We start from the raw sequence: 70,473 nt of genomic DNA, 5'->3' as shown, positions 1-70,473 counted from the left end.
AATAAAGTTTATTATTATTATTATTATTATTATTATTATTATTATTATTATTATTATTACAAGTAAGCATACGTTTTTTTATGAAAGTTGTAAGGCTAATTATAACCAACTGTAATTACTTCTTTGCGTAGAACTGCATATCTGACTATCTGCAGCTTATTAGCAAAGGAATGCATGAAACTCAACAGATGTAGCTCATTTAAACAAAGTTTTATAATTATTAAGAATTATTCTAAGCAGCTTCTGTTTAGTCTATTTGAAATGAAATGTGAAGCTTAATTTAAAAATAAAAAAAAAATTTAAAAAAAAACAACTAATAATGGCCCAGTGAATATGGATGCTCAGTGATTTCCTCGTTGTAGGAAACGTTGAGGATTGTTAAGAAACTTTTAAAATATGAAAATAAATCAAATGGTTCCAGCCTTAACAATGTACAGAACCCTGAGGTCGGAATTAGTGCAGTGGTAGAGGGGGGGTACGATGTGTTGTGATTTCAGAACAGGGAAATAAGGGGAGTAGAACATCTTTTATTTGCTCTTTTTCCAGAACCTTCACCTGAGCTTTAGCAAAAAGTGCCAGTCGGTCCACAACTGGGTCCCTTTAGTGCTATATAGCACAGCATGGAAGACTTCAAGATGCGGGGAAAGACTGTTCAACTTTCTTTAATGTCCTCTCTCCATGAACTCCAAAAAACAGTACAATATCTTTTCAAGGATGTCCATAACTCCGGGCTCTTCTCTGCAGGACAATCCTATTGTCTATGCAAAATATGTCTTACGGAAGCCAATGGGACTTACTTTCAAGGAAAGGAGACATAGGATTACAGCCCATGTATATACATGGGTAAATCAACCATTAGTCTCATGAAGTCAAAGTCATAACCTCTACCAGCTATGTGCAATCCTACTGGTGTAAACATTAAGGAATGATAGCCCAATCCTAAGCTCCCTGGCGCCCACTTGAGCAGAGGTGCCAAAATGGTTACCTTACATCCAGCAGGCATGGGGAAGCAGCTGGAGATCTTCTCAGAGGAAGGGGACTTTCATCCCCTTCCGCCAGGGAAAGCTCCAAGCCCCATAATGGGGCTTCTCAAGTCTGTGCCAACTATTTCGCCATAAGGCATGCCCATGAAACTCAGTGCCAGGTTAGCACTGGTGCTGGCTCAGCACCAGTCCGGGCAGTGTGCAGCTGACTTGTGGCTCACATTTGGCTCACTGCGGATTGACACTGGGGCAGTGCCAGTGCTGACCCAGCGCTAAGTGTTACAGGCATGCCTTATGGCACATTTGCACTACCCAGCACCGGTGTAAGGCTGGTGCGACGAGCCCAGGATTGGGCTCTGTGTCATTTACTTTCTGAGAGGATACTTTTCCTTATGGCTTTAGACAAAGCTCCTTTAACCTCTTTGTTCCGTAGGCTATATATGATAGGATTGAGCATGGGAGTGACCACAGCATAGATAACAGTCAGAATCTTGTCCTGGTTGGAGGAAGTTTTGGATTTAGGTCTCAGGTAAGCAAACATAGCAGTGCCATAGCAGAGGGTGACCACTGTTAGATGAGAAGTACAGGTGGAGAAGGCTCTCTGGCGGCCCTTGGAAGAGTGGATGCGCAGGATGGCACTGATGATATACACATAGGAGAGCAACACCACAATACAGGGGATCAGCAGTATGAGGAACCCAGTCACCAAAATGGAAATCTCATTGGCAAAAGTGTCCGAACAAGCAACCTTGAGAACAGCAAGGAGTTCACAGACAAAGTGATTGATAGCAGTAAAGCTACAGAAGCGAAGGTGCATGGTGAACACAGTCTGCACCAGGCCATTGAGGAAGCCAGCCATCCAAGAAGCCACCACCATCTGGATGCACACTCCTCTGTTCATGATGACCATGTAGTGCAAAGGCTGACAGACTGCCACGTATCTGTCATAGGCCATGGCTGCCAACAGGAGAAACTCAATTCCACCTAGAGACAAGGATGCATAGAGTTGAGCCATGCATTGACTGAAAGAGATGATTTTGTGACTGGACCAGAAATGGACCAGCAACTGAGGCACCACCGTTGTTGTGTAGCAGATGTCCAGGAAGGACAAATTGCTGAGGAAGAAGTACATGGGTGTGTTGAGCCGTGAGTCAATACGGATTGCGATAATGATGAGCGTGTTCCCTCCTAGGGCGATAAGGTAAAGGGGGAAGAATGCTGCAAAGAGCCATATGTTTGTCCGGCGCTCATTTGAGAATCCCAGGAACACAAAGTCTCTGGAGCTTGTCTGATTGCTTTGTCCCATTGTGTAGGAAACACCTGATCTGAGAAAGAGACATCAGAATTACCATGCAATCCTATGCAAGCCTACTCAAAATGAAGCCCCACTGAGTTCAATTGATCTTACCCCCCCCCCCAATAAATTTGCATGGGATTGCAACCTAAAAGTGTGAAGAATCTGATCTCACTTCTGAAACTGTTTCTTGCCAATGGTTCTGTTACTTGTCAATTGATTTTGCTTCACCTAGGGGAAAAAGAGAGTTGTGGATAGCATTGGTTGGGCCACGTCTACACCATCACTACCACATCACTCTCCATCTTGGGGCATAAACCACTGTTTGAATGCATGTGTATAATTCAAGTGTTATCAATGCATATGCACAAACATGTATGCATGACCCTTGAAACTGCCAGCTTGGTGCATTGAAGGACATGGGAAATAGAAACAACTTCAATGAAGAGAGAACCTTAATGGCAAATGTTAGCCCAACAGGTATCAGCAGCATAAACAGTGAAAATGCTGCACATGAAAAGACCAGCAAACACAATGGATTTATGGCCCAACCCTACCTTCCTCCCCAACCATTGGAACCGATGTTCTGGCAGTGGGGTTTGCTTCCTGTCCATTGTAAATAGCCTCATGGAAGAGCACAGAGCTTCTATCCTGCTCTTGGAGAAGCCGTGGAGGTGTTGCATGCAATGGCGGGTTCCGGAGCAGCAGCTGTCATCGGTAAATAGAGGAGGGGTGGGGAGGGGCTGAAATTACGGGAAGGGGAGGAACAGGGCAGGGAAGCAGCAGAAGGGGGTGGATCTGGCGGATGGCATGTGCCAGATCCTATCCCCCCCCTATTAACAGTCCCCCCGTCCCCTTTCTCTCCTCAGACTTTCATCAGCTTGACCAGTGATTTTCAACCTTTTTTCATCTCGCGGCACACTGATAAGGCATAAAAATGGTCAAGGCACATCACCAATTTTTTGAGGATTGACAAGGCACACTGCGCTGACAGCAGAGTTTCGCACCTCCCCCCCCCATGGCCCTACTAACAAATATCCTCCCCAAAAAACTTGCAGACCATCCACAGCACACCAGTGTGCCTGATTGAAAATGGCTGAGCTAGATAGCTGGTGCAGGTCTGAGGAGACACACTGCTGGTCAAAAGGCTTATGGGGGAGATAAGTGACAATATTGTCCCTTATCCCTTTCAAGCCTCTCAATCCCCCCCCTTCACAGGATGCAGCAGTAGGCTTTGGGGGGGGGGGGGTTGATGGGATTAGGTTGTTTACCTGATGACTGAAACTCCTCAAAGAAAGTGCCAAGGAAGCTATTGTGAAGAGGACATTTTGTAGCCACATAATGAATCTAATTGGAATCCAAGTCCCTTTCTTTCCCTTTTGGTGCATTTGTCTGAAACAACTATAGTGGACTCCAAAAACAAGTTCAGCAATAAAGGCCCCTCAGCAATAAAGTTCTGTACCTACACCCATTCATTTGACTCCCAACTGAGTTTGCAATTGAAGAAATACAGAAGCAAAGTACTTGACTCTTGTAGTTACTACTGGAGCCAGCTGCTGAAGTTTGAGAGCATAGGAACTCATGCAGCATTAAATAACCTTTGTAGCCATGTTCCCCAATTCAAACTAGAGGAGGTGGCATATTGTGATGAAAGAGTCCCAGAAGAGAAAATTCTTCAGTTCAAAGAACTGCATCTCCACCACCCATGTCCACCACTGACATGATCCTACTCATGGTGGTTGAGGATGCTGAGGGCATAGCTGCATATGTACCATTAGAAAAACTGCCAAGGTTGAAAGCATCTCATGAATGAAAGAAACCCCAGAATAAACTCTCTTCAACTGGACCACCTCTCCATCCAGTTCCCAGTTTACCTCCGCTGATGCATAGTCCTCTTATGAAAGGAAGAAAGGTTTAGTCTTGGTAGAGAATTAAATAAGAGTTGAGGCTCAGGAATATACCTGAAAGGTGGAAAGTTAACGGAGTTCATGCCAATTATACCGGGCATCTTTTATTCCCCATTGGGCAATTAACTAAGAAGCAAGTGGAGTTTGACTTTAGAAACTACCCCATCTAAAGAGAATTTGAAGACCATTTGAAAACAATTTGTGCCAGGGCTTCATTTCACAGGATCAAATGCATGATCTCATGATCTGTAAGGCTCAGCACTCCACTGCTTGTCCAACAAAGGAAAGTAGGGAGCAGGAAAGGGATGAGCCTGCTAAATAGTAAGCACTCCTTCCCAGGATCCGCCTGCATTCTCGTTCAAGTCCCTTCCTGTCTGCAACAGTACCCCTCTCTGGTATTTCTCTGCATCCCATATATATGTCTTGACTATATATTGGGCAGCCCAATCATATTCAGCACTAGCACAGTGGGGTTACACTGCTGACCCCATATCCAGCACTGAAACTGAGCAGGTGGGAGGTCTCAGAATAAGGGAACATTTGCTCTGTTACCCTGTGTTGAGCCCCAGCCTTCCCAATGGGGTTTCTTGGATCTGCACCAGCTAAATCACTGGTGCAAGCCTAAGGAGCCCATGTAGCTCTTTCAAACCCAGGAGGGGGGTTAGGACATGTTGGAGGCCTGCTCTGCTGCCCCCACCCCCTCCTGTGCCTGAACAACCCCTCCCTACCCCTTATTATTATTATTATTATTATTATTATTATTATTATTATTATTATTATTATTATTATTAATAATAATAATAATAATAATAACAACAACTATTTTTACCCCGCCTTTCTCCCCGAAGGGACTCAAGGCGGCTTACAACAGATTAAAAACATAATTTAAAAACAAATAAAAACATATTAACACATCATAAAAAACAGCAGTCAGAATAAAAAATAGGTAAAAAGAGCATAGAGCAGCAGCAAGTCATAAAAGAATCAGGCCTGTAAAAAATATTAAAAGATGCTAAAAAGATTTTAAAAAGGCCAAGAACTCAGAAGGCTTGTTTAAACAGTAGGGTCTTTAGGCCTCGCCGAAAGGTCTCAAGAGAGGGAGCCATTCTTAAGTCAAGGGGAAGGGAGTTCCATAGCGTTGGTGCCACTACTGAGAAGGCCCTATTTCTTGCAGCCGCCCCACATACCTCCCTAGGAGGCGGCACTTGTAAAAAGGCCTTCTCTGATGACCTAAGAGGATGAGCCGGATTGTACGGGAGTAGGCGATCTCTGAGATACCCTGGCCCAGAGCAGTATAGGGCTTTAAAGGTCAATACCAGGACCTTGAATTGGGCCCGGAAACGAATGGGCAGCCAATGCAGCCGCTGGAGAAGTGGACCGACAGAGTCGAACCGCCTACCTCCAGTCACCACACGGGTCGCCGCATTCTGCACTAGTTGCAGTTTCCGAACCGTCTTCAAGGGCAGCCCCACATAGAGCATGTTACAGTAATCTAATCTCGATGTCACCGAGGCATGGATCACCGTGGCCAGGTCTGCACGATCCAAGTACGGCCGCAGCTGGCGCACCAGCCGAAGCTGAGCGAAGGCCCCCCTAGCCACAGCCGCCACCTGGGAATCCAGGAGCAGCTGCGAGTCCAGGTGGACCCCCAAGCTGCCGACCTGCTCCTTCAGAGGGAGTGCAACCCCATTCAGTGCAAGCCGATAGTCCAGCACCTGCATCGAGGATTTCCGAACCAGGAGAGCCTCTGTCTTATCCGGATTTAATTTCAGCTTGTTAGCCCCCATCCAGATCCTCACTTCCTCCAGACAGTGCTCCAGGCCCTCAACCGCCACCCTGGAGTCTAGAGAAAAGGAGAGATAGAGCTGGGTGTCATCGGCATATTGATGGCACCCCACTCCAAAGCCCCGGATGACCTCTCCCAGCAGTTTCATGTAGATGTTAAATAGCATGGGGGACAGAATTGAGCCCTGTGGCACCCCGCATCTCAAGGATCAGGGTGTCGAACAGGCATCCCCCAGCACCACCATCTGGGACCGACCCTCCAAGTAGGAGTGGAACCACCGCAAAACAGTGCCTCCAGCTCCCAACTCGGCCAATCGGCCCAGAAGAATACCATGGTCGATGGTATTGAAAGTCGCTGAGAGGTCCAGCAGGACCAACAGGGATGCACTCCCCCTGTCCAGTCCCCGGCGTAGGTCATCCACCAAGGCGACCAAGGCGGTTTCCGTCCCAAAGCCTGGCCTGAAGCCAGATTGAAAAGGATCCAGATAATCCGCTTCATCCAAGACCCTCTGGAGTTGGGACGCCACCACCCGCTCAATTACCTTGCCCAGAAACGGGATGTTGGAGACTGGCCGGTAGTTATCTAACACAGTGGAATCCAGGGAGGGCTTCTTCAGGAGGGGGCGAACCACTGCCCGTTTCAAAGTGAGTGGTAACGTCCCCTCCATCAAGGAAGAGTTGACCACCCTCCCTGTCCACTCAGCCAGTCCACCCCGGGCAGCTCTTATCAGCCAAGCTGGGCAAGGGTCGAGCAGGCAGGCTGATGGCCTCACACTCCAAAGGAGTCTGTCCACATCCTCAGGCTGTACAAGCTGAAAAGAATCCCACAACACAGGACAAGCAGTTGCCAAGGGGACATTGTCAGACACTGTCAATGTGGCATCCAAGTTGTGACGAATACGATCAATTTTATCTGCAAAATGTTGTGCAAACACGTCACAGCGGCTGACCATGTATTCCTCCTGGTCTACTGGAGGGGGCCTGATGGAGGAGGTCCCGCACCACATGGAACAGCCCTGCCGGATGGTTGTCAGCAGACGAAATGGTAGCAGAGAAGAACGATCTCTTCGCTGCTACCACCGCCACGGAATAGGCTCTGTAATGAGCTCTACTTTGTGTCCATGTCAGACGCTCCAAGTCTGCGATGTGGCAGAGGTCGCTCCGGAGCAATCTCATCCACTGCCCTGGTCATTTCCCCATTCCAGAGTTCAACTAGGGCCTCAGTTGAGACGCCAGTCTTGGCAGTGGGGAAATCCCCCAGAGCCCTTCTGCCCAGAAATACCCCTTCCTGTCTCCATTCCACCCTCTTCTATTGCCCAGTGCAGCACTTATCTGCCTTGGTGGTCTTTAGGCTGGATTCTGCACTGTGGGATGACACAAGCCATTCCACCGGCTCTGCCTACTCACAAGTTGTCACAAACTTGCTTTACAGCACATCGCAATAGCATTGAGCCATAAGTGTAATTAATATTCCTATGATATTACAGTGTTCAAAGCATGACACCAACACTCCATGGTAATCTTTAAATTGTGCCCATATTTCTCATGTCCCCTTTCCTAAGGCTACTTAGTAAGTTCATAGCAGAGAATCCATCTGACCTAGATTCACAGATCACACCCTGGCTGGAACAATGGGGAGCATTTTATAAACCCTTCCATACACCTCCGTAAGAGCCCAATCCTGAGCTCTGCCCTGCTTACCGCCAGCACACACTGTCACAAACTTGCCATAAGCCCTAATACCAGGCAAGCACCTGTGGTCGGCGGTCACGTGGACCGCTGAAGAGCAGAGAGGAAAGCGGAGGCACGAGGGGAGGTGGGGAGGAAGCATTCCAGGGAGGGGGGAGGTAGGTGGAGGGCAGGGGGAGGCGTGACAGGGGAGGGAGTGGGGAGGGAGAGAGGTGGGACTGATGGAGTGATGCTCCACCGGATCCAAAGCCTCTGTGTCTGGTTCACTGCCCAACACTGAGGCTTTTACCTCAAGTTGCGGGGCTACTGCACTAACCTGGGGGAAGGGGACGAAAGTCCCCTTCTCCTGAGGTGCCGCTTGTGGCTGCCTTGGGAGTGCAGGATGCGGCGGTAGCCATTTTCAGTGCCGCTGCAGTCCCGCATCCTGGCAGCTCAGGATTGGGCTGTAAGACTCCTGATCTCCATTCATACTTTATATGGGGGGGGGGGTACTTATATGTGCTATGACAATTATTTTATTGGTATTATGGTTTGTGTCTATTTGCTATAGCTGATTGACTGCTCTGACATTTTGCTGAGTTGCTGCTATCAAGTTATGTTGTTTTCTGATTATCATTGCCATTTTCTAAATATTACAGGAGGGGGCAGACTTTAGGCTTGCAGAAGTCACTCTTTTTTTTTTTTTCCAGAGTGTTGCAAGCTGCCAGCATGGGGAATGACACTTTTTGCAGGCATGCACACACACCCTCAGTAGTGAACTCTTGTCAATATTCCACCCAATCTCCAGCTCATGCAAGATCTGGAAATGATCTGAACTGGGGAGGTTGGTCCCTGGTGAGCTACCAACTCCCTCACTCATTAATAACCCTTATCTTTTGTCTGCCCCACTTACATTGCATTTTAGTGAAATTTGGCTTGCAGATTTCTGAGTGAAATTACAAGTATTTAATAAATAAATAAACCAATCAGTCAATGCATGAAAGCAAACTTGTCTCTTGCCACTGTCACATCTAGTCTGGACCTTTGCCATGACCATTCTAGCCTAATTATCTGCCCAATTTTTTTTCTTCTTTTTTCTATTCCCTGAAACTCTAAAACTGATTGGCTCTCCAGAGACACAAGAACCATTGAAGTATTTCAGTAAACTTTGAAAAAGCACCCAATCAGACTGAAAGTATCAATGTTCCATTAACTTGTGTGCTTTGAATGGATTCATTGTCATTTTTTTTATTAAAACGCTTTTAAAAAAGTTAAAAGATTTTAAAATTATTTTAAGAACTGTAAAAAGAATATCTTGTGGCTGTTCCTGATGGGTCTCAGCAAGATCAGAAACAGCAAGCAAGATTTGCTTACACTCTGCGGTCTAAGCAAATAGAGCTTCAGCAAGATCCAGAAACCCAGAAAGGACATGAGAAGACTCTTGTTGCTCTATGTGGTTTTCAGGTTGTTAACCAAACCAGCTTAAAGAAGGTATGTCTTGTTCCTTTGCAGTACGATGTAAGAGTTCCATTTGGTGCTCTTTATGTCACTCCTACCAAAAAGGTCCCATTACATATGCCATCACAACTTTTTTCAGGGCTGGATATAGAGGGTGGAAATATTGGGAATTTTCCAGGGCCCGAACATTGGCCAAGGACAAACCACTCATACACTACTGGCATTCTAATTTTGTACAGATAAACTCACAGGATCGGAGGCAGTGTTAGATCATCCCTACCAAATGCAGCACTTCTCTTTCAGGTAAAGAGCAGTCCACTGCCATGCCTTTCCCAGTTCAGAATCATGTAAATTTACATCCAGAATCCAGTCAATTTCAGAATCACGGAGCTAACACTGCCTTCATTTCTTCTTTTCTAATAATTCTCAGGAAAAAAAGACAAGATTAGCAGCATCTCCATTTTATAGCTAGAAAGATTTTGACAAGGCTTTTCTTTCCTAAACCTGCTATTTGCACATGGGGATTCCAAATTTTTTGAGAGTTAACCCTCCTGGATGGTATGTCCTTCTTTAAAAAGGTGTGATGTTTTCAAAATGTGTGCTGTTGCCTGTAGATATTCTGATTTAAGCTCTACAGTTGCCAGTTAAATGTCTCTGTTCCCTGGAAATCATTTGAAATTCAAAGATAGGGATGTGTACTAACTTGATGTCAAATATATATATATATATATATATATATATATATATATATATATATATATATATATATATATACACATCCCATATATTGGGACCATCATCCCTCTTCCCCAGTTGTCTTTGAATCATATCACCCAATCTTACTCAATCAATGGTTGGCAACCATTGTTGGCTATCAGTCTCGAAAGACTATGGTATAAGCCTACAGCACCTGGTATTCCCAAGAGGTCTCCCATCCAAGTATTAACCAGGTTTGACCCTGCTTAGCTTCTGAGATCAGAGGAGATCCAGCATGTGCAGGTTAACAGTTGCTGCTACTACTCATATATAGTCTATAAAATGTGTGTGTGTGTGTGTGTGTGTATACCATCATCCCTCTTTCCCAGTTGGCTTTGAATCATATAACTTATATCATATAATCTTAACATTATATGAACACATTATAAAGAAGAAGGTTACAATTGGTTTTGCATTGCAGATATATTGCTCATCAATGGTATCTGGAGACACATCAGAAACATGCAAATATTATATAGTCTACCACATTTACACCACATAGAGAGAGAAAGTGAACCTGAAATTCCACGTATTAAATTATCTTAAGGAAGACAGTATGATTTTTCCCCCTACATAAATATATTATACAAAGATTATGTTTTTTCTCTAAGATTGCCCTCCTAAGCAACTTCTGCTTAAAATCTAGTTAAAATGCAGACAACACCCACAGATAATTAACAGCATAAACAAATGTTTTCTGTAAGTCCCAAGTAAGGGAATGGTGCAATTCTCCAATTACAAAAAATGCATATATTTTAATTGAAATCATTTGTTCAAAATTTCTCTAATGATTTGACTAAATAGGAACTTCAGAACCATTTCAAAATCTCACTTCATGTGAAAATCTAAGAACATAAGAACAGCCCTCTGGATCAGGCCATAGGCCCATCTAATCCAGCTTCCTGTATCTCACAGTGGCCCACCAAATGCCCCAGGGAGCACACCAGATAACAAGAGACCTGCATCCTGGGGCCCTCCCTTGCATCTGACATAGCCCATTTCTAAAAACAGGAGGTTGCACATACACATTAGAGCGTGTGTTGCATGTTCGTTAACTGTAGTTGATTTTATTCCATGTTACCCTTCACAGGACTCACTGTTGCCTTTATTGCAAATGAAATTCCAGGATTGTATTTATTCCCATTTATTTTCCAGATGGAGGACAACATAATCTTGGAGAGATTGAATTTCACAGAAGTAACCACATTCATCATTGTTGGGTTCCCAGGAACCAAGAAGTTACAAACTGTGTATTTTGTCACCTTTCTTCTCATCTACATACTTACTATTTTGGGTAACGTCATTCTGCTCATCACATTAAAGACAGAGCCAAGCCTTCACACCCCTATGTATTTTTTCCTCAGCAACCTTGCTGTCCTAGAGATTGGTTACACCTCTGTCACCCTCCCCAAACTTCTGGCAATCTCCGTAGGAAGAGCTAGGACTATCTCTCTTACATCATGTCTAGCCCAGTCATATTTCTTCTTCTTCCTGGGTTCCACAGAGTGCTTTCTCCTTGCAGTCATGGCTTATGACCGTTACCTGGCCATATGTAACCCGTTGAGATACCCAATACTCATGTCCAATAGATCATGTATCTATTTGGCCTTAGGCTCCTGGGTGACTGGTTTCTTAAACCCTTGCCCATCCACCATCCTGGTTGGCCAGCTGCATTTCTGTGGAAACATTATCAACCACTTCTTCTGTGATGTCCCACCTCTGCTCAAACTCTCATGCACTGATACCTACATCAGCAGAATAATCATCTTCATCAGCTCAGCAGTCATAGTGTTAGGCACTTTCATGTTGACCATGCTGTCTTATGCCTGCATCCTGGCAACACTCCTAAGGATGACTTCAACAAAAGGACGACACAAAGCTTTTTCCACCTGCACTGCCCACCTGACTGTGGTCTCACTCTACTATGGAACTGTGATTTTCATATACGTCAACCCTGCAGTCCAACGGTCAATGGAAATTAACAAGGTGGTGTCTTTTATCTACAGCGTGGTGACCCCAATGCTCAACCCAGTCATCTACAGCTTGAGAAACGAAGATGTCAAAAAGGCTTTGAAAAGAATGAAGCAGAAGAAATTCTCCCCAGAAGAAACCAGAAGAACAGAGGTTTCTTAGAATTGTTTGTTCTAGCTTTTATTTTTGTGGATAATAAATGTGGACTACCACATATCTGACATGCACCTTTGGCTACCATCAGTCTACTGAAGAAAATGATTGTGAAGCAAATCTTCTCCAAGTTGATCTTGATATTATTTGAATATTATCAGTAAGGGACCAAAATCTGTATGCATGTTGTGTACTGAATTTTTTGAAATGTTTATTAAATTTATATTATGTTTATTATGTTTATTATATTTATATTATGCTTTTTGTTCTAAGTAACTACCATAGAGCTGTCAGGCAGTCTTCTGCCATGGTACTAAGTAGCCAAATTAAACATACCCACTGAGGTTGAGTTAAAAGTTAGGAATTAGCAATAATAATATCAATGTCTGAGCAGTACTTTCTTGAGCTACTCATCTGCCCCTAGTTAGACATTAAAGAAATACTATAATTGTAGTGAAAAGCATTAGTTTGCATCCCCATAATTGAAGAACTTAGGACATAATAGTGGGGGGGGGGAGAGCTAGGAGCCCAAGGGTGGTATTAGGATGGGCACTGGCCAATACCATACCCCCAGTATTGATGGCAGTGGGGCACACCAACACACAGGAAGTGTGTGGGGACACCATGGGGGCTTTGTTCCAAGTCTTCCAGCAAACTGGACGTACGTAAGCTTCCTTGACACATCAAGTAGGGACATTGTGGAATGTCCAACATTACACTGGGTTGCTTGGATCTGCCCCAGCAATTTAACTGGTGCAGATCTGAGTGGCTGCTGACTACACAGGTGTAAGGGGAAATAAATCCCCTTATTCTAAATTGCCTGGCAGCCACCTCCTACCCTGCCCTAGGTATGGTGCAGGCTAGTTGCTCTGCCTGTACTAGTGCAGATAGGATTGAGCTGCCCAGGACTTTTTTTTTTAAACTTTCTGTGCATAAAAAGGCTAATCATTGGCCAAGAATGTCTTTTATTAAATCAAATGGGTTAGAATGCTGCTGTTGTAATTCATGTAATTCATTCCACAGGAGAGAATGACAGATCACAGCCCAATCCTGAGCTGCCCGGGGCGCGCGGCTGCAGCAGTGGCTCAAATGGCTGCTGCCGCATCTTGTGCGCCTCGGGCTACTGCGGGAAGCACCTTGGGAGAAGGGGATTTTCATTCCCTTCTCCCAGGTAAGGGAAGCAGCCCCACAATGGGGCTACTCACTTTACCGCCGACCAAAAGGTTGGCGGTAAAGTAAAGGCGTTGGTGTAGGGTGCCGGTGGAGCAGAGTTCCATGGAGCCACCTCCCTCCCGCCCCGCCACCTCCCCCAGCACGCCTCTTGCCTGCCCCCTCTCCACCCCCTCCCTGGAACACCTCCTCCCTGCCCCCTCCCTACCCCCGTTTACCATGCCATGGCTTGGTGGTCCATGAGACCGCCGAGCAACGGAGGCTGGGTGCCTGCCCTACGCTAGCCTGGCGCTAGCCCAGAGAAAGGGGGGTGGGGAAGTTAAGAAAAGAAGAAGACAGGGAAAGCTTGAATTTATTTAGGGGAAAACTTAAAACTTAAAAACTAACTGCTCTGCTGAATTGGCAGCTCTGCTAAATGTTCAAGGTTGCTTCTCAGCAAAATAACAAGGCATCTAACTAGAAACTAGCAAGGGATAAATTTTAGAAAAACAACACATATTTTAGTTAGATAAAAACAAGGCTATTGCCTTTTGAAAGTAAGGAGGAGGCGAGAAGATAAGAGGAAGAAATAGAAAATACCAGGGAAACTTCTGCCTTTGAAGGCTGTCTGAATAGCAAACTAAAAACAGATAACAACGAGCAGATGGGCGTTATTTGGCAGAAGAATACCCATCTTAGCAAAGACAGTCTACCTGTGTCCACTTACAGTTTTAAAATTGTTATTCTTTCATGCTTTTTAGAGCAAAAGACAGTGTCATTGTTTTAGTTAGAAGCCTTACATTAAAACACTGGAAGAATTATTTTAGAAGCTGTTTGCTATTTTCACAGAAGTACCAAGGACATCACCATGCTTGTCTGCCAGTTATTCTTCCAAGCTTTAAAATAGTCTTTGCCCTTAAAGTGTAACCAACATATATAGAGACATGGTAGCCATTAGAAGCAAGTTTTAACTGCCTGATTTTATTAAAGGTCTGACTAAAGCACAGAAACACACAGAATAGTAAAGAGCTACTTGATTTTATTACTAAAGATGCTTGAGCCTCAGAGTCTGAAATGTAAATTAGATAAGCACAGTTTCAGGCAGACAACCTTGGCAGACGCAGATGTCTTGGCAAAAGCATTCGCTAAGCCAGTATCTCTGTAGCTTTTATTGTAATGCTTTGGAAACATTTTTTGCTAAAAACAAGAGAAGGAATGCAAGAGAGATAAGACAGGTGGCTCAAGCAAGGCCATCCTAATCAGGAAGAGTCTGAGGGAGATGTATGCCAAGAAATAGGTCTGAAGTTCTGCCAAATGGTCAATGCCAGGTCAGTCCTGAATAAAATAATGTTATAGCACACTCCACTGGTTTTTGAAAACTTTGTAATTCAATATGTTTAATTTTACCTTTTATGGAAACTGTAACCTGAAACAAGCCTATCAAGTGTCTCTAAGGTTATCTATAGCCTATTAAGCGTCAGTCCCATGTATGATGTCAAACTATTGTATAAAAAGTGTCCCAGTCCTTTGAAGAGTGCCTTTTTCTGGATTTGAGCTGAGTCTCCCAGAGGCTGTAGGCATGCCTTGCTGAAACAATAAATAGCCTTCCACCTCTCAGTGTCTTGCTTATTCGGTCTCAGCAGCACTGGACAGACCCACCCCTGCCTACCAACTGGCACTGCCTTTCTGGGCAGGGTACGACACTGTGACAACTCAAATATCTCCTATCTGTTCCAGTAATAAGGTAGTATCTATCAAATTCCATTTTGAATAAAAATGTTTTCACTGTCTTTTCACAAATTTGCTGGAAAAGAAAAGAAAAATTACATTCATTCATCGTGATGCAAATGGAGTCTTTTAACACTTGCTGAATAACCATGTGCATGTGTTTATGTCTCTTTGTGAAGCTCAGATTATAAAGAGATCATGTAAGAAATTATTTCCAAAGAATATAAGACCAGAAAGTGCTATATACCAAATAAACAAATCAAATGAAAACTTTTTTCTAATTAGAAAAGAGAAGCTGTAAGTGGGGAAGAGATGTCTTTCTCTCACTTTCTTTCCCAAGCTTGGAAAAATATTCCTTTGGGAATTCCATCTGTGAAAAAGTGCATAGGGAATAGCTCAATATTTCTCCCACGCCCAATGCTTATTGCTTCTGAATTTTTTCCATCAAATTTTAAGTTCCCAGAGTCTTCCAACGAATGCTTAAATAGATAGGCCTTCAGAAAAAAAAAAGTTTTTCTGTGATGTTAATCCTTAGGTTTTAATGCTTTAAAAATAATTTTAACAGCCCAATCCTGAGCTTCCTGGCACCCTCTGGAGCTGCAGCTTCAAAGCAGCAACTGCTGTATCCAGTGAGTGCCAGGAAGCAGCCAGAGGTCTCTTCGGGGAAAGGGGACTTTCATCCCCTTCCCCCGGGGAAAGCCCCAGGCTCCACAATGGGACTTCTTAAGTCTGTTCCGGCTATTTTGCCGGCACAGAGTTGAAAGTTGACAGAGGTCAGGATATGAGGAAGTGAGGTGCTGCTGATCCTGTCCCCTCCTGCCCCAGTACCTCACCCTCCTGCACCTCCCAGAGGCCGCACCGTCACCCAGAAGCCTCACTTATCCCCAGTGGCAGCATGGACTTTTCTGGCCAGTGCTAGGCCCCGTGCCTAGCTGGTGCAGGCCCAGCGCCAGCACTCCTTCCTTGCTGGGTGCCATAAACGTCTTTAAGGCTGGCGCTAGGGCTCAGTGCCAGTGCTGGTGAGGCTCAGGATTGAGCCCCAACCCGTTGCCCTAGACAACAGCCAATTTGGAATTTGGAAACACAGGCATCATCGTTTATATTGATGGAAGAAAGGGGGAATTTTCTTTGAGATATTCACATGTGATTATCTAGTGAGATACAAGAATAGTTGCATCAAATTTTGCCTAAAGTGGACTTTTGAAACATACTGAAGGAAGCAATTCAAGTGTTCATCAGATCACCACAAGTCCTTCTGTGGGCTTTGCACATTTTTAATGCAGGCATGCAGGCATGCACATTTTTACATGTGACCTGTGCCTCTAACCTTCCTAGTTCATTCTGTTTCTGGATTTGTCTGCAAGGTTAATAAGACACTTATTGCCCAATCCTCTGCCCTGCCACTGGTGCTGATGCAGCCACTAGGGTAGAGCATGTGCTGCATCCAATGGTATGGGGATGGAGAGATCAGACAGTCAGCAGGAGATAAGTAAAAATATGGAGGCTGCCTCATTGCCTCTGAGTCTTCTTGGACAAATTGCTGGTGTAGGTCCAAGGCGAGAAAAGGGGCGAGGTGGCTATAAAAAGAGAGGATAAGATCTGGTGCACACCTGTGCTGCTGAGATGCACTGCCTCCCTCTGAGAACACAACAAATGCAAAGGGTCTATGACCCAACTGTTTATACTTCAGACTCCATAGGAAAACATGAGGCTATTATGGAATGAACTCATCAAGGACCTTTCTTTTGTAGAGTGATTGCCCTTGATTGCTTGAGATAAGGGCCTCCATGTTCTGCTGAGGGCATTCTGCTGTTCTACTGAGGCCCTTGCAACAAATTCTGTAGGCTAGTGCCTCAACTAAGGGCCCAATCTTATCCAACTTTCCAGCACTGGTGCAGCCATGCCAATGGGGCATGCACTGCATCCTGTAGTGGGGAGTCAGTCACAGAGGCCTCCTCAGTGTAAGGGAATGCTTTTTCCCTTTTCTCAGGGCTGCATTGCGGCTGCATCGGTGCTGGAAAGCTGGATAGGATTGGGCCCTAACTTGTTCCTCTTGATCAGATTTAGTAATGAAGTTGGTGAGAACAGCTAGCAGGGGAGACCCTTCTTTGGTGTTGCTGACAACTTCCAGCCCGATCCTATCCCCCTTCCCTGTCACTGAAACTAGTGTACATTCAAGCCATTGCAAACAACCTTCTGCAGAGTTGAGCAGAAGCAAGCCTGGAACAGGCCTGCATGTGGCAGCAGCTCCATGGAGGAATGCCAATGAATTTAGGAGCACATATTTAGAATGTAGGAGGGAAGGAGATGGGAAGGGGTGGAACAGGGTGGAGGGTGGTGGAATGAGAAGGTGATGGAGCAGGGAGGAGGGCAGATCAGGCCCAGAAAGGGGGCGGGTTCAGCAGTAGTGGAGTCTGCTGAATCCTTACTCCCTCACAAGTTCAAATGTGCTATGCACGCAAGGTGTGGCCATTCATGGAATTAAAAAACAACAACAACAAGAGCAACAATTACAAAGACAAGGCTTCTTCCAGACCAGTCAACTAGTATGGGGGGGGGGGTGACTGCTCTGATGAACCAAAGTTGTGGTCTTCCATTAGGCTTGTGGAACTTCAGACCTCTACCAACAGTCCATTTCCAATGTCATGAGATTGGTCCCGCTGTCCTGGCAGGCATCCACCACCATGACCACCACCAAGAACACATGTATGCAAACATGTCTGCACAACATGCAGTGCACAAAAACAGCTTTGTCAAGTCATAAGCTCTTTTCACTTATACTTCCATAGTCTCCTATTGTTTTTCAGTTCTTGACCCAGTGTTTGAGGTCTCCATTCTAAAATCCTAGGGAAAATGTTCTATCGCTCATCAGTTTCTTCATTGCTGATTTTACTTCCTTGTTCCGCAAACTGTAGATGAGAGGATTGAGTGTTGGCGTTAAGATACTGTACAGAACCCCCACAAGCTGGTCCCGTTCCAGGGAGTAGCTGGAGGTCGGTCGGACATACGTGAAGATGCTGGAGCCGTAGAATAGAATCACAACCGTCAGGTGGGATATGCAGGTGGAAATGGCTTTGTGATGCTTTCCTTTCTGTCGCTGGCTCAAAATGGTATGAAGAATGAAAGCGTAGGAGACCAGAGTAAAGAGGAAAGGGCTGAGCCCTACAAACACACCCACTGTGAGAAGGGTGCCTTCATTGACTGATGTGTCAGAACATGAGATGCTTAGCAGTGGAGGGATGTCACAGAAAAAATGACTAATTGTGTTTGATTGGCAGAAAGATAGGCGGAATGTGAGTGTTGTGTGGAGAGAAGCATTGAGGAGGCCACATATCCACGACATGGCAGCCAGTTGGAGGCAAATTTGTTTATTCATGAGTCTGGTATAACCCAAGGGGTGGCGTATGGCAAAATAGCGGTCTGCAGCCATCGTGGCCAGGAGAAATCCCTCTGTGCCCACCAAAGCGACAAGACAAAAGAGTTGAGCTGCGCACCCCATGACAGAAATGTGTGGGGTTTCAGTCCAGAGATCTGCTAGCATTTTGGGCACAGTCACAGAAATGTAACAGATGTCTAGGAAAGAGAGGTTGCCCAGAAAGAAATACATAGGGGTGTGAAGAGACTGGTTTAGCACAACCACTGTGATTATGAGTGCATTCCCTAAAAAGCAGATAGTGTACAGAGTGAGGAAGATGATGAAGAGGAAGCTCTTTCCTTGTTTAAGATTTACAAATCCCAGGAGGACAAATTCCATGACAGTTGTTCGATTCTCTGAGTAGAGTATCCTCATGGTGGTTTATCTAAATATTATAAATGTAAAAATATATATTTTAAGTCATTTCAAAACAACACAACTTTTTATCTTAAGCAGTGGTCTCATGAGGGTTGGTGTCACCCAGTGTGCCAATAGAGTCGCCCTCATGGCCCTGCCCTTTCTGGTCTCGCTCCGGCCTGTCCTTTCACAAGAATGGGGCTGGCTTTGCAGAGTAGACATGCACCATAGTGCTCTTGGCCAGCTGCCCACCACAGCACTTCTGAACTAGCTGGCTTCCAGCAGAGCAGCCGCTTGCCATGGCACTCCCAAGCCAGCTGCCTACTGCAGTGCCCCTGGAATGGCTGGCTTGTCATGCAAGCCATTTTGGTGTCACCCCCTGGTGGTGTCATCCAGTGCAGTCTGGACCCCTACACCCATTTAAGTGACACCACTGCTATTGAGCAATAAGTCTAGTACATTATTATAGCTTAAGTGTTTAAAATTAGTACAATGCATTGATTATCAAAAATGCTGCTGTCATACTGCTAACACTGCAGTTTGTGTCAGTTTCCCCCAATTTACTTGACACACACACAATTTTTATTTCCATACATCAGCCTTTCTGGATGTACCTACATAACATTTGCAGCTCTGCTGTTTCTATGTAGTGGCTCTTCAGGTGTTTGGCCTCTTCAGCCTAGAAAAGAGGTGCTTCAGGGGGGACATGACTGAGTCATACAAAATTATGCATGGGAAGGATAAAGTGGATAGAGAGATGCTCTTTACACTCTCACATAACACCAGAACCAGGGGACATCCACTAAAATTGAGTGTTGGGAGAGTTAGAACAGACAAAAGAAAATATTTCTTTACTCAGCGTGTAGTTGGTCTGTGGAACTCCTTGCCACAGGATGTGGTGATGGCATCTGGCCTGGATGCCTTTAAAAGGGGATTGGACAAGTTTCTGGAGGAAAAATCCATTACAGGTTACAACCCATGATGTGTATGCGCAACCTCCTGATTTTAGAAATGGGCTATGTCAGAATGCCAGATGCAAGGGAGGGCACCAGGATGAGGTCTCTTGTTATCTGGTGTGCTCCCTGGGGCATTTGGTGGGCCGCTGTGAGATACAGGAAGCTGGACTAGATGGGCCTATGGCCTGATCCAGTGGGGCTGTTCTTATGTTCTTATGGCTGAACTTTCCAGTTATCTCCATCCCTTGAACTCTCTTTAATCCTGTATATCTTAGCCCATCCTCTCCTGAGATTTTAGTCTAGTTAAGAGAATATCACCTCCTTGCAAAGATAACTAGCTGGGAAATTTTATTGTATTTTAATGTCCTGGTTGTTAGCCACCTTGGGTGCCCTTCGGGGAGAAAGGCGGAGCATGTATAAATAAATAAATAAATAAATAAATAAATAAATAAAATCAGGAAACCCCTGGCCATATACGAGTGCTGTGCAATAAACTGATGGAAGAAACAAAATCAGTTTATGGCACAGCACTAGTATATGTCACTGATTTGCCTCATAATTTTTCAATTTCTATATTTTTTTAAAATAAAGATGACTGACAATACTCATGAAATGAAATGAATATTCAAAACCTCCTTTTTGATCTTCTGATCATCACTCCAATAGACTGTGAATAGTACAGCTGGGAAGGGGAGTATGAGGGACTTAAGCCAGTTCCTCCATTTCCTGTACCATAAAGGTGATTGGAGAGATGTTGACTTTTGGAAGTGACTACACACAGTCTCGAATCTTGTCTCAGGGTGGGCAGATGCCCATTATATAGTGGCAAATATTGAAGAACAGCAGTGGCGTATCTGGGGGGGTCAAGACATTAAGTATTGACGGCTCCTCAAAGGGCCATGTAAGTGGCCCCTCCTCCTTGCCTTCTGAGCCATTTGGGGCAGCAAGGGCAAAGTGAAGGAGACACCGCCGCATTGCTTTCACCATCCAGTATAGCTCCGGCAGCAAGAGGGAGGACACTTTCATGGCCCATTGCGGAGCCATCAATAGCATTTTGACCCCCCTCTAGGTATGCTGTTGAAGCACAGAAACTTGTCATAACGCAACCAACATAACCATGTTTTCAGTAGGATATGCACCCAGGAAAATGTGCATAAGATTGTAACTTCAGGCTGCAGTCCTACAGATATTTATCTGGGAGCATATTTTTGCATAAGTTCATGCTATTAATACAAGCTACTTACTTTGTCTCAAGTACCCTTTGTGAAAGATGTTGTCCAGGACTAGCAATTTCCAACCATTGTGCCAAGGCACATTAGTGTTCCGTGAATGGTCTGCAGGTATGCTGCGGGAGTTTGGGGGAGAATCATTTATTAATAGGGCCATAGGGGGATGTGAGGCCCCTACAATAGTGCAGGGTGCCTTGCAGGTGGTCAAAAAACTTTGACAATTGTAGTGCCTTGTCAGTGTGACAAAAGACTGAAAGGTTGAAAATTGCTGGCCTAGACATTCACATATGCCCCAGGCATCCTACTGAGTCCGATCATTCTTCACTGTTAAAGTCCTTTGGAAAAAAAGTTTCCCCTTGACTATATCCTTGGCAATAGCCCACACATGCTACTCTATCATGTCAAAAACTGCATCTGAACATGTATAGCTCCTGCTTGGATTGAGTTGTTCCTACCTACCTCACAATTCTCTGTGCTTTCGCTTCAGGAATTCTGTGATCTAACCAGTGGAGAGTCTCATGGTCGTGTTCCTTGGAAATGTCCTCTCATTGTGATAGGTTAGTTTGCTTGTAGAATTATAAAGTGCAGCTAAATTCTTTGACCATGGAAATATCATCACAAGATGGTGGTTAGAACCTCATGGTTGTCTCCCGAAATAGTGCTTCAATGGGCCGCACAATTCTAATTAATGAGCAGGCTAGATACTCAACCCTACTTTATGTTTAAAATATATATAAAAACAAGCTCTTACTTTTGAAGGATGGCAGTTGAAGAAAACAAAAATAAGCGCAATCGATAATATTTTCCATATTGTACAACGTATACTACTCGTATTTTGAAATGACTGTGGCTTTTCAATTCCAGTGCATTTTAATATGCGGTGATGTACATATGTGAAGCATATGATTTCTCATAGGATTTTGAAGTGTGCATACATGATCCCCTAACAGATCATTATTCTAGGTTCAGTGTCATCCCTGAAGAAACCAAAGCTATTGTTTTGGATGTAAACTTTGGACTTTTCATTGGACATAAATGATTAATTATAAAGTCTCTTTGGGCTTTCAGGATGCAATCCTATACTCAGTCACCTGGAAGTAAATCCTGTTGAACACAGTGGGGTTTACTTCAGAGTCATCATTCATGGAATTGTCAATATCACAAAATATCCAGTTTTATTACAGTGGCCAATCCTGTGTTTTGAGTCAAACTTTATCAAAAATTGAACTTTTGAAATACATAAAAGCTAAGTTTAAAGTTATGAGATGTAGCTCCTTCAACATTAGGTGTGCACTGGCAATGTAGCTTATATTTTGGTAATTTGTTATGATACTCTTGGTCACACCCTTTATGTGTTCATTGGTAGGGCTGTTATCAAATTCTTCTCCTGCTGAAATTTTCAATGGAAGACAAAGTTCTAGATGCCTCTTGCTCTCTGATGATCAGAGTTCTCTCTCTCTCTCTCTCTCTCTCTCTCTCTCTCTCTCTCTCTCTCTCTCTCTCTGATCGAATTTTAGAAGATATAGATATGTCAACGGAACCTATGGGTCCTGTCAGGGGCAGCCCAACTATGAGGCCTGAAGTGTTTATGTGGCATGGCCCTCTTGGGCACCTTTAGTGGGGTGGCAAAATGGACTAGCTCCTAGCCCATCTGCCCACCACCTTCACCAGCCCACCACTCCATTGGGTTCTCTGATCCACTTCTGATTTGCTGGGAGCAAATAGCCACTGCACCAAGTCACATCTCCTTACTTAATTGGTTTCTGGCACCTCCTGTGCCTGTTCTTTTCAAACAAAAGAGGTGTAGATCAAAGAGGCTGTGTACAGCAAATTTTTAAGTAAAGGAAAGGGCGAATGGAAGCAAATCCACTCATTCACCCCCCTCCCCCGTTTTCCATAGGAGGGATGTTTGCAAGCAGAGGTAGCAGTGGATGGTGATTCAGGCGGTGCTGATGTACTTGCCATTGTCTGGGCAGAAATGGGTTTTAAGAACAACTTGAATTATATCTTGTTTTATGGTCTGCCAGTTGGTTGACAACAACCTGTTTTTTTTGTTTTTCAGTTTCCAGTAAGCAGCAAATTAGGCCAGATTATCAAGCTTCTCATAGACCTAGGGCCCAATCCTATCCAACTTTCCAGCACTGATGCAGCTGTACCAATAGGGCATGTGCTGAATCCTACTGTGGGGTGGCAATCATGGGGTCCTTCTCAATGTTCCCTTACCTTAGGGCTGCATTGTGGTTGCATTGGTGCAAGAAAGTTGGATAGGATTAGGCCCATAGACCATTGTGGTGTGCTGCCTGCAGCACTATATCTCACAAGTTATTTAGGCACGAGAATAAAGCAACATATTTTCTGGTCTATTTAGAGCTGCTTTTTCAATCTTCTTCCAGAATCTTTCTTCCTACTGCTAGGATTATTCTCTAGTAAATTGCAGCTTAAAAAATGGCATATATTTAAATATAGTAAAACATGACATGAAACTAACAGTGTGTTGACATGCTGAGTGATTGTGTCAGTGTTTAATGATATCCTTATGAAATCCTATATAGGACAATGCAATGTCCCTAAGCAAAGCCATGAAAAGCAAATCCCTAACATAGACAGAATGCATCAGAAATAACAGCCTCATTCTTACAAAGAACATGTAAAGAGATGAACCTGTTTCTGTAGTACTTTAGAACAGTGGTTCCCAAACATTTTAATGCCATGTCCCACTTTTTAAAATGACACTCCATTGGGACCCACCTAGATTTATGAGACTTAAAGAGATCTAGAAAGAAATTATTTCTTTACAAGTAATAATAACCCCAAATAATAACCCATTTCCTCCATTTTATTTACTTCATTTTTGAAATGTTCAACTAACTTTCATTCTATCCAGAGGAGATTCTTGTAAGGCTCCCTTGACTTCTTCGTTTCTTAGGGTATATATGATGGGATTTAGAAGTGGAGTCATAACAGTGTACATAAGAGAAATCATTTTGTCACTTCCTGGATTGTTGTTGTTTTTGGGCCTTAGATAGGTGAAAAGCCCAGTCCCATAGAACAATGTCACCACCATTAGATGTGAGGAGCAAGTGGAGAAGGCCTTCTTCCTTCCTTCCGCTGAAGGAAGCTTAAGGATAGAGGAAATGATACGGACGTAGGAGAGGATTATCAGCAAGAATGGACTCATGATGAAAAGTACAGACACTGCCAAGATAACAATCTCATTTTTCAAGGTGTCTGTGCAAACCATTTTCACCAGTGGCTGGAAATCACAGAAGAAATGCTCAATGCGTTTAGAACCACAAAAGGGTAAGCTAAAGAACCACGTTGTCTGAGCAACTTCCACTGATATTCCAGTGATCCACGAAGCAGATGCCAGCCGTATACACACCTGGCGGTTCATGATGGCAGTGTAGTGCAGCGGATGACATATAGCAACATAGCGGTCATAAGCCATGGCTGCTAGGAGGCAACACTCCGTCAGCCCTAGAATGGCGAAGGCGTACATTTGGGCTGCACAACCACTTTTGGAGATGACCTTCTGCTCTTTTAACAAATGGATCAGCATCTGTGGAACCACACTGGTGGTGTAACAGATTTCTAAGAAGGACAGGTTTACCAGAAAGAAGTACATGGGAGTTTGAAGGGAAGGGTTGAATATTACCAGCAGAATAATGAGCAGGTTTCCCAGGACAGTGATAAGGTATGTCATTAGGAACACCAGAAACAACACAACCTGCAATTCAGCAAGGTATGAGAACCCTACCAAGATAAACTCATTGAGATTGGTCTGGTTCTCTGCAAGTTCTTCCATAGAATGGACACCCTGTAGGAGGAAAAGAAAGATACTGTAATTAAAATGGTAAACTTAATTTGATCAAATAGTTATATCCCGACTCCTTTTTTCTGGGGTGTTTTGCAATGTGCCAGAGCATATGTACATGAATATAAAATATTATTGTAATTTCTGCAGAAATCCAGGTCCTTTTGTTCAGGGACATGGATTTACACACGCATGCCAATATGATTCAAGATGTCCGCTTCCTAATGATTAACGTCTTTGCACTCTACCTACTACCCCAACATTTTATACCAACATGAGGTCCTTGTTTCCTGAGACATTGATTCAGACTACAATACCCCATCTCTTTCAGACATTTAACCCTATGAATAGTCGCCAGAGTCGGTTTGGCCATATGTTACACTTTTTGGACCACCATCATACTACCGGGACCATTCAAAATAAATAGCAGGAGATTTATATCTGAGACACGTAAACAAATGAAAGAGCTTCCTCTACTGTCGAGGTGGCCCTCCCTTCTCAGACTCTATGAGGGGCAAACATTTGTGCAGGCAGAGGCAGAACTTTGCTTTCCATTGTCTGCCTGCCACTATTTAGTATTCACACAAAGTTCTTGGAGCCGGGTCTAGTGCCTGCGTGCTAGATCAGGCTCAGTCGTCCCACCCCCTAATGCCAGCCAGCCAATCAGCTGGCAGCAAAGCCCTGCTGCCGGCTGATAGGGGGCTAGGCATGGCAATCATTCCTAGTGTGCCCATACAGGCACGCTAGCTGCCTTTATACAAAACATCTGGCATAGCATAGTAAGTGACTGTGTGCTACTATGTATGTTTACTCAGAAGTAAGTCCTGTTGTATTCAGTAGAATTTACACCCAGGAAAATGCAGAAAAGATTATATGTTAGGGTAACAGGCACCAAACCCTGGCCTTTGGGTTGAATCCGGAGCCTGAAAAATGCCCACAATATGTGATGGTGGTTGTTTCACCATGCAGTGTCTTACCTGTCCAGCTGATCTCTCCAGAAATTTGTGCCAGGCAGCCACTTCCACTGCCCATTACCCCAGCAAACTCTGCACCCCAGTTTCAGGGCAGAAGCAGCTGCTCAGAGTGATTTTCTACAGAGATTGGCTGGAAAGATGAGAAACTTTGTGGTGGAATGGAAAACACTGCCCATAGTAGGGAAGCCTTTTTCTTCACGCAGTGGTCTCGCAATTTGGAGACTGCTGGTTTAGGGCAGGGGTCTCTAAACTTTTCGGCCAAAGGGCCACATCAAATATCTGGTACAGTGTCGAGGGCCGGAAAAAAATTAAATATTAAAATTTAAATAAATACATTAGAGATAGAACTTAGATGGATGAATAAATGAATGGGCTCAAATGCCCAGGATTTCTCCAAGCACCAATACAGCCTAAGAAATAAAGCACACACTTAAATGGACCCCCATTCCCCCACCCCACAAGCACAACTCCGGTGCTTTGGTCAACAGGGCCAGAGTCTCTCAGGAGATCAGAGACTGGCCACAGGCGGGATAGAGGCTGGTTGCAGGCCACATCTGGCCCCCGGGCCAGGGTTTGGAGACCCTTGGTTTAGGGGATTGAGCTATGAGACAGGATGACCTCAGTTCATGTAATCTCAAAATATAACTGTATATGTAATCTCAAAATAAATGTTATCATTTACTGTCCACCTACTTTTGGTTCACCCTGTATATGTGAAACCAGAGCAATGGTGCTGGCTTCAGCCAACATACATCATACATCAACCTCCCAACTTCTGAGGTGGCACGAAAGTGCCTTATGGCACTTTTGCAGCACCTCTGGGCCAGAGCAAGGGACTTGCACTGGCCCAAGTGCGGTGCAGGATGGCACCCTGAATGTCTGATAGGCAGGCAACAAACACCCTCCCGTACAACAGCTTACTTTAAGAAGCAGCATATGCTCGTCTGTGCTTCAACCCTGTGCAATACGGTACAGCAAATGGAGACCTTTTAATTTATGCCCTCACTTAAGTTGATGTGACTTAATTTTTAAGGACAGCTCCTGGGAGTAGTCCACTAATGAATCCATGGAGGCTAAAAAACAAATATTTATTCAGTAAAATCCTGGAGGAATAGATCATCTAGAGATGTATATTGTCTAGTGATGTCAGAAAGGATAAATTCCTTGCAAAGTTTCATTGACTGGTTCTATTCCTTTGAACTAGGATTCTTGCTTTGATCAGAAACACACGTTCTATCTTGCAAGTCTCTGACAGAGGAGAACATCAGGATGTGTTAGTTGACAGATGCATAAATTTAAAAAAAATCTTAGAACTCCTCTTAATATCAACTGGTGCCTCCAATGCAGTATGCAAAGTTTCAAATTATATAAATTCTTCATACAAAATTGAAGAGGGGCGGAGCAGACGTTTCTGTGCTGGCTGGGTGTTGGAGGAAGCAGAAGTGGGGATTGAAAAAGCACCAAAAAAAGAAAAAGAAAAAAGGAAACAACCGCTTCAGTACAGGGTGGAGACATGTAAAACAGCAAAAGAAAACATGCAAAATCATACAAATCAAGAACATTCAGGCAGGGTACAGAACAGAGATGTAATCCAATACTCCAATATTTACAGGTGGGAATCTGTACTATGCATCAATAGGGAATTTTACGCAGCCAGCCCAGAATCCTTTTAGCACAAAGTGTGAGGAGCAACCTTTCATCATGCAAGGACAGCTTGTGTGCTTGCTTGCAATGCCCAGCACCTTGCCTTCTGGAAACTGGGACCATGTCATCAGCCTCAAAGGAATGGTGGCTTCAGAGAATTGCAAGCTGAAGACAAATGGTTGGCAACCTTCAGTCTCAAAAGACTATGGTATAAGCCTACAGCACCCAATATACCCAAGCAGTCTCCCATCCAAGTACTAACCAGGCCTGACCCTGCTTAGCTTCTGAGATCAGATGAGATTGGGCATGTGCAAGGACATCTAGGGGTGGAAACTGGTACTGCCTTTACAGTATTGTCTTGCATTTCCAGCCTTTAGAGGCCCTGCAGAGGCCTCTGCAATTCATTTGGAAGGACCATGAGAGGGATAAAATTGGAGTTATTTTATTAGTAGGGGCAGTCGAAAGTGGTAAATGTGAACTATCACGATTTACTGTGGAAAGGAGAATTTTAAGTGACCAAAACCAAAATCCCCTTTGATCCATACAATATAATGAAATTCACCAAATGCCTCCAAATTATCTTTGATTTGGGCTTGTTAAGATCAATTCCGTCACCCCCAAATTCCAACCTCAGCTGAACTCCAAAGCCTTTTTTCATTCCTCTGTAAGACGGAGCTGAGCTGTGTCCTCTGGAGCATCTTCAATGTGCTCCTTAGGTCGCAAACAGTGTAAACTGTGGTGGCGCACTACAAAATACAACTTGTTGCTCCTACTTGTGTTTGTTTCTACTTACCTGTGAACGACCCACTAAAGACATGAGACAACTACATTGGGATGACTGGGCCACTTTAGCTTTTACAGACATGCAGCAGGGAAACTCAAACCCCCTGTCAGTGCAGGCTGTATCTTGGGGGAGATGGACTGCCCTCCAACATTTCTCCAGTTAGGTTGGGCTCGAAACTACTTGACTCCTGTACCAAAGGCAACCCATCATAGCCACCCTTAAAGAATCAAGGCAATGGGATGGCATAGACCTCCCTAGAGTATATATGCAACACCACAGCCGATCCTAGCCAAGGGCTACAAAACCAGGGAACAAGCCTAACTGTTCTGGGCAAGCATCATGTGAGCAGTAGTGGTTTGCCTCTTTGCATTGCTGCGTCACAGTGGACACCAAAACGTACTCCTTACCTGTCCAGCCCACATTAAACCTGCCTAGGGGAAAACCCATTTAACGCATTTCTGCCCAGCCCACAGATATACCCATTTAGTCCCTGTTGCGTATATGCAACGTTGGGCAGAAATGGCTTAAATCACACCCAACATCATCAGTCGGGGTAGGCAAAAACTGCTAGTCTTTAGCCATTTGGTTAGCAGCAAAAAATTCTATCTGGCCCCCACAATGAGTGATTGGCTAATATCAGGTAAATAATTGGGACAGGAGGATAGGGTTGATTCACAGAAAACAACTGGCTTTGGAGCATGTGCACTGGAGCCAGTACAGGTTGGCTGTCTCCTTGCATTCCAGGCTAGTCACTCAGCTCATGCTTCTTTTGCAGTGATGACATCTGGTCACCCTGCCTTTGCTCTGGAGAGGGGTCTTGGGGCCCAATCCTATCCAATTTTCCAGTGCCAGTGTAACCGTGCCCATGGGGTGTGTGCACTGCATCCTGTGGTGGAGAGGCATTCATAGAGGCCTCCTCAAGCTACGGGAACATTTGTTCCCTTACTTTTGGACTGCATTGCAGTTGCACCAGTGTTGGAAAGTTGGATAGGATTGGGCCCTTAGCCTTTAAAAGAATTGGTTGCTCTGGGTAGCAGAGGTGTGGTTTGGATCCATTAGTAAAACTAGCCTTGGGCAATGGCCATTTTGTGCATTCTCTGAACTTGGTAGATGGAAGTTGCTTGATCTCCTGACTCTCTGCTAATGTTGCCTCTTTATGGTGCTGGAGAGGAGTTGTTAAATGTTTTTTCTTTTTTCTTTTTTTTTTAAATGCTTACCTTTCTTAAATGCTTCCCCAGCCCAGTCCTATGCATGCCTACTCAGAAGTGAGTTCAGTGGGACTTACTCCCATGTAAGTGGATTTAGGATTGCAGCTTTAATCAGTGGCTTCATCAGAACAAAGGGAACAATGTTCCCTTACCTCAGGGCTGCATTGCACCTGCTCCGGTGATGGAAATTTGGATAGGATTGGGCCCTCAGTTAGGAATTAGGTCATGGTAGAGCTAGATCATTGCTAGATCATGGTATTGTCACAGTTATCAAACCAGCAATAATGTCCCTCTATTTTTGGAATGTTCTTTGGTTCTGTTTTATTTACTCCATTTTTGAAATGTTCAGCTGGCTTTTGTTCTATCCAGAGGAGATTCTTGTAAGTGTCTTCTTGAAGGCTCCCTTGACTTCTTTATTTCTTAGGGTGTATATGATGGGGTTTAGAACTGGAGTCACAACAGTGTACATAAGAGAAATCATTTTGTCACTTCCTGGAGTGTAGCTGGATTTGGGCCTTAGGTAGCTGAATAGGGCAGTCCCATAGAACAATGTCACCACCATGAGATGTGAAGAGCAAGTGGAGAAGGCCTTCTTCTTTCCTTCTGCTGAAGGAAGCTTAAAGATAGAAGAAATGATACAGACGTAGGAGAGGATTATCAGCAAGAATGGACTCATGATGAAAAGTACAGACACTGCCAAGATAACAATCTCATTTTTCAAGGTGTCTGTGCAAGCCATTTTCACCAGTGGTGGGATATCACAGAAGAAGTGCTCAATGCGTTTAGAACCACAAAAGGGTAAGCTAAAGATCCACGTTGTCTGAGCAACTTCCACTGAGATTCCAGTGATCCACGAAGCAGCTGCCAGCCGTATACACACCTGGCGGTTCATGATGGCAGTGTAGTGCAACGGGTGGCATATAGCGACATAGCGGTCATAAGCCATGGCTGCTAGGAGGCAACACTCCGTCAGCCCTAGAATGGCGAAGATGTACATTTGGGCTGCACAACCACTTTTGGAGATGACCTTCTGCTCTTTTAACAAATGGATCAGCGTCTGTGGAACCACACTGGTGGTGTAACAGATTTCTAAGAAGGACAGGTTCACCAGAAAGAAGTACATGGGAGTTTGAAGGGAAGGGTTGAGTTTTATCAGCAGAATAATGAGCAGGTTTCCCAGTATGGTGATAAGGTATGTCATTAGAAACACCAGAAACAACACAACCTGCAGTTCAGCAAGGTATGAGAACCCTACCAAGATGAACTCATTGAGACTGGTCTGGTTCTCTGTAAGTTCTGCCATAGAATGGACACCCTACAGGAGGAAAAGAAAGATACTGTAATGAAAATGACAAACTTGATGTGGTTAAATATACAGTTATATCCAGACTCTTTTTTTCTGGGGTGTTTTGCAATGTGCAGGAGCCTAGGCACATGAATATAAAATGCTATTATGATTTCTGCAGAAATCCAGATCTTTTTGTTCAGGACCTTAACCACAACAATTCCCCACTGGTTTTGATCTCAGTATTCTCAACCCAATCCTAAACTTGTCTACTCAGAAATAAGCCTCACTAACTTAAATGGGACATCCCCCCAGGGAAATGTTGCAGCCTAAAATTGCAATCCTATACTCAGAAGTGAGTTCCACTCTTTTCAATTGATTTAGCCCAGGTGAGTGTGTATAGCAGTGTTTCCCAAACTGTAGGTCAAGGATCCACCAGTGGGTCACGATCCAATTTTTGGTGGGTCTTGAAACCCACAAGTTGATAGCTGACAAAGAAAATGCGTTGAGCATCAAGGAAACAAAAATGGAGCAGCAGCTACACATTTACTCATGAGTAGGCAACCATGCCTCGGTTCTTTGCAAAGGGGGAATGCAAGGCCATCTGAATGGTCTTGATCCAATGAACATGCAGCTTAACAAACACTCTAGAAGGCAGTTCATAGTAAAAAAAAAGGCCATAGAAGGCAATCCGATAGTTAAAAAAAAAGATAAAAACAGGGTTGAGCAGCTGGTAAAGTACAATATTTTTTTTTATCTCATAAAGCTAGGTGGGTCTCAACAGAGTGTCATTTAAAAAAGTGGGTCCTACTGCTAAACAGTTTGGAAACAACTGGTGTATAGGATTGCAACCTTAGATACATTTTTAGCATCAGTTGCTGATATGGCTGGGAAGAGAATCTGCCAATCTAGCTTTCCTGCCCCCCCCCTCCACACCCGTAATGTGATTCCATTTGCCCAGTGTTCACTTCCTAATGAGGTTATCTGGATGACTCCTTTGCACTCTGTCTACTAGCCTAACATTTTATATCAGTGTGAGGTCATTGTTTCTTGAGACACGGATCAAACTACCATACCTCATCTATTAATCCTCTGCACAGTCACCAGAGAGAGAAGGGCCATATGTTACACTTTTTGGAATGCCACCACACTATAAGGACCACACTAAACAAATAGCAAGAGAATCTGTGTTGATGACACATAGACAAATAAATAGAAGTGCTGCCTCAACTCTCAGCAAGGCCCTCCCTTCTCAGACTCTGTCAGTGGCAAACCCTTATGCAGGTGGTGTAAGAGGGAAGACAGGCAGGCAGTCGCTTTCCACTGGGTTGCCTGCCACCATTTTTTATTCACACATAGTTTATCAAGTGTATTAAGTTTTGTTCAAAACAGCTGATGTCGCATAGTGACAAACCATGTGATACTACACGTGTTTACTTAGAAGTAAGTCCTGTTGTAGTCAGTAGAGTTTACTTTACTCCCAGTAAAATGCACATAGGATTACAATTTAAGCTGAGAGACAGGACATCCCCAGTTCAAATCTCACCTCTGCCATGTGTCTTCAGAATAATGCATGTGAAATATTACATTAACACAGACATATAAATGTTAAATATAATTTATACTTGCTGCTGCATTAGCTATCCTGAGCAGCTTTTGGTTCTAAGTGAAAGGAGGAGTACTGATAAATAGAACATAATCCCATTCAGGCTTGGCAGGCTCTTAACGGTACAACCAGTTGCTATCACTGTCACCGCATCCCCTTACCCACCCACCCTAAACACACACACACACACACACACACACACACACACACACACACACACCCCATGTTCAGCAATGCAATTTTGCAAAATTTCTCCTTTAAAAAAAAATGTAATGCTTCATTCATTCAAACATGAAAAAGCATAACCAATCAGATCTTGTTTTTTAATCCAAAAATTAGACTCAGGCCCAAATCCTAACCGACTTTCCAGCACTGGCATAGCGGTGCCAATGGAACATGTGCTGCATCCTGTAGTTGGGTGGCACTCACAGAGGTCTCCTCAAAGTAAGGGAATGTTTGTTCTCTTATCTCACAGCTGCATTGCCCTTATGCCAGTTCTAGAAAGTGGGTTAGGATTGTGCCCTAAATGTCTATGGTAGGCAGGCAACAAACACACACCCACACAGCATCTTACTTTGCAGCAAATGCTTCTCCTTGCTTCAAAGCTGTGCAGCATGGAGTAACAGAGATGTTTTAATTTATACCCTCCCATAAGTTGATACAACTTAATTTTTAAGGAACGCTCCTGGGAATAGTCCACTAATGAATCCATGGAGGCTACAAAAAGAGAAAAAATATTTATTCAGCTAAATCCTGGATAAATATCACCAAGTGATGTCTATCATCTAGAGCAGCGGTTCTCAAACTCTCTGGGAGTTCAAGAACTGCTGGTGAGTGCTGGTGGGGATGGGGGTGGGAACTTCGAGGGGGGGGGATGTGCCCCAGCAGCACCACAGCAATCACAGTTCAATAGGCACCCAGAGGCTTGCCGGAAGTGCACTCCAACCTCAGATTGGAGCGATAAGACGCTTGTGGAAACCCGCAGAGGAGGCTGTGGGCCTCCTGGACCCTCTCTGAGTCTTGCAGATCCCCCTAGGTAAGGTGACAAGCCTCTGGGTGCCAATGGCGCCACGATCACTGCAGCACCACTGGGGCACCCATTCCTGAGCCATTCCCCTTTAGGGGGAATGGCCCTTTTTTATGTTTTATGATGGGTCGCAAAACACCACTTTGAGTACCACTGATCTAGAGATGTCAAGAAGTATTAACTACGGTTGATACATCAAAAAAAATTTTTTAGGGGGCAGTGGACGCCTAAATGCATGTATGATAAAGGTCTCAATAAAGACTCAGTATTTTGGCGGTGTGGTGGGAATGAAGCTGCTTTTACTCATAGGTTCTGATCATGTGCTGTGATCTAACACTTTTGGTTACAGGTTATAAGCAGTATTGAGAGGGCAATAAACCAAACATTAGAATTGATTGATATCATACATATATTATTGAATTATTTGCCATCTCTATGGAAACTGTTGAAAGGTCAATGTAGGTGGATCCTTTGCACCTTAATGGTTCCAAAACTTCAACTTCTTAAAGCATGGAAAGATCACCTGCGCATTTATATTAGATCAAACATTTACGGGCTTGTTGGGGCCCCTCCCAAATGCCCTGACCCCCGACTTACCTGGGAGCAGGCACCCCATACCCAGGGTGTGGAGGCTTCACTGTCCTTGAAGGGGGCAAAGCAGGTTGGCTCACCTCAACCAGCCAGAGGGGGCTGGCAGGGCCAACAAGGAACACTACAGGAAACAAGCCAGGAACAGGAAAGGTCTTTTCTGCCCCACCTGGAGGAAGGGGAGGGGCCAAAGGGGGCAGGCTTGCTCCATAAAGAAGGAAGGCCAGGGATGAGAGGCAGTCAGTGTGAAGCAGGGAGCTGTGAGGTGAACAGCTCCTGCTCCTAGGCTAGGTTTGGCCGCTCTGCTAGGGAGGAGGACAAGGGTGCTGGAACCCCCTCCCCCTCCAGCCAATCGGAGGCCTCCCTGGGGAAGAACAAGCCTGCTCCAGGCCCCTCCAGGGGAAGGCCCCTACAGGGCTCTTTCTATATTTGAACTTTCTTTTGGAACTTCTGTGCTATCTGGTGCTATTTTGAAGAGACACTTTGCCAACAGTCTGAGGCTAAAAGGCAAAGAAGGAAGGCCCACAGCCAGGGAGACAGACCAGGGACAGACTGCACTTGCTCCCGGTGTGGAAGGGATTGTCACTCCCGGATTGGCCTTTTCAGCCACACTAGACGCTGTGCCAGAACCACCTTTCAGAGCGCGATACCATAGTCTTTCGAGACTGAAGGTTGCCAATACTATGCTATCTGGTGCCTCCAATACAGAGTGCAATATTTCAAATTCATTTGTTCCAAATTGAAAAGGAGGTGGCAAGGTTTCTGTGATAGACTATAATATTAAACCTGATGATCCTTATTTGTAGAAATGGGGGGGGGGAGGATATCATGTAGCAGGGATACATTTAGAACCTTATCATGTGTTAGAATCCCAAATTAAACTGATCTTTTCACCATTGGGATTCTCATTCTACCAGTGGAAGTGATGCTGTAAGAGCATGTGTGATGAGGCTGTCAGTGCACATGGGCAACTGAATGCACATGCTGGTAGTGAAGCCTCTCACTGCCATCACCAGTAAATTGGGGACAGTTAGTGGAAGGAACAGGGCAGGAACATATGGGGTGGATCCCAGCCACTTGCTTCTGAAACTTGATTGTGATTAAACATGAATAGGACTGTGTTGTTCAGCACATACAAGGAACAAATGGGTGGACAGGGCAGCAGGAGTCATCACAGCATTGTGCAGTGTTCATAATCATATGGAGGTGCCATTATACATACAGTTTGCACACATGGAGGGACTGTTCATATTCTCATATGCTGAACTTGCGCTGATGGACCAGGCTACAATACTTTGCTCCTTAAACCATTGCAGGTACAACCTGTTTCTGGTTTGTGGGCAAATTGGGCCTTGGAAACATATATTTTTCAACATTATATTGTCCAAGGTCAAAGCCAGGGGCTGTCCAAGTCAGGAAGGCCGAATAGGATGTGGCATGCACTATACCATCATGCTCCTCCCCTCTCCTGATTTTCCCCTGGCCTGACCCACTCCCCTCTTCAATCTACCCTGACCTTCCCCCCAATCTGCCCTCTCAACCAACTTACCAGTGCTAATAAAGTGGAGGATCTGCAGGCTGGCTGCATCTATTTACATCCTGTGGGGATTTGCAGCCACAGCCTGCAGAACAGTGGAGGATTGGGCCAAAACTGGTACACCAGATTTGTGGAGATTCAATTCATCCCTAGCCATGTTGGGGTATCAAACTCATCTCAAACAGAGGGCCAAAGTTAGCATTCATGGTGCCTGCTGAAGGCTGGAAGTGACATTGTTAAACAGAAAGTGACATAATTACAAAGATGATGGCCAAAAAGAAACGCTTTGCATGCATACCACTGGCTCTCAGAGATTCAGGTACACGTTTACAATACCTGAAGAACAAAGAGTGCCAGTCAGTGCTGGGCCTCAGTGCCAAGAAGATGTTGCCATGGAGCAGCTGGCCATAAGTAATGCCGCCACTTGGCAGTGAGGACTCTTGGGATAGGGGAAGAGAGAGAGGGGAGCAGAACTGGGTGGGGGAGGGGAGGATTGGGCCTGGAAAGGGGTGGAGACAGCAGCGGAGTCGGCATTTTGTCCTCGCTGTTCTTCTGGGTGCCAAGGAGCTTAGGATTGGGTTGTTTGTCTGCAATGCTATCCTAACCTAGGAGTAAGCTTCATTGACTATAATGGGACTTACATCTGAGTAGATATGCAAAGGATTGAGCTTGTGCAGTGCAATCCTAACTTGTGCTGGAAACAGGCAGGCCAGGAGGCCAGCACTGTGTCCAGCACAAGATTGGGACCAGAATCAGATCAGCCGGAGGCAAGGGGAAACTCTCCCCCTTACCCCTGGGTAAGCCACCACAGCCCCAATGGGTCTCCTCAGATCTGCACCACCTCAGGAGGTGATGCAAGTCCAAGGAGAACAGAGCAGAGTTGCTTTGCGCTGCTCAGAGAATGAGGTTGGGATCCAGTATAACTGCCAGGTCCAAGCCCCACCTCCCACTCCCCACCCACCCCCGGGACCACCCACCACCCCCCTGGCCCAAAATGCCTCCTCCCCACCCTCCCCAGACCCCTGTGCTGGCCAAGCTCGGATGGCACAAACCCACCATCCCCAGGGTCCACGACGGCACAGTTAGGCTGGCACAAGTCTCTTGCACCAGCCTAACTGCCTCCAGAGTGGCACGAAATAGAATAGAATAGAAAATTTATTTTCATTGTATCCATGTACACAAGTACAACGAAATTAGGTGCTTTCGCAAGGTAAAACAAGACAAGATCAAAACGAAACAACAATACATCAAAATCAGGCAGACAACATATACAATCACCACATTGCTAAATCTGTGTTTGACATATCACTGTAACCCTGCATTTAATCTAGACACTGCACTGGGATAGAAGCCATTCTTTATGAAAGCGCTTTATGGCACTTTTGTGACACCCCTGGGCCTGTGCAAGGGACTTGTGCCAGTCTAACTACTAGTTAGGGTTGTGCCCTTAGACATTTAAAGTCAAGTCTAGTTTGAGCCCAAAGTTGAGGGTTGTAAATTGCATATTGTATTTTGGTTGGGAACATATGGAATCCTGCTTCAAAAGACAGCCATACAAGAGAATGAGAAACAAAAAAGGAACTTAGGGAATGTAATTATTGATGAGACGAAGAATTTGTTCCTGGCATTTGTTGATTTGCAGCGTCCATTCAGTGTGATTAACTATGTCTCACCTCCTACCGTGAGCAGCATGTTGACTTGTATCATATAAATGTCTCAAAGTTCATTTGATTATCTTTGGTCTTGACCCACAAATGTAAGTCTCATGCAAACTCAGATATTGTGAAAGACCCTAAATTCTAAAGGAGAAGGTTCTCCCACAAATCAGTTTCCTCATCGCCATTTTCACTTCCTTGTTCCTCAAGCTGTAGATGAGAGGATTCAATGTTGGCGCTAAGGTATTGTACAGAACCCCCACGAGCTGGTCCTTTTCCAGTGAGTAGCTGGAGGTGGGGCGAATATATGTGAAGAGGCCAGAGCAATAGAACAGAACCACAACAGTCAGATGAGATGCACAGGTGGAAATGGCTTTGTGATGCTGTCCTGTCTGCCGGTTGCTCAAAACGGCATGCAGGATGAAGGCATAGGAGGCCAGGATGAAGAGGAAAGGGCTAAAGCCTACAAAGATGCCCATTGTGTATAAGACAGCTTGGTTGATCGATGTGTCAGAGCATGTGATACTCAGTAATGGAGGGATGTCACAGAAGAAATGATTGATCCTATTAGATCTGCAGAAGGACAGGCGGAATGTGAGCGGTGTGTGGAGAGAAGCATTGAGGAAGCCACAAGTCCAGGATACAGCAGCCAGCTGTAGGCAAGTCCATTTGTTCATGAGCGTGCTATAGATCAAGGGGCAGCATATAGCAATGTACCTGTCCAGAGCCATAGAAGCAAGGAGGAATCCCTCAGTGCCTTGTAAGCTGATAAGGAAGTACATCTGTGCTGCACATCCCATGAAGGAGATGCTTGGAGGTTGAACTTGGAGTATATCTACGACCATTTTGGGAATCGTCACGGACAAGTAACAGATGTCAAGGAAAGAGAGATTGCTGAGAAAGAAATACATGGGGGTGTGGAGAGACTGGTTTAGCACAGCCACGGTGAGGATAAGGGAATTGCCCAGAAAACACATTGTATACACAGTGAGAAAGAAGACGAGGAAGAAGCTCTTCCCTTGCTTGATCTTGTGAAATCCCAGCAGTAGGAATTCCATGGCAGATGTTTGATTTCCAGAGTAGAGTGCACTCATGATGTCCAATCTGAATGCTATAAATAGAAGAGAGATTCTTAAGACAATTTAGCATTAAGTAGCCTAACTACTAAGTGCTGGATTTAGAGATAAGGAATTTATATCAGCCTGATCACATTCCTGACATGGTCTTGAGTTACTGTCCTGCTATACAGCTGATGCATTAGCCATTATCTGGGTCCCTTTGGGGAGAAGGGCGGGATACAAATAAAGTTTTTATTATTATTATTATTATTATTATTATTATTATTATTATTATTATTATTATTACTACTACTACTACTACTACTACTACTACTACAGTTATAGTTCAGGGCAATCATCACATCCATTTCAGCTATACAATATTCATAACAGAATATTCCACCCCAGATCCTTATGCCCCAGTATCCTCTGCTGCCTGGGCAAAGAAACACCATTTAAAGTGATAGTTCTCATACCTAGTACCTATTTACAGCATAGCATGTGTCCTGTGGTTGTTTTTAGATTAGGAGGTCTTTTAGCACAGGGAATCCCCCCTCCCATTTATTTTGCCATGCAAATCACTTAGTGAAATGATGCTGTTGAAAAGCAGAATAGAAATAGTCTTAATAATAGCAATATTATCAGACCTGACTTCTCATTCTCATACATCAGCAAATTGGTGCATGAAAGACAATTCTCAATCTGTATTATCTAATGTCAGAAACATCCAAATTTCCTCATCCCTTGATGCTTCTTTCAGTTCCAGAAATGTTAAAATCTTCCTCCTTTTCCCACTGTAAGAATTATGCCCATAACTTAGAATGGTGTGTATCAGCTGACCACATAGTTGATCTTGAACTGAATCTTGGGTAAACAGAGAAATGGTTAGCTTCTTCTCATCAGCATGACCACAGAGATGACCAGTTCAACAAGCCATTACATGTCCACCATGAAAAATGGTCATCTGTTTTTTCCTTATAAAATTTCTCGTTGAATGAAACTCATCTGAATTTTAGGATGTTGAGTTTTGCTAAATGGGATCCGGCAGGTTCCAGGAGGCCACTGCAGTGTGATTATTTTGAAAAAACCTGCAATAAAATCAGCAGTCTATGCTGGTATCTGGACATCTCTCCAGAGGTCGTATCCCACACAATATGGACCAGTCTCTCCACACCCCACCTAACTCCTTAGAAGTGATGAAAAATATGCACTGTTTACTGTATATAGTGCAGTCAGAGTCATCAGTAAAATTATAGAGTCTGTGTGTGATCGTATCAAGGCCTCTGTATAACCTGCTCTCTGTTTGGCTTAGATGAGTGCTCCATAGCCAATCTGTCCTGTGACTTCCTGGAAAACAAATGGTGACATGTAGACTTCCACCTGTTTGTCATCTGTATGTATAATGCTCAGGTCATTATGTGCAGGCCTAGAGAGGCCCAATGAATGTCCAGGGAGACATTCTCAAAGTTGATAAATGTCCTTGTCCAATGTGGGTCTGCAATTCTGCAAATAGCCTACCCTCAAAACCGTGGGGGCAAAATTACTCCATCACATCTCCTTATCACGTGTATTTTATTAAATGTGTGCTGGAATGAACCACAGAGGGAAACATGCATGTATATAAATAGAAGTATTCAAGAATTATCAAGACATGACACCTGCCCATTTTATTTATTAACTGATCTCCTGATGTGGCTAGCTCTATTGACCTCTGTCTGCTAATCCAGCATTGTTTCATGAATAAAACTTCACATCCCTTGGCAATGGTTTAATGCCCTATGTCTTGCTTTAACCCTGGTCTTAAACTAACATCTCAGTGGGAATGGATCAACCATTGGATTTTCTCTCCCTCCCAATTCTGTAATGGAGAATATACAGAAATGGCAAAAGACTCCAAATAATCAAAAGACTGAGTGCTTCGAGCAGTAGCATTGCATGCTCATAACAATGATATCCAATAGCTATCCCCATATTTTCTCCATCCTTTTTCCACCCACCCACCCACACAAATGCATAAATATGCAAAAGCTGCTTGTGGTCCATTTGATGTGAATATGAAGAATATGAATATGAAGGAATATTCCAATAAGATTCTCAAATGATACCCAATGCAAATGGCCACGCTATCTAGAAGGCACCCATCATCATACCCACTCATGCAGAACCGTACATCCTCCAGGGAAGAAGTGACCTTTCTTGCTGCTCAGGGTAGTCTACCATAGTGTGGCAACCACAAGACATTTATGCCTGCTCTCATTTGATGCACTTTAATTTTTAGGAGAAGCCCATGGGAGTATCCCACTAATGAATCCATGGGGTCTAAGAGAGTTGCAAAATATTTGTGCAATAGATGAAACAAAGCTGTATTAGTTGTAGAGATGCCTGCAAATACTTCCTTGAGATTTCACCAACTTGTGTAGCCCTTTGAAATCGTACTCTCAATTCTATCAGAAATTCACCCATCTACACAATTCTGCAGAGCACTTGTGTAAGGGCTTCTTTGGCTTCTTTGTTACTGAGACTGTATATGATGGGATTCAAAGGTGGAGTGTGAACACACAGTAAAACTTCATGAAGACTTGGGATTTGACAGTGCCCAAAGGGGTAATTTAGGAATGACTAAGGATACTTTTACTTTGTTTCTGCACTTGATCAGAATGTAGATGGAAAAGCAATTATAATTCTTTAGGCTCAGTAGATTAAAAATTTGTTGTGGACAATTTCACTCACTCACTCACTCACTCACTCACTCACTCACTCACACAGAGCATCATTTCTTAATGATGTACCCCATTATTGAACACAGATGTATATATTTATGAATGAATATGCATGTAATCAAGTTTTCAGAACCGAAAATCCAATATATCCACATGATCTTAAGATTTACTGATTTTCCATGGGAGATCCTTCCATACAAACATGCATACAGGCTTTTTATGTGTCACTTTACACTCCATACCATACTATTTATTTATTTAAAATCTTGGTAGGATGCTATTCAGAACAATGTTGTCACAAGGCAGCTAACAACCATCAAGCAAAACCATAATCCCAATAAATTAAAATAATGATAAACTACATTGTTAACCAAAGTCAATTGAAACATTCACAAATTATACACTTCAGGTTCACAGTACCTGAAGAACAAAGAGTGTCGGCAATGGGCCAGCACCAGTTGGAACTGGTCCTCAGCACCAACAAGATGTTGCCAAGGAGCAGCTGGTGGTAAATAATGCCGCCATTCAGCAGTGAGGACTTTTGGGGTGGGGAGGGGAGTGGAACGGAGTGGGGGAGGGAAGGATCAAGACTAGTAGGGGGTTGGAACCAGCAGCAGAGTTGGCATGTTGGCACCACTGTTCCTCTGGGTGCCAAGTAGGTTAGGACTGGGCTGTTAGTCTGCAATCCTATCCACACTTACCTGGGAGTAAGCCTCATTGACTATAATGGGACTTACATCTGAGTGGATATGCAAAGTATTGGGCTCTTAGGCATTTAAAATCAATTAAATGATCCCAATTTAATTCTAGTTTGATCCCAAGGATGAGGGTTGCAAATTGCATATTATCTTTCTTTTGGGAATATTTGGAAATGTGCGTCAAAAGATAGTAATTCAAGACAATGAGAAACAAAGGAACAAACAAGGAAATTAGGGGATGTAGTTATTGAAGAGGCAAAGGATTTGTTCCTGGCATTTGTTGATTTGCAGCGTCCATTCAGTGTGATTAACTATGTCTCACCTCCTACCATGAGCAGCATGTTGACTTATTTCATATAAATGTCCCAAAGTTCATTTGATTATCTTTGGTCTTGACCCACAAATGTAAGTCTCATGCAAATTCGGTTGCTGAAAAAAACCCTAAATTCCAAAGGTTCTCCCACGAATCAGTTTCCTCATTGCCATCTTCACTTCCTTGTTCCTCAGGCTGTAGATGAGAGGATTCAGTGTTGGCGTTAAGGTATTGTACAGAACCCCCACGAGCTGGTCCTTTTCCAGTGAGTAGCTGGAGGTGGGGCGAAAATATGTGAAGAGGCCAGAGCAATAGAACAGAACCACAACAGTCAGATGAGATGCACAGGTGGAAATGGCTTTGTGATGCTGTCCTGTCTGCCGGTTGCTCAAAATGGCATGCAGGATGAAGGTATAGGAGGCCAGGATGAAGAGGAAAGGGCTAAAGCCTACAAAGATGCCCGTTGTGTATATGACAGCTTGGTTGATCGATATGTCAGAGCATGTGATGCTCAGCAATGGAGGCATGTCACAGTAGAAATGATTGATCCTATTAGATCTGCAGAAGGACAGGCGGAATGTGAGCGGTGTGTGGAGAGAAGCATTGAGGAAGCCACAAGTCCAGGATACAGAAGCCAGCTGTAGGCAAGTCCATTTGTTCATGAGCATGCTATAGATCAACGGGCGGCATATAGCAATGTACCTGTCCAGAGCCATAGAAGCAAGGAGGAATCCCTCAGCGCCTGCTAAGCTGATAAGGAAGTACATCTGTGCTGCACACCCTGTGAAGGAGATGCTTGGAGGTTGAACTTGGAGGATATCTGCTGCCATTTTGGGGACTGTCACGGATAAGTAACAAATGTCAAGGAAAGAGAGATTGCTGAGAAAGAAATACATGGGGGTGTGGAGAGACTGGTTTAACATGGCCACGGTGAGGATGAGGGAATTTCCTAGAAAGCACATTGTATACACAGTGAGAAAGAAGATGAGGAAGAAGCTCTTCCCTTGCTTGATCTTGTGAAATCCTAGCAGTAGGAATTCCATGGCAGATGTTTGATTTCCGGAGTAGAGTGCACTCATGATGTCCAATCTGAATGCTATAAATAGAAGAGTGATATTTAAGACAATTTAGCATTACGCAGACTAATTACTACTACAGCTGGCCAATTACTGGATTTAGAGATGAGGAATTTATATCAGCCTGATCACATTCCTGATGTTTTATTGACCTGTTATATGCATCAGCCATTGCTATAGTTTATGGTCCAGGGCAGTCATCACATCCATTGCAGCTAACAGATTATTCCACCCCAGCTCCTTATACCCCAATGTCCTCTGCTAACTGGGCAAAGAGACACCGTTTAAAGTTGTACTTCTCATATTCAGTCCCTATTTACCCCTGTATTCCTGTTTACCCTATTTACCCCAGTGGTCCCATAGTTGTTTTGCTTTTTGTTCTAGATTAGAAGATCTTTTAGAACCAGAGATTTCCTCCCCCTCCCCCCCCATTTATTTTGCAATGCAAACCACTTTGTGAAATGTTGCTATTGAAAAGTGGAAAATAAAGTGGAATATTCTTAATAATAGTAATATATCAGACCTGAGTTATCTGTTCTCATTTTCATGCATCAGCCAATTCATGCATGAAAGAAAGACAATTCTCAGTCCGTATCACCCCATGTCAGAAACTTCAACATTTCCCCATTCCTTGATGCTTCTTTCAGTTCTAGATATATTAAAGCCTTCCTCCTTTTTCCACTGTAATGTTCATAACTTAGAACTTATGATGATGTGTGTAAGCTGATCAGGAAATTATCAGGAATTATCAAATTATCAGGAAAACAGAGGAATGATTAGCTTCTTTTCATCCCTTAGCAGGACCAAAGAGATGACCAACCATTATAACATACCATTTCATGTATGCCATGAAAAATGAACATCTTTTTTTTTTTCCTTATAACATTCCTCCTTGAATGAAACTCAACTGAATTTTAGGATGTTGGGTTTTGCTAAATGAGATCTGCCAGGTTCCAGACAATCACTGCAATATGGTAATTTTAGAAACCTCTATATAAAATTAGCAGTGTATGCCAGTGTCTGGGCACCTTTTCAGAGGTCATAACCCATACAATATGGACCAGACTCTCCACTCTGCCCATAACTCCTTAGCAGAGATGGAAAGTATGCAATGTTTACTGTATATAGTGCAATCAGAGTCCTGTTTCATCAGTAAAATTATAGATTTGGTATGTGATCATATCCAGGACTTCTATATAACCTACAGAACCTATTCTCTGCTTAGCTTAGATGAGTGCTCCGTAGCCATTCTGTCCTATGACTTCCTGGTAAACAAGTGGTGATATGTAGACTCCCACCTGTTAGTCATCTGTACGTATAATGCTCAGGTCATTATGTGCAGGCCAATGAATGCCCAGGGAGACATTCTCAAAGTTGATAAATGTCCTTGTCCAATGGGGGTCTGGGAATTCTGGAAACAGTCCATCCTCAAAACTGTGAGGGCAGAATTACTTCACCCATCTCTCTCTATCACATATATTTTATTATAGCATATGTGTGCTGGAATGTACAACAGAGAGAAACATGTGTATATACAGACAGAATTATTCAAAAGTTATCAAGAAATTGACATGGCACCTGCCCAGTTTATTTATTAATGGATCTCCTGATGTCGCTAGCTCTGCTGACCTCTATCTGCTAATCCAGCATTGTTTCATGAATAAACTTCCCTTGGCAATCGTTTGATTATAATGCCCTGTCTTGCTTTCACTCAAACCTTTAAAACTCTAGTCTGAACCTAAAAAAAGATCTCAGTGGAAATGGATCAACCATTGGATTCTCTCTACCTCCCAATTCTGTAATGGAGACCACATCATACAGAAATGGCAAGAGACTCCGAATAAGCAAAACTGAGTACTTCAAGCAGTAGCATTGCATGCTCAAAACAATGAAATCCAATAGCTATCCTCATATTTTCTCCATCCTTTTTCTACCCACTCACTCCTGAATGTATAAATATGCAGAAGGTGCATATAGTTCATTTGATGTGAATATGAAAAATATGAATATGAAGGCACATTACAATCTGATTCTCAAGTGATACCCAATGCAAATGGACCATCCTATCCACTAAGCACCCATCATCATACCCACTCATGCAGAACCATACATCATCCAGGGAAGAAGTGACCTTTCTTGCTGCTCAGGGTAATGTACCATAGTGTGGCAACCACAAGACATTTATGCCTGCTCCCATTTGATGCACTTTAATTTTTAGGAGAAGCCCATGGGAGTATCCCACTAATGAATCCATGCGGTCTAAAAGAGTTGCAGAATATTTGTGCAATAAATTAAGAGAAGCTGTATTAGTTGTAGAAATACCTGAAACTACTTCCCTGAGGTTTCATCAACTTGTGTAGCCCTTTGAAATCGTACTCTCAATTCTATCAGAAATTCACCCATCTACACAATTCTGCGGAGCACTTGTGTAAGGGCCTCTTTGGCTTCTTTGTTACTGAGACTGTATATAATGGGATTCAAAGGTGGAGTTTGAGCACACAGTAAAACTTCATGAAGACTTGGGATTTGACAGCGCCTAAAGGGGTAATTTAGGAATGTCTAAGGATACTTTTACTTTGTTTCTGTACTTGATCAGAAATGTAGAGGAACAGTGAATATAATTCTTTAGGCTCAGTAGATTAAAAATTTGTTGTGGACAATTTCACTCACACAGACACACAGACAGAGAGAGAGATAGCGCGCATCATTTCTTAATGATGTTCCCCATTATTGAACACAGATATATATGAGTGACTATGCATGTAATCAAGTTTTCAGAACCAAAAATCCAACATATCCACTTGATCGTAAGATCTACTGATTTTCCATGGGAGATCCTTCCATACAACCATGTGTACAGCGTGTTACGTGTCACTTTAAACCTCATACCACATTATTTATTTATTTAAAATCTTGGTTGGCTGCCATTCAGAACAGTGTTGTCACAAGGCAGCTAACAACCATCAAGCAAAACCACAATCCCAATAAATTAAAATAATGATAAACTAAAACGTTAACCAAAGTCAATTGAAACATTCACAAATTATACCCTATAAACAACAGCAATTAAAAAATAAGCAGAGACAATTAAAAGGCCCCCCTAAAAAATAAGAAAAAAGCAGCTAAGCACAGAGCTTGATGAATCTCCACAGGAAGAGAGTTCTACAACTGAGGTGCCACCACAGTAAAAGCCCTGTTGCACCTGAAATAATGGCAGCCAGGGAGTGGGGCTTGTGAAGTTGTTCATACAGTCTGGGTAAGTTCATATGGGCAGAGACATTCCTTAAGATGACCTGATCCCAAGCAATGTATGACTTTTAATCTCAACATCAGCACTTTGAATGGGTCTGGAAACCCACCAGTATCCAATGCCACTGAAACAGAATGAGTATCACACTATTATATTGTATTAGGGAGGTTTGATGATGTTGTCAATTAAATATGATTGTACAAAACATAAGGAGACATCATATGAAATGACTTGTAAAGCCAAAATTATTTCAACCAACCTCACATTTTAGAGCAGCCATTTTCAGCCTTTCTCATCTCATGGCACACTGACAAGGCACTAAAACGGTCAAGGCACACCATCAGGTTTTTGACAATTGACAAGGTACACCATGCTGCCAGTGAGGGGCTCACATCCCCCATTGGCTCTACTAATAAATGACCTTCCCCCAAATTCCTGTGGCACACCCGTGGACCAATTGTAGCACACCAATGTGACATGGCACAGTGGTTGAAAATGGCTGCTTTAGAGTGATTTTTATTCCTCTACATTGACTTATGTCAGCCTTCCCCAGGACTCTCTTTTCTCATTTCAGTCCTTCCCATTTTCTGCAGAGCACTTTCTGAAGGGCCCCTTTGACTTCTTTGTTCCTGAGACTGTATATGATGGGATTCAAAAGTGGAGTGACCACACAGTAAAACACAGCCACCAGTTGGTCCATGTTGAAGGAGAGGTTTCGAGTCGGCCTGACATAAATAAACATCATTGTTCCATAGAAAACACCAACCACGGTCAAATGGGAAGCAAAGGTGGAGAAGGCCTTTTTGCGTCCAGCTGACGAAGGGATGCCAAGCACCGTGACAATGATGGCGGCATAAGAAACCATGGTTAGCGTGAAGGAACCTACAAGTATGAAGGAGCAGATGAAGAAACTCAACATCTCATTAACTTGTGTCCTATTGCAAACCAGCCTCAGCAAGGGCAGGATGTCACAGAAAAAGTGATCTACCACATTACTCCCACAGTAGTTAAGCCGAGATATTAGAATTACCGGTACTAATGGCAGGACCAAACCAATTGCCCAGGACCAGCTAGCAAGTTGGATACAGACAGTGTGGCTCATAATGATATTATACCTCAGAGGGGACCTTATAGCAACATATCTGTCATATGCCATAATTGCTAAAAGGAGGCATTCAATACCACCAAGAGCATGGAAGAAATAGATTTGAGTAAGGCAGTTGGTGAAGGACAGCATGTTCGTTTCTGTGATGAGGTCAACTAGTATGGTTGGAACTGTCACGGAAGTAAAACAGATCTCCAGGAAGGCAAAGTTCCCCAGGAAGAAGTACATGGGAGTGTGAAGAGAGGATTCACATCTGGTGATAAAGACGATGACCATATTTCCAGTCACTGTTAACATATAGATGATTAACACCAGCACAAATACTGGAATCCTGATTTCCTTCAGGTTGGGGAAACCTGTGATAATAAATTCACTCACTGTGGTATGGTTTGAAAGATCCATCTTAAGTCTTGTTGTTCTTCTGTGAAAGGTAACAAAGGAAATAAATAAATAAATAAATAAATAAATAAATAAATAAATAAATAAAGTTTCTTACCCCAATACAAATGTAGTACATTTGCAAATTTCACCTGATATGAAACAATCAGACCCAGAAATATTCTGGATCCTATAGGTTTCAAAACTTATCCTGAAGGTATGATTCACATGACCGTATTGTGGTACAGTGTCTATTGGGGTTCAAATAAATGAACCATCAGAATGCTCCCTCTTTCCAGGCTGACCTGATGTCATAACCCAAAAGAGGACAAGGCACTCCAAAATGTAGGACATCCAAGAAAAATGTAGGACATGACAAAATAAAAGCTAAAAACATTTGTATATTGATTTCATGTGATTAATTTAAACACTATATTACTTAAGATAAAATTTAAAGCTATATTACATATAGTTTATTACACATAGGGCACAATCCTAACCCCTTATGTCAGTGCTTTTCAGCACTGGCATAGCGGTGCCAATGGGACATGTGCTGCATCCTGCAGTTGAGTGTCACTCACAGAGGCCTCCTCAAAGTCAGGGAATGCTTGTTCCCTTACCTCGGAGCTGTATTGCCCTTATGTCAGTGCTGGAAAGCACTGACATAAGGGGTTAGGATTGTGCCCATAATTTGCTAATTACAAGAAGGCTATGTGCTGCCTGCAGGGGTCAGCTCACAGGGAAAAGGAGGACTTTTAAGTTCTTTTCCAGGACACCAGGCTAAAAAAGAGGACATTTCCTGGAGAAAGAGGATGACTGGTCAACCTACCTCTTCCTCACTCATATACATAAAGCCATGGCACAGAGAAAGGTCCAAGGAAACCCACTGGTAAGCAGGAACCTCTTGATCTACACCTCCTCCCCTTTCGACACAGCAGCTTTGATAGGGAGGAAAGGATTGAATTGTGCTAGAAATCTTTGAAAATAGATTAGTTTTGTTTTATTTCTCCAGTCATACAGAATACAATCCTACATGCCATTATTCTTTCTGCCCCATTGATTTCAATGGCTATATTTGTTTAAATCATGCTTCTTTGGAAATATTGTTAAAATGAAAGAAAAACAATCTCCCTTCTGGAATACCAGCATAAAAGCATGTTCTGAACACCATCTTTAAACTCCATTTAGTTATTTGATTTTTCTCTGTAACCGCTTTGTGAACTTTTAGTTGAAAAGCGGTATATAAATACTGTTAATATAAATACTGTTAATAATAAACTCTCATCTTTCTTGACTAAATGGAATTCAATAAAGGGCCCAGTCCTACCCAACTTTCCAGCACAGGTGCAGCTGTGCCATTGGGGTGCTTGCTGCATCCTGTAGTGGTGAAGCAGTCATAAGAGGTCTCCTCAAGGTAAGGGAACATTTATTCCCTAACCTCAGGGCTGCATCGGTGCTGGAAAGTTGGATAGGATTGGGACGAAAGCCATAGAACCATCTATTTCATTTCACAAAACTTTGTAAATAAACAATGAATGTCTCAATATTTCACCCATTTCCAGGTAAATGAGAAATGGCTAAAATCAAAGCAGCATCTTATTTCCAACTTAAAAGAAAGGGAAAATGCAATGATATAGTGATACTCACACAAATGCAAATTACTCATCTTGTGACAAATAGGTTTCTTCAAAGTCTGCCACAGGGAGGAGGAATGGAAATAAGTTCTCTTGGAGCTTCATGAGGAGGTGCATATGAGCTATTAGCACAAGAATGGGAAGAAAAGTGAGGATGTATTCAGAGAAGATCTGTAAAACCTGAGATGTATGAAAGGGGAAGAAAATACAGATATACGAGTATGACACATTCTGAAGTGTTAGCTAGAAGATGAATTCTGCCACCATATTTATGCATTAAGATTCCATCCTGCATAGATGCACTTTGTGTCGAATCTGTTTGATCAGTCCATATGAACTCTGGGGACCGGGCCTCCAAAGAAACACACACTGGAGTTTAAAGTTGGGCAAACAAAGACTCTCTTATTTGGCAACATTATCAGCCAAGCTATCAAAGTCTCCAAGCATTGCTGATTAAAATAGTGAATCCTATTCCTCCATATTTAATTACTCTAGGAAGTCCCTCTGGAGTCAATGAGGCTGTTGGAGCAGAACTAATAAGGGTAGAACTGGCCACCTTTGAAATGATGAAGTGGTGGTTCAAGCTTAATAGTGGAATGTGCTTCTTAATTTTGAAATGAAAATTCTGTTTCCCTAAATCAGGTCCCGGATCTGGCATCCATGCGGATCTGTCCACCCAGTGAGCAGATCTTTTGGTTCCTTCCGGCACCATGCAATGTCCTCCCCATTTGGAGGACAGGGACACTCTGGGTAGTTTCATCATCTGCCTGTCGTCGCAGAATGCTGCGTGACAGGACGTCCGGACAGATGCCTAGAGTGTCCCTGTCCTCTGAACAGGGAGGTCATTGCATGTCAGCTACGCATAACACTCAGATGCAGTCCAGATGGGGACCACATTCTGGGCTCACTGTGCTTGGCGGTTTGAGCAGCACTGCCCTAAATGAAACACTGCAGAGCAGCATCAATGTGCACGATGTAGTTTGGGTCAAAGATATCTGCATGGGAAGAAAATATAAAACCATTGGTCCATCTAGGTTGGTATTGGCTGCACTCCAGGAATTAAAGCAGAGATCCTTCCCAGCCCACTATTATACTGCTCAACCCTGGTTTACTTCAAATCTCTTTACCTGGAAGGAATTGCTGAATTGAACTCATGAAATTTTTTAAAAGGAAAGAATTAGGTCTTTTCCTCATCTTCCACTTGAAGTAATTTGTAAACAAATATGGCACATTAAAAATGTTGGTCATTGAGTCTTTGGTTGCTCATCTCCCCCCCCCCCCCAGATTTTATGGCTTAAAGCACACATACAGAAATGCATGTGGTAATGGACATTTTCCCTGGAATAGATGCACGATATCATGTGGGTTTTCATATTCCATGGGTTCTATACCATGGAATATCCGAGTATCTCTTTGCCATGCATCACCCTCATAATCTATGATTTCAGATGTTTCCACATGGGTTTTTTTTACCCTGCTAATGCCCGATCTCGTCTGATCTCGGAAGCTAAGCAGGGTCAGGCCTGGTTAGTACTTGGATGGGAGATTGTCTGGGAATACTGGGTGCTGTAGGCTTATACCATAGTCTTTCGAGACTGAAGCTTGCCAACCAGAGATTTTTAAAGGTGTGGCTGCAAAACCTATGTCAACGTTAACAAGTCTGGTGAATGAGACAGCATCCTAGACTGTCTTCCTGGGAGCTTTTCTTTGCCACAACTCCTACAGAAACCTGGTGGAATGCGGGGAATCAGTGGGATACTGCAATCCCGGGCTATAAATTCTACAGGAGGGACAGGCAGGGGCGTGTTGGAGGTGGGGTGGCCGTTTATGTTAAGGAAGGGATAGAATCCAGCAAAGTAGAGATTGAAGGTGGGTCCAAATCCACCGTAGAATCTCTGTGGGTTAAATCACCAGGCTTGTACAGCAATGTAATACTGGGGGCGTGCTATCGTCCTCCAGACCAGAAATCGGATGGGGACCTTGAAATGAGGAAACAGATCAGGGAGGTGACAAGGAGGGAAAGGGTTGTAATCATGGGGGACTTCAATTATCCTCATATAGACTGGGTCAGTTTGTGTTCTGGTCACGAAAAGGAGACCGGATTTCTTGACGTGCTAAATGACTGTGGCTTAGAGCAGCTAGTCACGGAGCCCACCAGAGGGCAGGTGACTCTGGATTTAATATTGTGCGGTACACAGGACCTGGTTAGAGATGTAAATGTTACTGAGCCATTGGGGAACAGTGATCATGCTGCAATCCGTTTTGACATGCATGTTGGGGGAAGAATACCAGGCAAATCTCTAACAAAAACCCTTGACTTCTGACAGGTGGAATTCCCTCAAATGAGGAGGCTGGTTAGAAGGAGGTTGAAAGGGAGGGTAAAAAGAGTCCAATCTCTCCAGAGTGCATGGAGGCTGCTTAAAACAACAGTAATAGAGGCCCAGCAGAGGTGTATACCACAAAGAAAGAAGGGTTCCACTAAATCCAGGAGGGTGCCCGCATGGCTAACCAGCCAAGTTAGAGAGGCTGTGAAGGGCAAGGAAGCTTCCTTCCGTAAATGGAAGTCTTGCCCTAATGAGGAGAATAAAAAGGAACATAAACTGTGGCAAAAGAAATGTAAGAAGGTGATATGGGAGGCCAAGCAAGACTATGAGGAACGCATGGCCAGCAACATTAAGGGGAATAATAAAAGCTTCTTCAAATATGTTAGAAGCAGGAAACCCGCCAGAGAAGCGGTTGGCCCTCTGGATGGTGAGGGAGGGAAAGGGGAGGTAAAAGGAGACTTAGAGATGGCAGATAAATTAAATGAGTTCTTTGCATCTGTCTTCACGGCAGAAGACCTCGGGCAGATACCGCTGCCCGAACAGCCCCTCCTGACCGAGGAGTTAAGTCAGATAGAGGTTAAAAGAGAAGATGTTTCAGACCTCATTGATAAATTAAAGATCAATAAGTCACCGGGCCCTGATGGCATCCACCCAAGGGTTATTAAGGAATTGAAGAATGAAGTTGCAGATCTCTTGACTAAGATATGCAACTTGTCCCTCAAAATGGCCACGGTGCCAGAAGATTGGAGGATAGCAAATGTCACGCCTATTTTTAAAAAGGGAAAGGGGGGGGGGACCCGGGAAACTATAGGATGTCAGCCTAACATCTATACTGGGTAAGATGGTGGAATGCCTCATCAAAGATAGGATCTCAAAACACATAGATGAACAGGCCTTGCTGAGGGAGAATCAGCATGGCTTCTGTAAGGGTAAGTCTTGCCTCACGAAACTTATAGAATTCTTTGAAAAGGTCAACAGCCACGTGGATGCGGGAGAACCCGTAGACATTATATATCTGGACTTTCAGAAGGCATTTGACATGGTCCCTCACCAAAGGCTACTGAAAAAACTCCACAGTCAGGGAATTAGAAGACCTGGATAGAGACCTGGTTGAAGGCCAGGAAGCAGAGAGTGGGTGTCAATGGGCAATTTTCACAATGGAGAGAAGTGAAAAGCGGTGTGCCCCAAGGATCTGTCCTCGGACCGGTGCTTTTCAACCTCTTCATAAATGACCTGGAGACAGGGGTGAGCAGTGAGGTGGCAAAGACGACACCAAACTTTTCAGAGTGGTGAAGACCAGGCATGATTGTGAGGAGTTCCAGAAGGATCTCTCCAGACTGGCAGAATGGGCAGCAAAATGGCAGATGCGCTTCAATGTCAGTAAGTGTAGTCATGCACATTGGGGCAAAAAATCAAAACTTCACATATAGGCTGATGGGTTCTGAGCTGTCTGTGACAGATCAGGAGAGAGATCTTGGGGTGGTGGTAGACAGGTCGATGAAAGTGTTTACCCAATGTGCGGCGGCAGTGAAGAAGGCCAATTCTATGCTTGGGATCATTAGGAAAGGTATTGAGAACACAACGGCTAATATTATAATGCCATTGTACGCGTACAAATCTATGGTAAGGCCACACCTGGAGTATTGTGTGCAGTTCTGGTCGCCGCAACTCAAAAAAGACATAGTGGAAATGGAAAAGGTGCAAAAGAGAGCGACCAAGATGATTACGGGGCTGGGGCACCTTCCTTACGAGGAAAGGCTACGGCGTTTGGGCCTCTTCAGCCTAGAAAAGAGGTGCCTCAGGGGGGACATGATTGAGACATACAAAATTATGCAGGGGATGGACAGGGAGATGCTCTTTACACTCTCACATAACACCAGAACCAGGGGACATCCACTCAAATTGAGTGTTGGGAGAGTTAGAACAGACAAGAGAAAATACTCGTATTTCTTTACTCAGTGTGTGGTTGGTCTGTGGAACTCCTTGCCACAGGATGTGGTGATGGCGACTGGCCTGGACGCCTTTAAAAGGGGATTGGACAAGTCTCTGGAGGAAAAATCCATTACGGGTTACAAGCCATGATGTGTATGTGCAACCTCCTGATTTTAGAAATGGGCTGTGTTAGAATGGCAGATGCAAGGGAGGGCACCAGGATGAGGTCTCTTGTTATCTGGTGTGCTCCCTGGGGCATTTGGTGGGCCGCTGTGAGATACAGGAAGCTGGACTAGATGGGCCTATGGCCTGATCCAGTGGAGCTGTTCTTATGTTCTTATGTTCCTATGCTTTCTGGTCCTGGCTTTAAAAGACAGCATCTACCTCTGCCCTCTTACTTGTCGTGAGTGGGATAGAAAGGCATGAAAGCAGACCTCATTTGAATTTTGAATCTAGACCTTTGGGCTTTGCTGTTGATCTTCTACTTTGGTTTGGATGGAGATGGAGGAAAGTGATATTCCCATGGCTGTAGCTCTGAAGCTACTCATCTCAGCCGTGGGTGCTCCCTCATCATCCAAGGAGGAGCACATGGAATTTATCAATATCAGGAGGCTGCATTCCAAGTGGCTATCCACAAAGGTTACTGAAATATGGAGCCATACTAATACATTTCAGAGAAGTTCCAGATCTACCACTGAGACCTGGTGGCATGCTGGAGCAAAGCAGAAGAACTTTGGAGGAACTGAAAGCTGGTCAATGAAGGCAACAGTTGTTCTATGCACTCCAGGGCAACCATGCTCTTCTTTGGAAGAACATCCGGGACCAGTTACTCTGTGTTGGCTGTGGAGTGATCATTTCTTGCCCCAGAGGTGCAGGGGTTGTGCAATGGAGGAACTGCATTGCCACAGCAAGGACAGTGTGGGAAGAAGTGGGTGGTGATGAAAAAGCACATCCAGTCATACAAGTTTGCTTCTCCTCTACCAGGACTGCCCACATCACACAAGTGCTATGATGTCATGGGTGTTGTGTTCTGCTTGATGTCCTTCAATATGGGACTGATTTATGGAAGAAACATCAGTCATAGGTTACAAACCATGATGACTTCCTGATTTTAGAGGTAGCTTTTATCTGAATTTCAGATGCAGATGAAAGGCAACAGAATACAGATATCTTGTCTTGAGTCCTCCCTGAAGCTTCTGATGGGCCACTTTGAGATACAGGAAGCTGGACTAGATGGGCCTTTCGCCTGATCCAGCAAAGCTCTTTTTATGTTCTTATGAGCCTTCCCAACAGGTATCAGAGGATTCAGGTGAATGCTTCCTATCCCATGCAGGGAATAGTTTCAAGAAAATGGAGCGGGTAATGGAGATAAGTGGTGAGAACTGTAGAGGGACATGAGCAAAAATCATTCCTCTGCAATAAAATGGCCACTGATGGTGCACACAGCAGTACATCAGAGGTCATTTTGCACACACTGTGGCAAAAGACATAGCACCACAGCCTCTCCCCTAGAGCCCACCGCAGCCACCAGTCAGTAAGCCATCAGTGGGGGTGGGCAGATTGGGGCTGGGTGGTGCTGGGGGTATCAGCAGGGCTCTCTCTACCAATATCCTGACCACCATTTCTCCCTCAGCATGTCCCCTCAGGTCTGTTCAGACTTGCACCAGCAAAGTAGTTGGCGCTAATCCGAGTAGACCCATTGGAGGCCATGTCAGCACAGAGTAGGGCAAGTAGAAAAATCTTTTACTTAGAATTAGAAGCACTCTGCAATGGACTTGTGGACATCCCTAATAGTGTGCTTGGATGCTGGCTTGGACAGTATCATCCAAACTGGCTCCAAGGATACAAATAAATTGAGCAAGGGTGGATTGTCCTGGATTCTTCAGGAAAGTTATTTAATGAATTAGATCATTTCTGGTTGATCACATGAATGTCTCAGAACAATTTACTGTTTTATTGTACACACAAAAAAGATAAACTAGGCCTAAGCTGCTATAATTTAAAAATCATTGAATGATGATTTTCTCTCATCTCTCCGATTTTTTTTTTCCCCATGCTTCTCTTGAAACTGCAAGGTCTTGCAAGGAGATTATGAAATTAGTGTGATGATAGGCAGGACGCTTTTCTGGCTAATTTGAGACATTAAAAAAAAATAATAATAATGACCTTGAAGTTGTTTGTTAACAGTGAAATCTTACAAACTTGTGCTTTTGAGCATTTTCAGTTAGTGGAATTCTTAGGAGTCACATTAAAAGAGACATGGTTCTTGACTATTCCCAGAAGCCAGCAGCAGCTTTGATGCTGCCAGGAAGAAATGTCTTTTTTTTTTTTTTTTTACCAAGGGGATTTATTAAACATTGAGCATGTATTTTCATAGTAGATCACTCAAAATTTCTTTCCTCTCCCTGGGGCTTCTGGATGACTTGCGGCCATGCCCAGTGGCAAACTGTCATTGGGACCCATGGAGACTTTTTTTTTTTGTTTTCCCATTTGTTTACAGAAACTGATTGCTCTCATGTGTTGAATTAACATCTTCTGAACACAGCACCAAACAGTCACCCCCTCCCATCCCAAAAGCAGACCCTAGTGTCTGATTAGCTTGTGGAAAGCAAAGAGACTAATGACTAGAATGAAGTTTCTCATTCTAGGGTCATTGAAAGTTTATGTCCCATATAGAGACAAGGAAGAATATTGCCAAGAACTTCTGAATTCCACCCTACTCTATTGGAATATGCAACATTTCATTTAGTTTCATCTGGGGATCCTCAGTTACTGTCTTTGCTGACAATTTCCATTTTTTCACACTGTATACCATTGCTTGTTTATTATTAAAGCCAGACAATAATTCCCATCCAGGTGAGGGTGACCAGATCCAATGGAGTACAGAGTGCCTATACCTTTAAACATTGTATAGGAGAGGGAAGTCTGGCAGGTGCAGCTCAACATGGAAGGGTTTAAAAAGCTGCAGCTGCCAAAATTCCCTCTCCTATACAATGGTTAAAGGTATAGGCCTATGTCCTGCATTGGATCAGGTCACCTTGATCCAGGTATTGTCACGGACCTTCATGCAAAAATGAATTTGTACACAATGGCATTGCTAGAGGGTGCAGGGGATAAGGGCTGCACCGGGTGACATGCATGGGGGTGTATGTGACACCACTATTCACTAAAAAATTTTAAATCTTGGTATTTTTGAATAATACCATCATGTTAAATATCAATTGATGTGTACTTTAATGCAGAACTGTTTATTCTTTCAAAAGTTATAGCCAAAAGGGAAAAAAAAAACAAAAAACAGCAGGGATGGGGCAGTGGTACATCACCACACCCTCTGCCTGGAGCATTGCCTTGCCCACTGCATAGGAGGAGGTCTGTCATAGGGGTGACACACTGGCCTCCCACACCAGGTGAAACAACCCCTAGTGACACCACTGTTTGTACATGATTTTAGAAAACCACAAATACTTATGTGATAGATTTTCAAAACAAAACAGCCTGATTAAGACACAATTAAGCATGTTTAAGAACATTAGATAGTCAAGAACTAGGCACACACTTAATGCTCTCATTTGAAATAAGAGGTATTTAAATAGGAATTACCCAGCACCCCCCAATAAAGACACAGGCAAGGGCATATGGTACAAAGGGCCACTTTATTAACTATTTAAATATACGTACTTCAGATTGCAACAGGGCCTAACAAATAAGTCATGCGGGTTCTACATGGGGGAAACGGAGCTGCCCGTCTACTTCCCCCTATATTGATTTGGGCAACCACACCAGACTCTGGGCAGCGTCAGTACAAGCCTGCCACCCCCTTCATTGTCACCCCGAAGGGGCAGGGTGGCAGGCTAGCTCAGGCCACCCGAGCGAACCCGCGGTGAGCCTTTACCACCAGGCCGAGGTTCATCCAGCCTGCGTCACCCAGCCGGGAATGCCAGCATGACCAAGCGTGGAGTCCACCCGGCCCTTGCCACCCTGCGGTGTACACCGATATGACCTTACCTACCCAAAACCCGCACGACACCTGCCTAAAGTGACCAAGAAGACCTATGGAAAACCCCCATTCCGCCCCTAACTCCACAGTCCGGGGTAGGCAAAAAACCACCAACCGATGTGCCAATTAGGCTGATGGCAAAAATTCCTACCTAGCCCCAGAAGGCGACCAGCTAGTCTCGGACTGCCAAAGGGTGGGCGGGTGGATGACCGCTGCCTGGTCCTGACTGCGCGGGCTTCTCTGAGCAGCCTGCACGTGGCCCCAGACCAATTAGCCCCCAGCCAATCGGCTGCGAGGCTGGCCCGTCCTGTGCCTCGTGCGGGGGCAGGGTAAACGTCGGTGGCGCGCTAATACATGTGCCACCTGAATTATTGTATTGGGATTTTGCCCATGGCATAACCTCCAATGTTCAACAGGGACATTCCAAGCTATGCACAAGTATATAGGTGGGCCCATGCCTAAAGTCTGTTGGTCCAGAATGATGTCTCCATGACATAGTAGATATCAGCAGGAGGAGCCAAAAGTGATACCAACCAGGTCAGGCCCAGGCCCACATGGGGCACAGCTGGCCAGGGTGACACCTCAGTTCCACTGGTAATGTTAATACTTAGTGCAACATCAGGGCATGAGTTGGTGTGACATGGATGTCCTACATTGGCTACTGATCCAGGGCTCCCAACAACCTGACTGGCAGTGGGCCTAGCAGAATCCTGACCACAAACACTCCTCCAACAGAAGCAGAGGTGGTAACACAACCTCTGGGACAACACAACCTAGAGTCAGGGACAACATAAGTCTCTGTTTCTTTTGTACCAATACTAGAAGAACTTGGGTGAACACCCCTGTGATTGTCAATGGAAACTGAAGCTAAATATATATAGAGCTCTGATTGAATTGGAGATAGGGTTGGTTAGACTGAAGACACTCTCCTTTGTGGCCTAAATAGCCATGTTTGTTTCAAGGACTGGTTGATGCTCTAATGACTAGTGCCATTGTGCCATTGTGCTCCAATGACTAGTGCCATTGTGGGCTAGGGGGTCTGGTCTGGTCTAAGGGGTCTGGTCTGGTCTAAGGGTGGAGCCACTATTAAGCCAGAAGATAACATCCAAAAGTCACTGGTTCGAGATCACTGGAAACTTCCGTAGGCAGCCAGACCTTGAGAAGAGACAGAGCTGAGCTATTCCACCAGAAGCTGACTTGGCTACCCTTTGGCGAGAGTGAAGGTGCTGCTTGCCAGTCAACGTGGGAGGCAACCACGGCCAGCAGTGATACTGGACTGTGAAAGGTCTATCTAGAATGTTTGTTCTTGAAAGATTAGAACTTCTTTGTAATCGTAAAAACCCCTCAGGGATTTAGAGAAGGCAAGGTGCAGCTGCTGTGCAGTGCACAGTTTCCTGTAGTCCAGTGGGTGGTTGGCTGGAATTTGCATTAAGTCATGCAGAAAATTGGTCTTTTACCAGAGGCTGCTGGGGCTGGTGCCCTTTTCCTCACAGACACGCACATCTCTGATTATACTTAGTAAGAATTCCCTCCACCCTGCAGATGAAGAAATTCATCTTTGAACAAGGAAACTTGCACCAGCAGGGACATTGCACTACGAGGCAGAAGTACATCAGACTACATCTCTCCCCCCCCCCCCCGACAAATCAATCAACTGGGTCTAGAGAAGATCTTATTAGTTTCCCTGGCCTCTGCAGACACTCAACATCCCAAAGAGAATTCAGATGCATATATAAGCTATTAAATTTTTTACATTTCTTTCACCGCAGAACAGTGATGAAAGCAAAAGGAGCATCATTGGTTCTTCATGACTTTGTTCCAGCCATCCTCTCGGATGATATCTATCAGTGAAGAAAGCTCGACGTCTGCATGATATGCTCTCAAGTTCTGGAGCTTCCGTTCTTGCTTCCAAGAATGCCTTCTACCCTGACCAAAACAAAGCACTGATGTGATGTACTGATCAAGCAAAGTTAAACTAAGGTGAGTAATATACGTCCAAGTGAGAATTGCAGCCCAATCCTATCCAACTTTCTAGCATTGATGCAGCTGCAATAGAGTCCCAAGATAAGGGATAAAAGTTCCCTTACTTGAAGGAGGCCTCCATGACTACCCCCACAACACAGGATGCAGTGCATGCCCTATTGGCATGGCTGCACTGGCACTGAAAAGATAGCTTCCTAGAACTATGCTAGTAGTAGACAGTATTTATAACATGTGAATACAGTAGTTTCCAAACTGTGGGTCACAACCTGATTTTGGTGATTCCCCCAAAGGGTGATGGAAAGATCAAATTGCCTCAAGCACTGAGGCTGTTCAAAACATCAGATACTGTAACTGCTAATTACCCTGCAGAGAGCTCAGCTCTGGCCATTTGCAAGCATGTGTAAATATAGGGAGATAAATGTTTGATGGTCTTTTTTCTGGTTATTATAAATATGTAAATAAAAAAAATAAATTCTAGATCTCCTTTTTGAAAAAGCTGGTAAACCTAGGTGGGTCCTAATAGACTGTCATTTTTACAAAGTGGGTCCTGGTGCTAATACGTTTGGGAACCACTGGATTAGAACATGAATGTAGCTGAAAGGTAGGACTTCAGGCATTATTCGTGTCAAAAGATTAGCACCTTATTCTCCTTTTGGAAGAGCAGTCAACAGATACAGTTCAGATAGTAACTATAGCTACAGTCCTATTCCAACTGTCCAGTGCCAATGCAACCACAAAGCATCTTCTAGTAAATGTTCCCTTACCTTGAGGAGGCCTCCATGACTGCCCCTCCCACAGGATGCAGTGCAGGGTCCATTGGTACAGTTGCATCAGCACTGGAAAGCTGAACAGGATTGGGCCCTGTGTGACTTAAACTAAGCCACCACCTCTGAACCTCAGTTTCCCACCTGCAATTTGCCAAAAATATTCCTAGTCTGACTTGTAAATTATTGTAAGGATTAATATGAGAAAGGAGGAGGGGTCAGTTTGGACACTGTGAAGTTTGAAATTATTTCCATAACTATAATGCCATCTAAATAAACATTTCCATAATCTCTGTGTTCTTATTATATGCAGATTGGAAACAATGTTAGCATGGTTGCTGCAAATACAACAGTAACCCACTTCATCATCTTGGGATTCCCAAGTCTGAAGAAACTGCATCTTCTCCTCTTTGTGTTGGGATTGATTGTCTACATCTTGACCTTGTGTGGACACCTTACCATTATCGCCATAGTACGTATCGATCACCATCTCCACACTCCCATGTACTTCTTCCTCAGCAGCTTCTCCTTCCTGGAGATTTGGTACACCTCCAATATTGTCCCCAAGATGCTGGAGGTGTTCATAGCCAAAAACAAATCCATTACTTATGTTGGTTGCATTACCCAGCTTTATTTCCATATTACACTAGGTACAGCCGAATGTTTTATTCTAGCAATCATGGCATACGATCGCTATTTAGCCATTTGCAACCCTCTGCGCTATCCTGATCTGATGAATAACACAGCTTCCTTCCGATTGACTGTGGGCTCTTGGATTGGTGCCTTCCTAATCAACATTCCTCCTCTGGTCTCACTGTGTAGGCTGCCATTTTGTGGGCCCAATGAGATCAACCACTTCTTTTGTGATGCACCACCCCTGTTGAAACTCTCTTGCACAAGCCCAGTTGAAGCTGAACTCGCAAATTTCATTGTGGCCACTAGCGTCATAGTTAGTTCCTTTCTCCTCATTTTGGTGTCTTACATCCTCATCATAATCACTGTTCTTAGAATCCCCTCTTCTACTGGCCGCCAAAAAGCCTTCTCAACCTGCGGTTCTCATTTGGTTGTAGTGACCATTTTCTATGGCACCCTCATGTTCATGTATGTACGGCCAACATCTGACGTTCCCACTGATTCCATGAATTTCAACAAAATCATATCCATGTTCTACACTGTGGTCACTCCAATGCTGAACCCAATCATATACTGCCTGAGAAATAAGGAGGTCAAAGATGCCCTGCGGAAAGCAATCACAAGGAATTTTATGTCCTTGCGAAAATAATACTGAATTAGAAATGCAGGTGATACTGGAGTGTATGTACTAAGGGCCTGATCCTTTTGGGTCAGTGCCAGCGATGAGTGTCACAAACATGCAGTAAGGCATGCCTGCAACACTCACCACCGGGCCTGCCCTGGTGCTCGCTCAGCACAAGCCCACGCTGGGCCAGCATGGGATGGAAGCTAGTTGCAAGCTGCCCAGAGCTCTAGGCGAGCGCTAGGCAGTGGAGTGGTGAGTCAGGGCAGGGGGAAGCATTCCGGGGTAGGAGAAAGAAGGGCTGGGGTAGGGAGTGGGGTGGGAGGGGGTGGGACTGGCAGAGCTCTGCTGGATACAGAGGCCCATGTCAGGCTTCCTGGCCCAACACCAGGCTGCTTTACTCTGCACCGGCTAAATAGACGGTGCAGAGTTGAGTAGCCCCATTGTGGGACCTGCTCTATTAGCAGGGGGAAGAGGACAAATGTCCCCTTCTCCAAAGGAGGCAGTGCAGGCTGCCATTTTGGCTCCGCTGCAGCTTTGGATATTGGGCAGTTAGGATTGGGCTGCCATCAGGGAAAGGTGGCTTAAATATTTGTTTCCTCGCAAAGACATTCATTCTTTCACTGTGCACCTATAGTTGAACCTAATGGATGGCTTTACAATCAGTGAGCTTAAAGCATATGTAACTCTGCACAGCCTTGGCCTCATTAGTTTTATGGCTTTCATTTTGGTTTTCTTACATACCTATATATCTCAACATGTCTACATATTCAATTAAGGGCGCGATCCTAACCAAGTTTCAAGCACTGACCTAGCCGCAATGCAGCCCCAAGGTAAGGTAACAAACATGCCCTTAGCTTGAGGAGTTCCCCTTGACTGCCTCCCCACTGCAGGATGCAGAGCACACCACATTGGCACAGCTATGTCAGCGCTGGAAAGTTGGCTAGGATTGTGCCCTAAGACATACATCCTGCAGCACTGTCCTTGCTTACCTGGGAGTAAGTCCCATTCACTATAATACAACTTACTTCTGAGTAGACATGCCTACAATTGGGCTGCTACATTCTTCCTTTTGCCAAGTGTGATCTATTTTGTTGAAGATCTCTTTATCTTTCTAGTTACTGGTTTACTTAAAAAAATGCAATCCATGTTGTGTTTTGTAGAACATATTTTAAAGTTCTATATATAATTCAGAATATTGACAGTTTTAAAATTTTTTTAAAAAGTATAACTGATTTATTTTTCAAACTGTTAGTAATCTTGCCTGTTACACTTCATCCCCCTGACTTCAGGCCTAGCAGCTTTGGAGCTATTGAGGTCTAGCAACATTGGGAGGCTAACAGGCCCAACTTCTGACACCAGGTCTAGCAGTAATGTTCAGGGTAAGCTATTCCTTAAAAGTTATTCTATATGATTTTGTTATTATATTCTTTATGTAATCATGAATAAAGTTTCTACAGATCTTGATCCATCCTTTATTCCTAATCAATGTGAATCCAAGTGATTCCTAATCACTTGGAAAGAGCAGGAACAACTAGTTGTTAGTATTCAGGGCATCCCTTGCTGCTACCTGCTTTCCCTATCAGCAGATCAACAGCTGAATGGGCAAAACTGGTAGCTCTATACTGCCACCACCCCAAACTAAGAAAACAGGCAGAGGCATCTGGGGGAAAAACAAACAAAAAACACCCTTTCCAGAGATCACCATGGTTCTTGGTTAATATCAAATCACAGCAGTGAAGGATTAGGCAGGTGAACAGTCATAACATTACTTAAAAAAAAAAAAAAATAAAGAAGTCATTAACATGGGAAAAGGGTATTGAGGAAAATACAACAAGCAGGCTGATGAAGAAAGCCTGCCCTTTTCTGAATGGACACAAAAGGTAGCACAACCACATTGGATGCAATAACAATTATGCCCAGAAAAGGGTAAGAGAGAGAGAGAGAGAGAGAGAGAGAGAGAGAGAGAGAGAGTGCTACTCAAAAGCAAAACACAAACCTGAATGCTGAAGTTTGCAGATTGGCTTGGAGTGGAAAAAAGCAAACAAACAAATTCACTCCCTAAACATGTCTAGCTAGAAATGCAATCCTTATTGCCAGGGCTTTTTTTCTAATGAAATGTGTGTGTGTGGGGGGGGGAGGATGGAGTTCCGGCACCTTTTTGCAGGGGCCCCTCCCCTTCAGAGGCATTCCAGGAGGGGGGAGCAAAACAGAGCCATTCGCTGGGTGGGTGCAGGGTGGGCGGGCGCCTGGCCCCTGCCTGACCGCACAACGACCCCCTCTTGCCCCATCTCCAAGCTCTCGCCTGAGCCCAGCCCGCCTCCCCCCTCCGCGCACACACGCCAACACCGAGGAGGAGGACGGACAGCCAGCCAGCCAGCCAGCCAGGGAGACGGGCTGTGGCACCCATGGAACGCCCAGGTACTGGCATGGCAGAGGAGGAGGGGAAGGAAGCTGGCTGGTGCAGCCCCCGTGCCAATCTGCAGCACAAGCCTAGGCATGTCTACTCAGAAGTAAGTCTCATTGTGCACAATGGGGCTTGCTCCTGGGAAAGGGTGCATAGCCTTGCAGCCTGAGAGCCCAAGCCTATGCATGTCTACTCAGAAGTAAGTTCCATTGTGTTCAATGGGGCTTACTCCTGGGAAAGTGTCATAGCCTTGCAGCCTGAGTAGGCAGGCAGAGGAGGGACTCTGAGGCTGCAGTCCTCTCCACACCTTCCTGGGAGGAAGCCCCACTGCCTCTAATGGGACTGATTTCTGAGAAGAGAGCCATTGGCTTTGGCTCTGAGACTGCAGTCCTCTCCACACTTTCCTGGAAGGAAGCCCCATTGACTCTAATGGGACTGACTTCTGAGTAGACAGGCACAGGATTGGGCCCTGAGGCTGCCATCCTATCCACAGTAAGCCCCATTCACTAAAGTGGACTTCTGAGTAGACATGCATAGGATTGGGCTCTTAGGCTGCAATCCTAGGCACTTTCCTGGGAGTAAGCTCCATTGACTAGAACGAGACTTACTTCAGAGTAAACATACCTAGGATTGGGCTCTTAATCCTGGCAGAGATATATATCTGCACCCGTTTTCACATGCTAAGGGCAGGTGAAAAGGGATTCTACTTGTGTACAACATGCTGTCCAGCCTTGCCAAAGATCCCCCTCATCCTTCCCCCACAAGCATGCCCTCCACCAGCCAGCGTTTGCAGCTCCTCTCCAGCAATGCACAGCAGCTGCTCAGGACAGCAGAGAACATACAACTGCATGCCAAGCGCCTTCCCAAAGACACAGAGTATTCTGATACCTGAATTAAACCATATTTAATTGCTTGTTTGCAAACGTAGCTGTTTCTATGTGCACCTAAGGACCCCTCTCACGTAAGAATTCCTTTTTTGTACTTACTCCCACAGTTGCTTAGAGTAATTTTACTACATGGAACTCATGTAAGCCATTTTTTGGAATCCATTCACTGCTTCCTCTCCTCGAAGTAGTGCCACACTACATACTACATGCTACAAGTGCACCTGTACAGTATTTTTTCCCCTTGTGTAGAAAAAGTAGCTAGGGGGAAGGGGATGTGGAGATTGACAGCCCAATCCTGTGCATGTCTACTCAGAAGTAAGTTCATCTTTAGGGGGGAAGCACATAAAAAATATTTTATTTCTCCAATAAAAAATGGTTTATAAATAAATAAATAAATAAAAGATTAACAAGTTGTGAGTTCCTGGACTGTGTTGTTTGGAACTTTGTCCTGCCAGGTGATGCCGAGAATGCGTCAGAGGCAGCGCATGTGGAAAGCGTTCAGTTTCCACTCCTGTTGTGAGTGAAGAGTCCATGACTCGCTGCAGTACAGAAGTGTACTCAGGATGCAAGCTCTGTAGACCTGGATCTTGGTATGTTCCATCAGCTTCTTGTTGGACCAGACTCTCTTTGTGAGTCTGGAAAACGTGGTAGCTGCTTTACTGATGCATTTGTTTAGCTCGGTATCGAGAGAAAGAGTGTCAGAGATCGTTGAGCCAAGGTACACAAAGTCATGGACAACCTCCAGTTCATGTGCAGAGATTGTAATGCAGGGAGGTGAGTCCACATCCTGAACCATGACCTGTGTTTTCTTCAGGCTGACTGTCAGTCCAAAATCTTGGCAGGCCTTGCTAAAACGATCCATGAGCTGCTGGAGATCTTTGGCAGAGTGGGTAGTGACAGCTGCATCGTTGGCAAAGAGGAAGTCACGCAGACATTTCAGCTGGACTTTGGACTTTGCTCTCAGTCTGGAGAGGTTGAAGAGCTTTCCGTCTGATCTGGTCTGGAGATAGACGCCTTCTGTTGCAGTTCCAAAGGCATGCTTCAGCAGAACAGCGAAGAAAATCCCAAACAAGGTTGGTGGAAGAACACAGCCCTGCTTCACGCCGCTTCGGATGTCAAAGGGGTCTGATGTGGAGCCATCAAAGACAACAGTGCCCTTCATGTCCTTGTGGAAGGATCTGATGATGCTGAGGAGCCTGGATGGACATCCAATCTTGGGGAGAATCTTGAAGAGGCCATCCCTGCTGACCAGGTCAAAGGCCTTCATGAGATCTATGAAGGCTATAAAGAGTGGCTGTTGTTCCAAAACGGCTAATATTGTAATTTCATTGTACAAATCTATGGTAAGGCCACACCTGGAGTATTGTGTCCAGTTCTGGTCACCGCATCTCAAAAAAGACATGGTGGAAATGGAAAAGGTGCAAAAGAGAGCGACTAAGATGATTACAGGGCTGGGGCACCTTCCTTATGAGGAAAGGCTACGGCGTTTGGGCCTCTTCAGCCTAGAAAAGAGACGCCTGAGGGGAGACATGATTGAGACATACAAAATTATGCAGGAGATGGACAGAGTGAATAGAGAGATGCTCTTTACACTCTCACAAAACACCAGAACCAGGGGACATCCACTAAAATTGAGTGTTGGGAGAGTTAGAACAGACAAAAGAAAATATTTCTTTACTCAGCATGTGGTTGGTCTGTGGAACTCCTTGCCACAGGATGTGATGATGGTGACTGGCCTGTACGCCTTTAAAAGAGGATTGGACAAGTTTCTGGAGGAAAAATCCATTACGGGGTACAAGCCATGTTGTGTATGCACAACCTCCTGATTTTTGAAATGGGCTATGTCAGAATGCCAGATGCAAGGGAGGGCATCAGGATGAGGTCTCTTGTTATCTGGTGTGCTCCCTGGGGCATTGTTGGGCCGCTGTGAGATACAGGAAGCTGGACTAGATGGGCCTATGGCCTGATCCAGTGGGGCTGTTCTTATGTTTTCCTCCTGATGGTAGTGGTTGTGGGGTTGTTGCTCTAGGTAGGTGATTTTCACAAAGGAATGCACAAGGACTCCAAATCCTGTATGGGTTTTTTCTCAACTGCCTGTTTAGAGAGTCCACAGCTTGGCCAGAGTCGGGGGACAGTAGCTTTCTTGCCTGTCATGTAGACAGCCTTGATCACCTTTTGCCTGATGAACCCGATCTAATTGAAATTATGACACTCATGATTTACACTTGCTCTCTTACAGCCCAATCCTATCTACAATTTCCTGGGAGTAAACCTCATTGAATGTAATGGAATTTACTTCTGAGAAGACATGCATAGGATTGGGCTCTTAAAGCCAGTGAGCTCCTGTCTAAGGGGAAAAAGGACTTGCCAGAATGGACTTGGACAAGAAAAGACTCCTTCATGGGATAACAGATTGCAATAATCAAGTTGATCTGAAACTGGTTTCAGGAACCATGGGACAAGTAGTAAGTTTACTGTACACAAAGGGTCTGTGCCCCTTTTCAGACTTGGGAAAGAGCATTGTGGAAGGTCTCCTTTGATTGGCAATGAATGGGAGTCTACTGATTCAGGATGGATGTTAGTCTTCAATCAGGTGATGTTGATTGGCTAAAGGGTTGTCATCTAATGAATCTTGGCTGTGTTTATTGAGAAGTAATGAAGTTCAGTGTTCATGTGTGATGTACGTCTGCAGCTGAAAACACAAGGAGCAAATATTCATTTGTGGAAGAGATAAGATATTTGACTGCGGGCCCAATCCTATCCAACTTTCCAGCAGTGGTGCAACCGCAATGCAGCCACAGGGTAAGGTAACAAATGTCCCCATACCTTGAGGAGGCCTCTGTTACTGCACCCAAACACAGGAAGCAGTGCATACCCCATACTGGAAAACTGGATAGGATTGGGCCCTGAGTCTAATACTCTTCAAATTCCAACTTGCAGCCAGCCTAATTAAATAGGATAAACAAATTCAAATTGGTTCCCTAGGCCTTTGGAAAATGCTCCCAAAGAGAACTGAGACATACAATAAAAGGAATTTTATTTACTGCCTTTACATCCAGTTATAGAAAAGGCTTCAGGAGTCAACCTCAAGGCAAAATCTGGAGCTGGAGTCCCTGAGGCAGTTCATGACTGAACACAGTCACATTTTGGCAACTCCTGCGACGCCGCTGGAACCAGCCGAACTGGCTTCTGCCTTTCCATTGGACCATTTCAGCAACGTGGAGAGGGGGGATTTGCTGCATGGGTAACAGTCTATCCTCCATATCTACTTTACCCAGGCTTCGCACACTGGAGAGAACACTGTTCCAGAACCACTTTTCAGAGTACGATACCATAGTCTGAAGACTGAAGGATGCCAATGTATGGTGCTTGGGAGAGAACAGGTCTTCATGTGGTTCTCTGAAGCCTTGAATGATACTTTTCTCTGCAGCAAGTAAAATATCCACATCAACTGGTCTTATGCTTTGAAGATCTCTTCCTGGCTTCCAAAGACACCTTGTGCCTGCTCACTTTTGGAATATCATTTGACAGAGAAGCCCTGAAAGATAGTGTATAATATATCCATCCAAAGGAAATTAAGGTTAGTATTTACGTAAAATTGTTTGCTAGAATGTTGCTGTTGTATGAGCAGATTCTCAGCATCATGTATGGATGATGTTCCTTAAAACTCAGGAATGGAGTTTGAACATATGCTTTCCTGGACAGAAATGACAAACCACAGTCAATGCAAACAAACTTTCAGTTAGTAAATGCCTTGCTGCTTTTTAGGACCATATCATTGTACTTGAGGAGCAATCAAGAACTGTTAAGATGAGGGGAAACCACCTGAATGCAATAATGTAGCATGGTGCACTTAGTAGTTAAGGCTGCAATCCTAACCACACTTTCCTGAGAGTAAGCCCCATTGAACAAAATAGGACTTACTTCTGAGTAGACCTGGTTAGGATTGTGCCCTAATTGTAAACCAGAACATCTCTAGTTCAAAACTTGCATCAGCCATGAAATGAACTTTAAAGAAAGTCTTTATTTCCTAGTCCCAACAACTCAAGAATAATATTAAAGTAGATAATATTACTGGCCTTCTGCCCAAGTTGTTGGAAGAATTACCAAAATAGAGTGTTGGAAGAGCCTTGAAGCCCTGTTTGGAGCTCAGCCCCTTTGGAGGTCAGGTGGATGAGCACAAGGAACAGGATCTTTGTGGCCATTGAACCACCTCCCCCTTCAAGCAGTGCATCATATCTCCTGGCCTTGTCATGCTTTGTTGGAAGATGTACTTCAGAAGGCAATTGGGGTACAGGTTTAAATGTTGGCTGCTTCATTTTATTCCTACCATGTTTCCCTGAAAATAAGACACTGTTTTATTTTATTTTTTTTTTGGCTCAAGAAAACACACTAGGTCTTATCTTCAGCGTAGGTCTTACATTTTTTTAACGTGCAACAATTCGCAGTCATTCTCATACAACCCAGGAGGATGCCTGACCACCTATCTGCTCAGAAGTCAGTCCCTTTATAGTTAATGGGACTTACTCCCTGGAAAGTGTGGAGAGCCTCAGAGCCTGGTAGGCAGGGTTGCCTCACTTGCTGCTTCCCGCCTCAGCTCCTCCTCAGCGTCCTCTGCCCAAGGCAGCACAGCAGGCACTTTCTAGGTGGCGGGCGTGGGAGTCCAGCGTTCCTGGTCATGTTGTGCACCTGCCCCCGCCTGAGGACCCCTTCCACCCCCCCATCCCAGACCTGATCACAACTATTTGTGATCTTATTTTCAGGGTAGGTCTTATTTTGGGGGAAACACGGTACTGCTGTCTTCATGATCTCTCTGTTGGGTTTAATTTTTATGATTACTCTTACTTGATTGTGGATTCTCTACATAATTTTTAAATTTTGTAAATGTCTTGAACATATTTTGAACTGAAAAGAGGTGTGCAATGAATATTTTAATTTTTGTTTCTGCACTGTCCAATGAACACTCGAGACAACAGATATGGGAGAAAGGGCCACTTTATTTCACATTCTCAACAGAAGAGGAGGCTGAGACCTGCAGCATCCGAGGCAGCGAAGCCCCCTGTGGTGCGGAGGTGGGACCTCTGGGCGGTACCAGAAACCTCTGCCCCCAGGCGGGCATGCACCCGACTCCAAGTCGCGCCCCGTTACTGGGCAGCGCGTCTCATCCATGTCTGTCCCTTAAGGGGAAGGCAGCCAGACCACGGACTGTGCCACCTTGAGCCGCTGAGCCTCTGAGGTGGATCCCGCGGTCCCGGCCAGGGCCCCGTCTATGTCCTCGTGCCGCCGAGCCCCTGAGGACTGAAATAGGGTTCCGCCCTGCCTATGCCGCCTGAAGGTGCATGCCCAAAGTCCGATTCACACCTCCTAACCCGCACCACCTGCCTTCTTAAAGTGACCAATGGCAGCTTTAGAAACAGGGGGGTGTAACCCCCTGGCCCATGACAGTCTGGAGTAGGCGAAAAAACTGCCTGCCCTTTGGCCAATCTTGGCAGGCAGCAAAAAATTCCTACCCGGCCCCAAACGGCGACCAGTTAAACTCAGACTGCCTCTAGGGTGGGCAGGTGGGTATTCCCACGGTGCCCACGTGCAAAAGAGGAAGAGGGCTGGGTCTTGTGCCCTTTTAAAAGGTCCACCGTAGCTGCCAGACCCAGCCCCCTTCCACACACCATTGGGAGGGACTCTCGTGTCCCAGGCCAGGCCAAACAAACTCCGATCACCCTTTTAATTAGGCGATCGGGATAATGATTATAAAAATTCTATA

At 44.3% G+C, this 70,473-nt stretch overlaps 9 protein-coding genes across 9 annotated transcripts; 2 read left to right on the top strand and 7 right to left on the bottom strand.

Moving 5' to 3' along the window:
• Positions 1-1,344: 1,344 nt before the first annotated feature.
• On the bottom strand, positions 1,345-2,289 carry LOC136652840 (olfactory receptor-like protein OLF3). Its single transcript, XM_066629768.1, has one exon. It carries the CDS (start codon positions 2,287-2,289, stop codon positions 1,345-1,347), a length of 945 nt encoding a protein of 314 aa, XP_066485865.1.
• Positions 2,290-6,920: 4,631 nt separating this feature from the next.
• Positions 6,921-11,984, top strand: LOC136652839 (olfactory receptor 6F1-like). Its single transcript, XM_066629766.1, has 3 exons — positions 6,921-7,067; positions 8,979-9,128; positions 11,007-11,984. The coding sequence occupies exons 1-3, from the start codon at positions 6,921-6,923 to the stop codon at positions 11,982-11,984; spliced, it is 1,275 nt and encodes a 424-aa protein (XP_066485863.1).
• A 5,704-nt stretch (positions 11,985-17,688) lies between these two features.
• On the bottom strand, positions 17,689-18,642 carry LOC136652838 (olfactory receptor 5V1-like). The gene has a single exon (XM_066629765.1). The coding sequence runs from the start codon at positions 18,640-18,642 to the stop codon at positions 17,689-17,691; it is 954 nt and encodes a 317-aa protein (XP_066485862.1).
• Positions 18,643-23,669: 5,027 nt separating this feature from the next.
• On the bottom strand, positions 23,670-24,614 carry LOC136652837 (olfactory receptor 10A7-like). Its single transcript, XM_066629764.1, has one exon. The coding sequence runs from the start codon at positions 24,612-24,614 to the stop codon at positions 23,670-23,672; it is 945 nt and encodes a 314-aa protein (XP_066485861.1).
• A 4,980-nt stretch (positions 24,615-29,594) lies between these two features.
• Positions 29,595-36,968, bottom strand: LOC136652834 (olfactory receptor 10A4-like). Its single transcript, XM_066629756.1, has 4 exons — positions 36,950-36,968; positions 32,699-32,841; positions 30,747-30,777; positions 29,595-30,529 (listed from the first exon to the last, which is right to left on the bottom strand). Exons 1-4 carry the CDS (start codon positions 36,966-36,968, stop codon positions 29,595-29,597), a joined length of 1,128 nt encoding a protein of 375 aa, XP_066485853.1.
• Positions 36,969-37,068: 100 nt separating this feature from the next.
• LOC136652833 (olfactory receptor 5V1-like) lies at positions 37,069-38,025 on the bottom strand. Its single transcript, XM_066629755.1, has one exon. The coding sequence runs from the start codon at positions 38,023-38,025 to the stop codon at positions 37,069-37,071; it is 957 nt and encodes a 318-aa protein (XP_066485852.1).
• Positions 38,026-41,848: 3,823 nt separating this feature from the next.
• LOC136652832 (olfactory receptor 5V1-like) lies at positions 41,849-42,799 on the bottom strand. Its single transcript, XM_066629754.1, has one exon. It carries the CDS (start codon positions 42,797-42,799, stop codon positions 41,849-41,851), a length of 951 nt encoding a protein of 316 aa, XP_066485851.1.
• Positions 42,800-46,611: 3,812 nt separating this feature from the next.
• LOC136654272 (olfactory receptor 6N1-like) lies at positions 46,612-47,553 on the bottom strand. The gene has a single exon (XM_066631221.1). The coding sequence runs from the start codon at positions 47,551-47,553 to the stop codon at positions 46,612-46,614; it is 942 nt and encodes a 313-aa protein (XP_066487318.1).
• A 12,941-nt stretch (positions 47,554-60,494) lies between these two features.
• On the top strand, positions 60,495-61,445 carry LOC136652831 (olfactory receptor 6B2-like). Its single transcript, XM_066629753.1, has one exon. It carries the CDS (start codon positions 60,495-60,497, stop codon positions 61,443-61,445), a length of 951 nt encoding a protein of 316 aa, XP_066485850.1.
• The last annotated feature ends 9,028 nt before the right edge of the window (positions 61,446-70,473 follow it).

This window comes from Tiliqua scincoides, chromosome 5 (assembly GCF_035046505.1).
Source record: "Tiliqua scincoides isolate rTilSci1 chromosome 5, rTilSci1.hap2, whole genome shotgun sequence".
NCBI classification, from domain to species: domain Eukaryota; kingdom Metazoa; phylum Chordata; class Lepidosauria; order Squamata; family Scincidae; genus Tiliqua; species Tiliqua scincoides.
This window is presented reverse-complemented; position numbering and strand designations above follow the sequence as displayed.

Excerpts from the sequence above, each read along its gene's own strand:
- LOC136652840 (XM_066629768.1), bottom strand. The coding sequence starts at position 2,289 with ATGGGACAAAGCAATCAGACAAGCTCCAGAGACTTTGTGTTCCTGGGA.
- LOC136652839 (XM_066629766.1), top strand. The coding sequence starts at position 6,921 with ATGTATTCCTCCTGGTCTACTGGAGGGGGCCTGATGGAGGAGGTCCCG. Across the intron at positions 7,068-8,978 it reads ACCGCCACGGAATAGGCTCT|CAAGATCAGAAACAGCAAGC; the intron begins GTAATGAGCTCT and ends GATGGGTCTCAG. Across the intron at positions 9,129-11,006 it reads ACCAAACCAGCTTAAAGAAG|ATGGAGGACAACATAATCTT; the intron begins GTATGTCTTGTT and ends TTTATTTTCCAG.
- LOC136652838 (XM_066629765.1), bottom strand. The coding sequence starts at position 18,642 with ATGAGGATACTCTACTCAGAGAATCGAACAACTGTCATGGAATTTGTC.
- LOC136652837 (XM_066629764.1), bottom strand. The coding sequence starts at position 24,614 with ATGGAAGAACTTGCAGAGAACCAGACCAATCTCAATGAGTTTATCTTG.
- LOC136652834 (XM_066629756.1), bottom strand. Across the intron at positions 30,778-32,698 it reads GGAGAAGCATTTGCTGCAAA|GATTGGGTTGAGAATACTGA; the intron begins GTAAGATGCTGT and ends AGACAAGTTTAG. Across the intron at positions 30,530-30,746 it reads GAATACTGAGATCAAAACCA|AACTTACAGAGAACCAGACC; the intron begins GTGGGGAATTGT and ends ATTCTATGGCAG.
- LOC136652833 (XM_066629755.1), bottom strand. The coding sequence starts at position 38,025 with ATGAGTGCACTCTACTCTGGAAATCAAACATCTGCCATGGAATTCCTA.
- LOC136652832 (XM_066629754.1), bottom strand. The coding sequence starts at position 42,799 with ATGAGTGCACTCTACTCCGGAAATCAAACATCTGCCATGGAATTCCTA.
- LOC136654272 (XM_066631221.1), bottom strand. The coding sequence starts at position 47,553 with ATGGATCTTTCAAACCATACCACAGTGAGTGAATTTATTATCACAGGT.
- LOC136652831 (XM_066629753.1), top strand. The coding sequence starts at position 60,495 with ATGGTTGCTGCAAATACAACAGTAACCCACTTCATCATCTTGGGATTC.